This window comes from Castanea sativa, chromosome 5 (assembly GCF_040712315.1).
Source record: "Castanea sativa cultivar Marrone di Chiusa Pesio chromosome 5, ASM4071231v1".
Lineage (NCBI taxonomy): Eukaryota > Viridiplantae > Streptophyta > Magnoliopsida > Fagales > Fagaceae > Castanea > Castanea sativa.
In genome coordinates, this window is record NC_134017.1 from 81,178,078 (window position 1) to 81,249,025 (window position 70,948).

A 70,948-nucleotide genomic window follows, 5' to 3' on the forward strand; every position below is an offset into this window, starting at 1 on the left:
ATTGTTAAGCAAGGATGCACCTCAGATAGCCATGTCTTACATTCTGGGGCAAGATATATTTGATAAGCTCCATTGGTTGCAAGCTTCATATGTTGGAATAACAAAGCTCCCTTCCTCTCTGCCTTATATCATTTACCTTGTCTATAAATTTTTATACCAAGTTCATAGACGCAACTATGCTGAGCGATGAGGCTCCATTCAGCATGTGAATGTAGCTTGTCATGGATGTCAAGATGAAATGAGGTCAACGAGTGATACACATGAATGGGAAACTAGGCAGTTGGTGTTATGCATATCTGTAAGTATCATTTTCCATATCTTTTTTGTTTGAATGTGAATGACTGGTTTTCAGGTTTATCACTATAGGGGCAGCTGGTGGTTTCTTAAGTCACAGAAAAGTTTGTTTGTACAAGCGCATGATTTTCTTAAATTTCATTTTTCTGATAATTACTGACCTAAGATAATATTGCAGGTGAGAGAAGTGTGTGTGTTAATAATGTTCAATCAGCCAGTGGTGTTTGAATGCTTTGGTTCATCATTCCTGGGTGATTCTCCAAACAATTTGGGAGGCACTTAGTTATCTGATGACACTGGGCGTTCAATCAGTCATTATTCTTACCAGTACTTGAGCTGTTGGCACCTTATTAGAGTCGGGTCAGTGTAAGGCAAGCAGGGAATTATGTGCTGTGACAAAGGATCTTGGCAGTTTACACATCCCCTTCAGAGTTCCCACATTCTTTCCTGGCTCATCATCGAGCTTGGAACTGGTCAGCTTGCCGGTGGTGCAGCCGCATCTTTTATACTCATGGCCTGAAGTAGTAAAGCAGCACATCAAAATATATAAAGGAAAATCTAATTAGGGACTGTACATTGTATTTTTACCTTTTTTATGCCATTCTCATACTATTTTTAAAGTATCTTTCATGGTTATCATTTTCATAACTAAGATACATTATATTTATACAAAATATATACAACACGAAGAGTGATATTGATCTACAGCTTCATTTAAGGACACCCTGAACATGTGTTGATAATCTCTTTCAGATTCCTACAGCCCTATAGTTGTTTCATTTCGTCACTCCCTGAACATGAGTTAATTGTCTCATTTAGATTTCTATAGCCAATTGCTTCCCTGCTTTAAAAACCTTGAGATCCAGAAGATTTTCTAGCTGATTACTGAATAGGGAACAATACACATTTTATCACAGGCAGAATTAATTCAGTAATCTTCTATTCAAAAGTAAGAACTGATATCAGACCATTAGCAGAGAAAGTTAATTCCAAGTGAAACTAGCAGTAAACAAAAATTCGTGTATCTTTAGGAGGAACTTTGTGAAATGAAGTCCAACAAGATGCATGGCTAAAATTAACACTGAACTGTCTATTTTCACATGGGAACAAGAGCTTCAAAGTAGAAGCTGAAATTATTGAAGAGAATTGAGTAGTGAGTGGTGACATTTATAGTCAACCACAGTCAAGAATATAGCAACGCAGGATTTGTTTGCTAGACTAAATAAGAAGGCATCGTATTTGTACATAAACCGTATTTGTATCTCAAAGAAAAAAAAAACTAATTTTTCTGGCCTCTAGATCGTTAAATTTACTTCAAAAAGAGAAGCCCATGGTTGTCTTACATGTTCCTGTGCAGTGTTGGTGTACACGCCTGAAGATGAATCAAACATTAATAAGTAGTGTGGGGAGTAAAATGACCCAAGTGGGCATGTGGGCCTTTGGGCTCTAGCAAGGAGGACCGAACTGTTCATAAGCTGGGAATTTGTTAGTACTATGAATTGGCCCATGTGCCGAGGGTCCGAGGATACAGCCGAGGGTGAGTTCCTCCTCGGACCGTTCCAAGAGGACTAGGGAATTCACTACAAAGGTCAAGGCAGAATTCTGGAAAGACTGTTGGGTAAAAGGGGGGGCCCTGAACCTTCTAGATGCACCAGTGTTAAAGAAAATATCAAGAGCAAAGGCTGCCACCTCCGCATTAAAGACTCTGCACCTACCTCCCTGGCCGCATTAATGGGGAAGTGACCCCTGAACAGTAGGGCAGAAACTTCTAATCACCGTCCCAAAAGCATCAGGAAAATGAGTATTTAAGGGGGAGGAATGCCAAAGACAGGGGGATCTCTCTCTCTCTAAAAGAACAAAGAAAAGAAATTAAGGATTGTAACCTGTAAGAAAGAAAGAGAAATAATACAGAGTTGGTCCTCGGCTTACGTCCGAGGAAGCCTATTTGCAATTAACATTTGTTATTCACAAGCGTTTGTAACTCTTAGACTATTGTCAAGTTCTCAGTACCTCTAACCTAGATTTTAGGCCCACACTCTACAAATTTTATTGTTTAAGGCTCATTGGGCCTGAGCCCATAATCTTCTTTGGGTCCAAGTGCAATTGTGCACTTACAATTGGCGCTGTCTGTGGGGAGTCCAGTCTAGAAGGAGCTAGGACACTATGGCAGGCCTAGGCTCACACCAGGCAGAGTCTCAAGGATCACAACCGGAGGATCTTTTCGAGCGTCTTGAGCGTCAAAGGGATCGTGAGGGAAGTGTCCATACAGAACACCCCGGGGCTAGCCATACTCATGGCGGGGGTAGTGCTACCCACGAGGATGATGCTAAAGCCATGCAGGAGGAGATTAATCGTTTGAAGAGAAAGCTACGCCGCGCCAGACATAGATCTTCACCGTCCTCATCTAATCCTTCCTCAGAGGAAGTCCGGGGAGGTAGTTACGGCTCAAGGTCATGCTCACCCCCCAGTGCAATGTCCTCTTATGAGGAGGACGACCAGCCAGTACGCAGACGTAGGAAACTTCCTTCCAGGGGCTTGGGGAACGATGCAATGAGTCGGGCGTTGCACCAACTCTCCAAATCTCCATTCTCACGGAGGGTTGAGAAGGGGAGGTTCCCCAAGAGGTTCACCCAGCCCACCTTTACCATCTACAATGGCCGAACTGATCCGGTGGAGCACGTGAGTCACTTTAACCAGAGGATGGCGGTGCACTCTCATAACGAGACCCTGATGTGTAAAGTTTTCCCCTCTAGCTTGGGACCTGTTGTTATGAGGTGGTTCAACGGCCTTAAATCAGGATCTGTAGGTTCGTTTGGGGAGCTTACTAGAGCATTCGCTTCACGGTTTATCACGTGTACCAGAGTACCTCGGCCATTGGACTCGTTGCTATCCATGACCATGAGGGAAGGGGAGACGTTAAAAGCATACTCCGACCGGTACTGGGAGATGTTTAATGAGATAGATGGTGACTTTGATGAAGTGACGCTCAATACCTTTAAGGTAGGTCTCCTTACTGATCATGACTTGAGAAAGTCTTTGACCAAAAAGCCTGTCCGCAGCGTACGTCGCCTCATGGACCGTATTGACGAGTACAAGAGAGTGGAGGAAGACCAGCAGCAAGGAAAAGGTAAGGAGAAGGTTATCCCGCAGGAGAGAAGGGATTTCAGGTCGGACAGGTACCACAACCACAAGCCGAGGAGAGATTATGTTGGGCAGTCCGGTTCGGCAGCACCTCAGGCCGTGAACACTATGTTCCGAGAACCAGTACATCAGTTGCTGGAGAAAGTTGGTAAGGAGCCCTTCTTCAGATGGCCTGGTAAGATGGCAGGAGACCCTGCGAAGAGGAATCAGAACCTCTTTTGTCAGTACCATCAGGATGTGGGCCACACTACCGAGAACTGTCGGACCCTTTGGAACCACTTGGAGCAGCTGGTCAGTGAAGGAAAACTAAAGCAGCACTTGTGTCAACCTGGTGGACAGGGCAGTCAATCCGGCTCAAACAATCAGAGGAACAATTCATCTCGGCCGGCGTTAGGAACAATTAATGTTATTTTTGTTGCACCTGGCAGGACTGGCTCAGGTCCCACCAGGGTGATGGCAGTTTCACATCCTCAGGCCGAGGAGTCAGGCTGCAGGCCGAAGAGGTTGAAGCTGAATTTGCCCGTCTTGGGATTTTTCGAGGAAGATAAGGCGGGAACCATCCAACCCCATGGCGATGCTCTCGTAGTTACTCTTAGGATAGGGAATTATGATGTAAGGAGGGTGATGATTGATCAGGGCAGCAGCACAGATATCACGTACCCTGATTTATTTAAGGGGCTAAGGTTGAAGTTGGAGGATCTTACTCCTTATGATTCTCCACTTATAAGCTTTGAAGGAAGAGCCGTGGTGCCAAAGGGACAGATTCGTTTACCCGTTTAATCTGGTTCAGAAACGGTTGAAGTGGATTTCATTGTGGTTGACGCGTACTCTCCATATACAGCTATCCTCGCCAGGCCATGGCTGCACGCTCTGGGAGCTGTCTCCTCTACCTTGCATGTCAAGGTTAAGTTCCCCTCTAGGGAATATGTTGAAGAGGTCCTCGACAGCCAATCGGTGGCCAGGCAATGCATCTCGGCCTCAGTGCTTCATCAGACAGAAGCTGAGTCATCGGCTTTGCTCGTCAAGGACTCATAGCAATTAACAGCCCCTGATGCACCTGGAGTGGTGACAGGAGAGGAGGCTCATTGTGAGGAGTTAGAGAAATTTTTGATAGCCGATGACCCAGAGAGGTTCTTTCAAGTCGGCATACGTTTGCCACACCAGGAGAAGATGGAGTTGTTGGAATTTCTGAAACACAATATTGATGTTTTTGCGTGGGATCCCTATGAGGCTCCAGGCGTAGATCCGAGCTTCATTTGTCATCGTTTAAACGTCAACCCTGCTATTGTTCCGAGAAGGCAGCCACCTCGGCGTTCTTCCAAAGAACATTCCGAGGCTGTGAAGGAAGAGGTGCTCAAACTTAAGAGGGCTGGGGCTATTAAAGAAGTCTTCTACCCCGAATGGTTAGCACATACGGTTGTGGTTAAAAAGAAGAATGGAACGTGAAGAGTATGTGTGGACTTCACAGATTTGAACAAGGCCTGCCCCAAGGATTCTTTCCCAATGCCGCGTATTGATCAACTGGTGGATGCCACTGTCGGACATCCTCGGATGAGTTTTTTGGACGCCTTCCAGGGTTATCATCAGATTCCCTTGGCGTTGGAGGATCAAGAGAAGACTGCTTTCATTACTCCGACAGGGAACTACCACTATAAGGTCATGCCATTTGGGTTGAAGAATGCTGGGGCTGCCTACCAAAGAATGATGACCAGAATGTTTGAACAGCAACTAGGGAAGACCATTGAGGTATATGTGGATGATATGGTGGTGAAGAGTAAGTTGATACCTTCACACGTCAAAGATCTGGCCGACACCTTCCAGGTGCTGAGGAGGTACAAGCTACGCCTTAACGCCTCAAAGTGCTCTTTTGGCGTGGGATCTGGAAAGCTCTTGGGTTATATGATTACCCATAGAGGCATAGAGGTAAACCCAACGCAGGTTAAGGCTATTCAGGATTTGCAGCCGCCTCGGAACCCAAAAGAAATTCAGAAATTGACCGGAATGATTGCCGCACTGAACAGATTTATATCTCGGTCAGCTGACCGGTGTCGTCCTTTCTTCCAGTTGTTGAACAAGTGGAAAGGGTTTCGATGGACCGAGGACTGCGTTCTAGCTTTCCAACAGCTTAAGCAATATCTTTCTCGGCCACCCATTTTGTCTCGCCCCGAGTTGGGCGAGGTCTTGTTTGCCTATTTGGCAGTGGCCGTCCACGCGGTCAGCCTGGTCCTTATAAGGAATGAAAGCGGGGTGCAAAGACCAGTCTACTACGTTAGTAAGTCTTTGAATGAGGCTGAGGTGCGCTATCTACTCTTGGAGAAAGCGCTTCTGGCCATAGTTCACGCCACGCGCAAGCTTCCTCATTACTTCCAGTCTCACACTGTAGTGGTTCTAACTCAATTGCCTCTTAAGGCGGTGTTACGCAGCGCCAATTACTCCGGCAGGGTGGCAAAATGGGGAACCATTTTAGGAGCCTTTGACGTTAAATACAGGCCTCGCACCTCCGTGAAGGGCCAGGTCCTTGCTGACTTGGTGGCAGAGTTTACCGAACCATTGCTAGAAGAAACTCTGAAAGAAACACACATGGATGGAAAATCAGTTGGTGTGATCACGGCCGCCGTACCTCCAACTTGGAAAGTGTATGTGGATGGGGCAGCTAATCAGAGAGGGTCTGGTGTTGGACTTGTCCTGATGTCCCCTGAGGGAATTGTCTTCAAAAAATCTTTGAGATTGGCGTTCTCGGCTACTAATAATGAGGCCGAGTATGAAGCAGTCTTGGTGGGCATGAAGATGGTACGTAGCATGGGTGGAAAGGAAGTCCATGTGTTCTCGGACTCTCAGTTAGTGGTCAGCCAAGTCATGGGGACCATGGAGGCTAGAGACCCCAGAATACAGGAATATTTGGCCCAAGTCAAGCATCAGCAAGCTGAATTTGACTCCTTCGACTTAGCTCACATTTCTAGGAGTGGAAACACCCATGCAGATTCTTTGGCCACGTTAGCAACGTCCTCGGCTCAGGGTTTACCCAGGATTATCCTCGTGGAGGATTTACTAAAGCCAACTCTTACTGCTGTCAATGCGGTTCGCATCCATCTAGTAAGGCTTGGACCTAGTTGGATGGACCCGGTCGTATCTTTCCTTAAGAACGACGTCCTTCCTGAGGACAAGTCTGAAGCAGATAAGGTACGTCGAAAGGCGCCACGTTTCTGGTTGTCCGAGGATCAGAAACTGTATAAACGATCGTTCTCGGGACCGTACCTGTTATGTGTACACCCGGAATCAACGGAAGCGCTTTTGGAAGAATTGCACGAAGGGATTTGTGGAAGCCACACTGGGGGAAGATCCTTAGCCCATAGAGCTCTGACTCAGGGTTATTGGTGGCCCAATATGCAGAGGGAGGCTCAGGACTATGCTCGAAAATGTGATCAATGCTAGAGGTTCGCCCCTAATATTCATTAACCTGGAGGGGCTCTCAACCCTCTCTCCAGTCCTTGGCCTTTTGCACAATGGGGATTGGACATAGTGGGGCCATTTCCGAGGGCTGCAGGAAACAAAAGATGGCTTCTCGTGGGGATAGACTATTTCACTAAATGGGTTGAGGTCGAGCCCTTAGCAAATATCAGAGACGTTGATTCCAAGAAGTTTGTCTGGAAAAACATCGTCACTAGATTCGGTATACCGCACACACTTATCTCAGACAATGGCGTTCAATTCGACAACAAGGCTTTTAGGAAATATTGTGGTGACATGGGCATCATAAATAGATACTCCACCCCAGCTTATCCTCAGGGAAATGGGCAAGCCGAGGCCGTTAACAAGGTCATAGTCAGTGGACTCAAGAAAAGGTTGGATGATGCGAAAGACAGATGGGTAGAAGAGCTCCCACATGTTCTGTGGACATATCGGACTACACCGCGCAGGTCCACGGGTGAAACGCCATTCTCTATGACTTATGGGGCCGAGGCGGTCATACCTCTGGAATCTGGTTTTCCCACCTTGAAGACGAGTTCTTTTAGCCCAGATAATAACGATGAACTCCTGGAGAAAGGTCTTGATTTACTTGAGGAACGACGCGAAGCAGCTATGGTCCAAATGGCTTATTACCAATAAAAGCTTAAACGGGGATATGATGCCCACGTGAAGCTAAGGCCACTCGCGCCTGGGGACCTTGTACTAAGAAAAGTTATGGGCACTTCTAAGAACCCAGCTTGGAGTAAGCTAGGACCAAATTGGGAAGACCCCTATCGCATTGTTTCAGCAGCAGGCATAGGATCATATCGGCTAGCCGACCTAGATGAAAGAATTGTACCACGCCCATGGAATGTAAATAACCTTCGAAGGTATTATTATTAATAAAATATGTTATTGATTAGTTAGCAGTTCAAAGTTATAAGTACCTCAGGGGCTTGCAGTTACTATTCTTAAGAATCAAACAGAAACTTGGTTAAGTGTAGTCCTCGGACCACAAACCTTGTGGAAATTGATATCTTATCATTTGTTAAACAGAACCTTAGTTATGTCGGGTCCTCGGACCTCCTACTTTGGGAAAATTAACATTTGAAGTTACTATCTTAAGAATCAAACAGAAACTTGGTTAAGTGTAGTCATCGGACCACAAACCTTGTGGAAATTGATATCTTATCATTTGTTAAACAGAACCTTAGTTATGCCGGGTCCTCGGACCTCCTACCTTGGGAAAATTAACATTTGAAGTTACTATTCTTAAGAATCAAACAGAAACTTGGTTAAGTGTAGTCCTCGGACCACAAACCTTGTGGAAATTGATATCTTATCATTTGTTAAACAGAACCTTAGTTATGCCGGGTCCTCGGACCTCCTACTTTGGGAAAATTAACATTTGAAGTTACTATTCTTAAGAATCAAACAGAAACTTGGTTAAGTGTAGTCCTCGGACCACAAACCTTGTGGAAATTGATATCTTATCATTTGTTAAACAGAACCTTAGTTATGCTGGGTCCTCGGACCTCCTACTTTGGGAAAATTAACATTTTGAAGTTACTGTTCTTAATATCTTGTTATTGTTCTTATTCTTATCACCCGTTTTGTAGAAATCAGTATCTTACCATTCACTAATTTGGATCTCAAGTTCCACATCTTTAAGTGTTAAACAAATTTTTGTAAGGAATGGTCTTCGGACCTTACATCCTACTGAAAGCAATATGTTAGATTACAAAGGTTTAACTATCGTGTGAGTTGTCTAATTACGACATTGTTTAGTATCTAAATTAAGTTATGTGGCTGTTTTGAAGTCATAGCTGCTTGCTTGGTGGAGTTAGAATTATTTATGCTGTTCTCCCTTTAACTCTTTGTTAGTGAAAACTTTCGTGGCAAACACAAAAAGAATAAAGTAAAACAAAGATAACATGAACGAAAGTTGAATAAAAACGTTCTTCATTAATTATATACAAAAAATGGGAGTACAAAAAGTTCCTATACTAGGCCTTAAACTAGGGAAGGGGGGTCTTGAAGGGAGCTGCTGCCAGCCTCAGTGCTCTTCAATTCCAGCTCAAAGGTGGACAAGACTTGTTTCCCTTTGTCTGTTGAAGGAATGAGGGGCTTCACGTTTGGAATCTGCTCCTTCTTGGCACCAACACACTCGTCCTTCTCTTTATGGGAACCTTCAGGTTCTGTAGGATCAGGAACAAGCTCTTGCACCACAGGAGGAAGGGCAGGAGAGGCAGCAACATGAGGGTCTTCAATTTCTTGTATGTCTAGGGGAAGCCAAATGTTCTCGAGCTTCCTCAGCTCGGAAGCTTGAGGAACCCCTGCTGTATTCATGGCCTCTCCCCAGACCTGCTGACAGTACTCTCGGCACAAGGCCGCAAAAGCCTCTGTCAGCTGTTCTTGCGTTCTAGTCACCCCCTCCTGATAACTGGCCTTCTTCGCGGCCTCCAGGGTGTGCTTGTGGGCGCGAGCTTCCTCCTTCGCCCGCGTAAGCTCATTTTCCAAGTCAGAGCGTGCCTGTTGGACTTGGGCAAGCTCGTCATCCTTTTGGCGGAGAAGCTTACGCTGCCCCTCCACTTGGCTCTCCATCGTCTTCAAGCTGGCCTTGTCACCATCTCTCTCTCTTTTCAAGTCGGCCAGCTGCGACGTGATTTTCCCGTTCTCTGCTAGGGCCTGGCTTAGGGACCTTTCTGCCTCTTGCCTTAGCTCTTGCTCCATCCCAGCGCGCTTCCGAGAATCCTCCACGAACTTCTCAGCCGCGAACACTTCTTGGATGGACTGCAAAGATATCAGGAGGTTAACTATGGTAAAGTGTTTACAAATAAATATAAAGTACGAGCGCGAGGTGTAACTTACCAGAGCTAGACCCCTTTTTAATGAGAGGAACAGCTGAGGCTGACCCATTTTCTCCAAGGTTTCCATGTCCTTGGGCAGCAAAAGAGGACGCTCCAACACCTCGGCCAGATGGTGGGCGTGGCCATGCTGGACTGCCCTGATGCTGGAGTGGCAGGGAATTGGGGCGCCGTCCAGCCTCAAGTCAGGGGACCAGGTGGCTGGTGCTCGGCGCACCTCGGCTACGTCCCTGATCTCCCCACTTTCAACTGAGCGGGCGCGCCCTTTGCCCTTGTCCAACTTCTGCTGCTGGGCCGGCGGTGGCTGCTGTTTCAGCTTCTTTGGCTTCTCACCACCAGCCCCCTCGGCATCCACTTTTCTTTTCTTCTTAGAATCGTCAGTGGGAGGTTTTGGCTCAGTTGGAGGAGGGGGTGGTGGCAAGGCAGGGGGAGCTTGGGACCCTCTCGTTCCCTTTGCCACTCGTGCGCCTCTCTCGATCATGAGGTCCTTTAGCTGGTCCATCTCTTCTTCAATGTAGCAGTCGGAAAGAACCACAAACGGGTTTCCACGAGGTCGCTCGGCGTCCTCAAGTCGGAAGTTATCTATCTCCTCGTCCAACGTGTTCGAAGAGGACACCTGCTCCTCTGGGACAACAGTTGCCTGGGAGTGTGTGGCAAGAGGGACCGCAACAATCGGTTGTAAGTACAGTATGGTGTTAGGGCTGTCAGGGAGGTCGTGGTCGGCCAGGAAGTTTGGTCTGGCTACGTGAATCCTCCTACGCCGCCGGTCACCGGCAATGATGGCGTTCTCTATCGCCTGGAAGTCCGAGGATATCGGATCGTAGCCTAGTATCAGATGAGCCGCTCTAAGTTGTAAATCTTCGCTGACGAACACCTCGGAGCGTAGCACGCGATTCAAATCTGCAACGTTGCAGTGGCTTAAGCGTGGGCGCACGAGTTGCTTATCTGCAAAGAAAGACATCAAAATAAACAAACATGGTCAGATTCGTATAACATGTAATGAATTAAAGTTCGACACTCAAGTAAATGCAAATGCACATTTTTAGATGTTAGAGGGAGTTATGTGCTGGGAAGTCAAGTCCTAAGGTGTCGCACCTGGATCTCCCCACTCAACTGGGCAGTGGGGGCCGTCGTGCCAGTTGCCAGAGACGATGAGGTGGTCATCCTTCATGCCTTTATTAGATTTGGGCAAACAGGAGATTAACCTAACTACGCTAGAACGGGATTTAATGTAATAACCTACATTGGTAAGTTTATGGCACTTGTACATGAAAACAACGTCGTGCCAGGTAAGGTTGAGGCCCATCTGCTCGTTTAGAGCGTCGACGCTCCCTAAAACTCTAAAAACGTTGGGGGCACACTGATCGGGACACAACCGGTGGTTGCGGAGGTATTCCCTGGTTACGGGTTTCATTGGGAGGGTCATCCCACCTTCTACGAAGGCTACCATTGGGATGATGACCTCTCCGGTTTTCCTAGAACCAGCCACGGCTTCTGCCGGGCAGTATTTTAAACCTACGTCGCTGGGAATGCGATACTTGGCTCTAAAACCTTCCATCCCAGCGGCGGTGTCAACTAGACACTTAAATCTACCCATCAAAAAGGAACGAAAGACTAAGTTTGAAGAGAAAGAATGGTTAAGATGAGAGCCGAGGACGGGATCCGAGGAGAATGGGTTAAAGAAAAAGAGTAGGAACTTACAAGTTTGAAGTGTTATGAATTTCCACGGTTTTCTGCAGAGAAAGAATGATTACTGATGGTTTGATGGGATTAGCCTCTGAAGAAATAAATGAAAGCGCAGGTTCCCGAAGCGTCACGACGTGCGGGAAGCGGCCTCAAAATTGTATTTGTCCCGCCCAAATTTTCATGGAGTAACAAGGATCATTGGATGCTCATCTCACCGTTGAACGTGGGGGACAAGGTGTAACTTACGGTAATAAATGCGCGCGTTTTTGAAAATAAAACCGCCAAGTGGCATCCTCTGGAATGCGAAACGGTCTTCACACGCGCAGTCATTTACAAAACGTGTGGGGAAAGTTCTCGTTGGATCAAAATCCCATTTTTCTCCTCGGATGGTGAAAAATAGAGTTTTGAGGGGCTATTGTGGGGAGTAAAATGACCCAAGTGGGCATGTGGGCCTTTGGGCTCTAGCAAGGAGGGCCGAACTGTTCATAAGCTGGGAATTTGTTAGTACTATGAATCGGCCCATGTGCCGAGGGTCCGAGGATACAGCCGAGGGTGAGTTCCTCCTCGGACCGTTCCAAGAGGACTAAGGAATTCACTACAAAGGTCAAGGCAGAATTCTGGAAAGACTGTTGGGTAAAAGGGGGGGGCCCTAAACCTTCTAGATGCACCAGTGTTAAAGAAAATATCAAGAGCAAAGGCTGCCACCTCCGCATTAAAGACTCTGCACCTACCTCCCTGGCCGCATTAATGGGGAAGTGACCCCTGAACAGTAGGGCAGAAACTTCTAATCACCGTCCAAAAAGTATCAGGAAAAGGAGTATTTAAGGGGGAGGAATGCCAAAGAGAGGGGGATCTCTCTCTCTCTAAAAGAACAAAGAAAAGAAATTAAGGATTGTAACCTGTAAGAAAGAAAGAAAAATAATACAGAGTTGGTCCTCGGCTTACGTCCGAGGAAGCCTATTTGCAATTAACATTTGTTATTCACAAGCGTTTGTAACTCTTAGACTGTTGTCAAGTTCTCAGTACCTCTAACCTAGATTTCAGGCCCACACTCTACAAATTTTATTGTTTAAGGCTCATTGGGCCTGAGCCCATAATCTTCTTTGGGTCCAGGTGCAATTGTGCACTTACAAGTAGTCTTCAATTTCTTGAAGCAATGATAATTAAAAGGATAGAATTACATTTTGTGACTTGTGAGACATAACACAAGCTTTTTCCTAGAGATTTGAACCTCAGTCCTTGCCTCTCACACCTCACAAGCACTTAGAGTTGTAGAGTGACCGTCGCACCAAGTGGATGGATAATTAATTGGATATGTTAGCTCATAGGATTGATAATGATGATATAATACAATAATTTCAAAATAAGAAATCTCGTAGAAAGCAATTGTAAAACTTTATGTATTGGAGTTTTTTCTTTATTTTTTATTTTGTGATGTAGATATATTCAAGTTATATTTTGTTTTAGATTTTATATAATATATGTTTTTTTGACCCCTATAAAATAATCATAGAGCTGCCACTGCGACCCAAACCATAAGATACATATTTTGAGCATTCTAAAATTGATCTTTTCCTACATTAAATAGTCATACATGAGTTTCTTATATAAAAAAAAAACATAAAATAAAATAATTATACATACCAAGAACTTTGTAGTTTAATTGATTGACACTTCTTAATATTTCCAAAACATCAAAGTTCAAATCTCCTCTCTTCCATTGTAACCAAATTAACCACACAAAAAAAATGACAAGTCTATGTTCAAATCCCCCACCCAAATATTTAATTTTAAACAGAGTCATTACATAAGTTAATGAATAATTTAAAACTATAAATAATATATTTTCCCGGCATTGATTAAAATCCTTTTGATTCTATCCCAAGACTTTATCTTGACAATTACTTGTTATCAATTTAAAACAGAGAAACATAGACCTAATTTTTTTTGGGCTGGGCTCACTTTAGAATTACATCTTTTACTCAACTCTAACGCAAAAATTGTCACATGAACGGACAACCTACGGAAATTTCATTTCTTGGAGAGAACCAAAAAAAAAAATTAATCCAATTGCGTGGTTACCCTCTACGTTTGGCTGTACTCATGAAATGGTTCAAAGTGTAAGTATAGTTTCTTATCTTTTTTAAGATAAAAAGAGAGACCTCATGCAAGGTGCATGGGGTTTTATAATGTAATGCTCTAACTTTGCATTTAGGGTCCATTTGGATACAGCTGAAAACTGAAACTGAAAACTGAAAAATATTATAGCAAAATAATTTTTTAATGTGTAAAAAACACTGTTCACGCCTAAAATCACTGTTCATTGGCTTAAATATACTGCTCATAGCCAATGAACAGTGCACGGTGTGCGTCCCAGCCAACAAAAAAAAAAAATGGAAAGGGCTGAAACGCAGACGCTGGGCGTTTCAGCCCTATCCAAACCCATCCTTAGTCTTGATAATTAGAGGCTGTTTGAATTTTCAATTTCCATCACCCATAACACAAAATATGTGGGTCCTATGGCTGAATGGTTTGTTTGGGGATGTTTTCAGTTTTTGTTTCCATCACTCATTTCTCTGATTTTTGAGTGATGAGTTATGGAAACTGAAAACAAATTTTAGGTGTTTTCAAGTTATGGAAATAAAGTTATGGTGACATTTTTGTAAATACACACACATTGATGGACCCACGGTCAGAGGTCCGAAATTTCAACTCACAGTTAACGAGAAGAGAAAATTGAGAGAGGTTGTGAGAAAGAGAGGGAAGGTTCCCTAATACCCATATTTCCACCCCTAAGCTTCAAAATTGTGAGAATGTCTCCTAACTGAGTGGACTTTTGCTCTCAAATTTCAGCTCTAAGGGTATAATGTGGTTCATTGATTTTTGAGTTGAAGAGAGAGTTTTATATGGAGTTTGGGGTGTTGCTAATGACAGAGTTTTGGTAGTAGAAGAGGCTTGTATCCCCCGTGACACTAATTTGGTGTCTTGGTTTGGGTTGCTTTTGCTTAGGGAAGAGTTTAGCATGCTTTTAACATGATTTGGAAAATTCTTGACTAAACTCTCATTGGCTCCCCCTTTTCAGTTGTTTCAAACCATTGGGAGACTCACCTAGATGAGAGCTAGTAGTTGAAGTTGGCCAATGAGAGCCAACCATTTTTAAGGGAAAAAAGGGTTCGAACAGGAATTTTGGGTCATAGTTAGCCAGAGCATAAAAGCTATTTTGGGGTGGAAATTTCGGTTACAAAACCTCCTCCATGAGCCTGAGGTGCTACCAGTGTCCCTTACACACGTGATAACACGCATGTGTTGAGCTGCTCATGCAAAAGGTCCAAAAAGAACCGACCCATACTCTCCAAACCACATTTCCTCAATTTCTCCAATAACATTAGCCTCACCTTATAAAGTAATCTACAACTACAAGTGGTCCTTACACCAAAATGACGATGATTTATGGTGTTTTTAATGCTAAAAAAAAAACCTAGTCCTATATTTTATTTTGTTGCCATTCTCAACTACTTTCATGGAAGCCATGAAATGAGTTGAAACTACTCTCTCATGCACTATATGTGACGTGCAATGTCAAAACAAAACTGCTTAGCTTTTGCTTGGTTATTTGATCAAGTTGCATAGCCATTTCAAGTGTGAGATGATTATTCCAATCTCTAACTTTACCTTTCCTAAAATACGTGTCATTTTTAGCTGTCAACTCATTGGCTCTAAATTGCATGATCCCACTTTTATTGACCTTTAAGCTCTTCGTGTTCTCAAAACTACATAGATTTATAATAGTTTTTTACCACACATTTATCTTCCTTCTCAAAGGAAAAGGGATAACCCATGAATTGAGCCATTTTCTTCACCCAATATATACTCTCATTCTTCAAATCTTCGCACTTTAAAAATAGTATCTTCTCTAGTGATTCCAAACTGTGAATGACATATTTTATGTAGTTGGCTAATCTTTTGACAAAATGCACTTTACTTATATTTGGGTAGATCTATGATGTGTTTAATACTTCAAAGAACAAGAGTTCAAGTCTAGTATTGAAGCCATGCAAATCTGTCCAAGAAACAAGTGAAGAAGTGTTGATTCATTAAAGCTCGACAGCTATTCGACAAATAGCTATCTATCGAGGTTTAATGAGGCTCAACAGATACTATCTATTGAGGTATCTATCGAGGTTACAGAAATCAGAATTTTCAGATTTGATTTTTGGCTCATGCTTATGTATTTGTGTAAGGTTTCTTTTCTCATAACCTTAGGCATATATAAGGCTTATTTTAGAGGCCGTCACATAAGAGAATACAAGGAGAACATATGAAAAAGATGACCGAAACCTTATTCTCTCTGAAAGAAGTTACTGCGTCTTTGCGCTTTAGGGTTTTCTAACCAAGTGCTTCTTGATCTTCATTATTGATGAAGTGAAGAAGTTTGCAGCCAACATTCTTCTTCCTCAAGTTGGTGAGTGAGTCACGTACTGGGATTCATGCAAAGGGGTGAGTCACGTACTAGGATCCGTGCATTAAAGGGTGGTGTATATATATTGAAGAATTCAGAGGTTCTGAAGCAGTAGAAGGTTTCTGCTGTAAGTTCATCTACGGGGATTGTAGAGTCTAGGGACAAATGTTTTGTACTAGATCTGAAACTTCTCTTTACTATAGTGGATTGCTTCTCTGGAAGGTTTCCCCCCAAGTTTCTTTTACTGTAAAACTGGTTGGTTTCATTGGTTTTTCTGGGCCATCATATCTTGTCTTATTTACTTTTCCGCTGCATATGATTTTGACATCATATTGATGTTTATTTGTTTTAACAAGTTTTATACATAATAAATCTAATTAATAACTTGGGTTTAAAACTTGTTAATTCTATCAAAAGGGGGTCTAAATTTCCTAACAAGTGGTATCAGAGCGAGTTCATTCTGATTGGATTAATTTCCTGAGTCTGATCCTTGACCCTCGTTGTCATGGATTGTGGACAATCTCTTTTGATTCCTCCTTTATTTGATGGCACTAAATTATGCGTACTGGAAAGTTCGTATGAAAGTTTTTTGCAGGCTTTAGGCGAACAGGTATGGCAAGCTGTTGAAGTTGGCTGGATTAAGCCAAAGAAATTGCCGGTGGATTAGGATGATGCAACAATCATAGCGGCAAATTTCACAGTAGGATCTTGAATGCTTTGTTTTGCGGGTAACCAATGAGGAATTCAAGAAAATATCATTCACTGAAATTGTCAAGGTAGCACGGACCATTCTTAAGACCACCTATGAAGGTATCAAAGCAGTAAAGACTGTGAAGTTTCAAAGACTCACTAGTAGTTTTGAAGAAATAAAGAAGGAAGAGGATGAGACCTTTGATAAGTTCTATTTTAAACTTAAGGATATTTTGAATTCTGCCTTCAACCTATTTACCACTGATTTTAAAAATTTGAGCAAAAATACCTATTTACCCCTGATTTTAATAGAGGTGGATTACGGAAAATAAACGAAACATATCTCAGGTGGGTTTTGTAACGCTTTTCAAATCACGAGTAGGCAAAGTGATTTTTTTCCAAACCACATGTGGGTTATGTGTAAATACCCCTAAAATAAAATAAAGGGTAAATTCCACTAAACCCCCCATGAGGTTTGGGCTAATACCAATTAGGTCCAAGACTTTTAAAAAATGACAAATTTGGTCTTTAAAAGACAATTTTATCCCTAACTCCGTTTAGCACTATTCACTCTCCTCTTTCTCATCTTAGACCCTCTCTTCTATTCACTGTGATTACATTAACATGAGCATGGATTTAAGCACAACTCACACTACACAAATACACTATCTCATAGAACACAAACATACACACATAGCCATACAAATTCCAGAACCTGAAACCCCCAAAAACCATCCCAAATTACCAATCATACATAGATTCATATGCATACACTAACAAAATCACCATATTAGAGCCATTTTGAGACAAACTCTAAATCAAAAAATACCCACAAATCTGCAAATGACCATACCTAAACCCCCTTTCAAACCCAAATAAAAAATCACCAAATCTTTATATCACATAAGAAAACCTAATCTGTAAATTGAACAAGACCTGAACCAACAAAGAACCAAACCAAAAGAGAAAAAAAAAATTAGAACAGAGAAAGAGGATAGAGATCGATGGCCACTAGTGGTGGCGTCGACGATGGTGGTGGCGGAGCTCATGGGTCTTTGTCAAACGTTCCCTTGACGTTTGACACACAAACCAAACACAAACAAAGACCCAAACCCAAAAATAGAGATCCAAACCCAGAAACGAAAACCCAAACAAGTTTGGCTCCAGATTAGAGCTGTTGGCATGGAATAATAGCAATGGTGGTGATGTGAAGCTTGAAAATCCCTAGCCAAATGTCTCCATGACACTGATTTGAGAAGAAAGCGGAAGATGGTAGTGGAAAAAATGGGTTTCGACCATGAAAGAGGGAGTCTTCAGTTGCCATGGGTATGGGTGAGAGAGAGGGAGCTGCCGTGGGTGTGGGTGAGAGAGAGAGGGAGCCAGAGGTCTCAAAGAGAAGAGAAGGGTTTGGGTCTGAGATGAGAAGGGTTTGGGCTAGTCAAGGACAAATTTGTCTTTTAAGGATCAAGTTGGTCATTTTTTAAAAGTTATGGATCTAGCTGGTATTAGTTCAAATCTCAGGGGGGTTTGGTGGAATTTACCCTAAAATAAAAATTCATTAAAATTTTTTGGTGTTCTTCTTTGTTGAAATGGTGGTTATTGAAAATGGTGGTGTGGGCTTTAGTTAGGTGGAAAACAATTAAATAAGGAGAGAGAGAGAGAGAGAGAGAGAGAGAAAACATAGTATTACTTAAGCAATAAGATGGAAGGTAATAACATTTAATAATGTTTTTTTAATCGTTAGATCTTTTATAAATCTATGGTGTAAAAAATGTGTAACTTTTTAAGAGTTATATCAGGTGTAATATTTTGATAGCTTTTGATGACTCGATAGAGAACTTAGAGAGTTCAATCGAAATATCTTAACTAACCCCTTAAATTCTTATAAAATTCACTTAATCATTAATGTTTTGAAAATTTTATTTAAAAGTTCTTTCCGTAATATCTTATCTTTTAAAATATTTGTCATCTAGTGAAGGACACAACAACGAGTAACTTTTTGGAGGAACAACATGTGGTTCATAACTTAATATCACCACTTGTTAATGGGATATATATGCTATGTATATAAAATTCATAATTTGTCCATATTTGTTTCTAAAAGTATTCAAATATATATATATATATATACACACACATATGATTGAGATTGATCACAAAACTGACCCAGGTGACCAAAGGAGTCTGCCGCAAAGCAACACAAATCTATATACATTCGAGGGAAACCAACGAGGAGAGTCAAGTTAGATACAGAGTTTATCTAAAAAACAGAAGTTAGATTACAAATTGACCCATCATGCTTATTAGATCAACAATGGTTCCAAAGAAACCCTGCCCATAAAATTGCCTAATTTAAGCGGCACCATCCATGTCACGTTCAAAAAATTGCATCTCAGAGAAGAGTACTATACTACCCATTGTTTATTGGATTATTGCCAACACAACCTTCGAATATGTGCTGAATAAATAAAATATTTCCAACCTCAAAGCAATGTTATGTTAGAACTTCTCTATTATCAATAGTCAACGGAAGTATAGAGTAACATATATAGTATATAAATATAGCTGGATGATAAAAGTTAGTATTATACTAAAACATCGTTTTAGCCCTTACATATTAGAATTATATTTAATTTAGTTCTTATATTTTAGTATCAGCCAATTTAGTCTCTCTTCTTTTTAATTTATAATAAATTTGATCTCTATCGTTAACTCCATATAGAAAATGTTTACGTGGCTAACGGATTATACCGTTAGCACATTAGATGCTTACGTGGCTACTAAAATAAAAAAAAATATTTAATTTGACATTTAAAAATTGCCAAGTCAGACTTAAATTAAAAAAAAATTCTTATAACATTTTTAAGAAGAATTTTCTTTTCTAGGTATTTCAATTCTTAATCTCATTTATTTTTCTTCTAATTTAATTTCTCAAATTTTTCTCACTTCAAATTGAAATTGTTCTATAACATTTTGTGTGTACAGATCCGTACTAACAAAAAAAAAAACACGAAAGTCAAATAAACTTTTAAGATGATAAACTGTTGTTGGCTTGAAATATAATAGGACAATATCTCCAAAAAAAGAAAAATAGAAGAAGAGTGAGGTATCATTGATAACGGTAATTAAAATTAAAATTTTTTTTTCAGATTTGAAAAAAAAACCCCCACTTTTTTTTAGCTTATGTAAATAATATAATAGCATATCATGTCATCTCCATATCATTTGATATTATTATTAAGTTTAGATACCCGTTAGTTTTCTATATAAATTAGATTTGAACCAAAAAAACCGCAAAACACAAGAATTTTTAGGTACAAATATTTTTTTTAATAAAAAAGTACAGATATTAATATTAATAATAACAAGGTTTTTTGAAGGATAAATTACAAATTACACCCTTAAAGTTTGGGAGTGATTGAATTTTACATCCTGAAATTTCAGAATCTGGATTTTATCCTCTAACGTTTCAGAACTTGGATTTTACTCCTTAAAGTTTAAGGTTATTTGGATTTTACACCCCTAAATTCTGAAACTTTGGAGTGTAAAATCCAAACACTCCAAAATTTTAGGGCGTAAAATTCAAACACTCCTAAAATATAGGGTGTAAAATCCAAACATCACCAAACTTTAGGGGGTAAAATCTAAATTCTAAAACACCGGGGTGTAAAATTCAAATATCACCACACTTCAGGAGGCAAAATCTAAATTCTAAAACTTTAGGGTGTAAAATCCAACATCACCAAACTTTAAGGGTGTAATTTACAATTTACTATTTTTTGAAAATAAAAAATCATAAGAATTTTTTTTTTTATTCTTTTTTTTGGATAAGAAGATTGTAACTTTATTGAGAAGAAGATAAATTCAATACATTCTGAATTACAACCGACTCGATCATATAAGAATTTTTCTCTATTCAAATTACAAAATCATATGATAAAGATAAACAACAAAAGAGAGATGACATAATTAGTTTTGTAGAACTCTAGCAAAAACAGAAAAAGAAAAAAGAAAAAAAAAAAAAAAACAGTTTTGTGGAGTGGTATAGATTAGATGGCAAAATATAATTGGACAAGTGACATGGCATCTTTCCCAATACATGGAACACCATTTCTACCCACAACAACAACAACAATAGGTAAAGAAATAAAATGGAATATGCCTAACTTTTGAACCCACCAAAAAAAAAAAAAAAAAAACATTTCCCTATTTGCATAGGAATTTGTCAGATTGACTTATATCTGATAACATATAAACTGTTGTTCCATTGGTGGAGTCAAGTAAGTCGAGATGATAAGTATTATATAGACTCCAAAAAACAAACCTTTATCATATATAGAGGAATAGATAGAAATAGAGAGAGTCATTGAGTCCAAGTCTAGCTCTAAATCACTCCTATTTACTACTATTATTTATATCAACTCTACGCCACTGTGTTTTTATTTTTTATTTTTAGATCTAAGTTTCGCTCTCTCATCAAAATTTTGCTTTCGTGTTTTTTCCAATAACGCAAATCGTACTCGTCTCTCAGTACTGCTCCCATTGACCAAAGGTACTCTCTCTCTTTCTCTCTCTCTCTCTCTACTCAATACGTTGTCGTTTTTGTTTCTTAGATTCATCTATCTCTCTCTCTTTCTCCGATTCTAGATCTTGGAATTTCATGATGTTACCTAGGGTTTTTCGTTTTTCAATTTCGGATCTTTTTGGGTTTTGGTGATTCGTGTTTGGTTTCCGAGAAAAAAGAAATTGAGGTTTTAGGTAGGAAATGATCATTTGTCGTTTCAATGAAGAATGTATATTAGCTCTGTTTGGTTGTTTGGAAAATGAGTAAATATTAAAAAAAATGATTTTTTTTTTTAACAAATTGAGCATTCGAATTGTTGTTATGAAATTAGTGTGAATTTCAATGGTGTTAATTTCTGGATTCCATTGACATTTAATCTTGTTTGATTTTTTTTTAATCATTGTTTTTATTTTCTAATTTTCTGATTCTGCGTTTATTGAATGTAAGTTTGAATTTTTTGTAATTGAATTGACATTTAATCTAGTTTGAAATTTGGACTCTTTTTAGCTCATACATTGCATTATTTCAAAAATGTCAATGTTCGCGATTTTCTGGATTGTTTATTATGGATTGTTGGTCTTAGCAGGTCGTTCAAAATTCAGCGGCCAAGCTCGGGGGGCGACTTGCCCCAGTTTCGGAGGGTAAATTCAAACACTCTTACAATGTTCATGGATAACGATGTTGAAGAGGGTAATCTTGGGCCATATGCTGACAGGCCGAGGGTTTTCCCCAGCATGCGTAGTAAAGCTCACACCCCATTGGTAAATACAATTCGATACAAAAAAAAAAAAACTGTTATGGGATTGAACCTGTATCTTCATTTGTTCTTTTTTTTTTTTGTGTGTGCATTGGTCTCATTGTCAAATTAATATATGATCACTTGTAGCAAAGCGTATGTGTTTTTCTTGGGGTGTAAGATTCATTTATGCTTTTGATTCTTATTGGACTAAGTTTAGGAAATTTCGCCCTTCATTGTGCTTATAATTTGTGATTGGTATGATGGAGCTGTATTGTGTTAAACAGTATTGCATTCCTAACAGCCTCTCTCTCTCTCTCCATTTTTGAATTTATAGCTTTTCGCAGACAGAACAGCATGGTGCAACCTTTTATAGCTTTGAACAAACAGAGCAACTGTGCTTTGTCAGAGTTAGACAAATATTTATTTATTTATTTTGTTACTTAGATACTCCCTCCATCCCATATTGTTGGTCTTGTTTAGAAAATCCTGTTTTTCAAGGGAACATCATGTAATGCAGTCATTCAAATAAAAGGGATCAAGTTTGAAAAACTTTTTGAATGAAGTAAATGATAAGTTAGGAATATCAATATTATATATATTGACTTTTTAAAGAGGACAACATTTTGAGACATCCCAAAATGGAATGAAGAACTAATAATTTGAGGTGGAGGGAGTAGTTAAAACAATGGGGGAGGGGGGATTTTAACCCTGGTTCTTCTTGCAAAAGAGAGCAGACATTGCCACTGAGCTACATGGCTCTTGGCATTAGAGTTGGATAAAATATTGTAACTAGTTATAAAATAACTATTTTTCCTAAATGTAATGACAATTTTGACTGGGGAAAATGCATTGTTTTATTTTTCTTTTTATGACAATGAAGTACTGTCCTTATCGCTATATTGTAATTATTTTGTAATTACTTCTGATGTGTAGGATTTATAATTTTTTTTTCCATTTCATTTTATGGCATTTTTCTATTGTCTTGTTTTATCATATATTAGTTTTTGGTTTGGTTTTCCCTTGTGTTGATAGTATTAAGTTCTTTTTGCAGATATTTCGGATTCTCATGGGAATAAATGTCCGTGTTCTTTTAGTATTTCTACTTTTGGGACTTGGAGCAATCTTTTACGTTGGAGCAAAAACTTCTCCAATCATTGTTTTTGTCTTCTCCATATGTATTATGAGCTTCCTTTTCTCAATATATCTTACTAAGTGGGTGCTCGCAAAGGATGAGGGGCCTCCTGAGATGGTTCAGGTACATCATCTATTTTCAGTTTCTTTTGCTCATGATGTTATTTGTCTTTTTGTCTGTATGTTTTCACAGTAATTATTTTTGGTAGTAGATCATAAATTTGTTGTTTAATTTTTGTTACTATAATTTCAACAGGACTTTTCCAGGATCATTGATTTTCTATAGCTATGTATAGTCTATATGCATGGAGACTACGATGTATCATGCAGACTTGTAATTTGTTTCTGTTTTGATTTTTTTTTTAATAGATACTGTCGATATGTTTGTGCAGAACATTTAATTATTTAAAGGTTCCCTTTATGTATTTTTGGTTGGTAAAAAAGAGTATTATTCAAATTATATGAAAAAAGGAGAGAATATTATATAAGTAAGTGAACTCTAGTAATAACAACAAAGAATGATTTAATAATAATAATAAAATACTCTTTGGTTGGAATTGGGCTATCCCCACTGTTGTGTTCTTACTGTTCTGTCAAGCTCACTTGACTCACTGGACCAATCATTTAATTTGTTACCATTTAACATCTGACAACCCATGCTGCTGTTGTGGAGCTTCAGTATGCCTTTGGATTAAGTATCTAAGATGCAAGGTTTCATATTATTGGAAGTTGTTCTTATCCTGCCTCTGTGATTTGTCATGTTCTGGCATGCAATGGGGGTTTGGAACATGGCTATATGTGTACCTTTCTGAAATACTTTATATATATATATATATATTAACTCTAGTTTGTTTATCTGTATTTAATTTTCCTTTGAATGCTTTGAATGGAGAAGAATGTACATAGGAGAAAAAAGTGTATAAAGCTTTTCAACAAAAACACGTAATAAGCTTGTGGTTTCATACTTCAAGGTTGTTTAGTAATGTCCAAATAAGTGCATGGGACATTGGGAAGTGCAGGTGGTGTCCTCGGCTCTCCACATGCTAGAGTGTTTGCTGACAAAGACTCCTCATAGTGTTATTAAGTATGCCAAGAGTCGTGTAGCTTAATAGCATTGAATGGTCTCCTTTATGAGGAGAACCAAGGTTCGAATCCCCTCCACCCACTTCTTATAACAAATACGACAACTTAGTCTCCTGTAAGCATATGGTGTGTTCATTGATAAAGACTCCTCATCATTTCTCATGTATGCTTATCTTGCTAACAATGATCAAGAATGCTTAGGCTTAATAGGGAACTGGCGTGGCTCAAAATTTCAAAATTTTCATGTACTTGTCCTGAGCTTATCATTTCACTTTCTAGATATCAGATGCAATACGAGATGGAGCTGAAGGTTTCTTCAGGACCCAGTACGGGACTATCTCCAAGATGGCATTGTTGCTAGCACTGGTTATCCTTGGCATATATTTGTTTCGCAGTACAACTCCTCAACAAGAAGCTTCGGGCATAGGAAGGTGCATAATTTAATAAGTTATAGAGCATTTTGTCTGCTCATATAATTTATATCTCATTGCTGAATCATGGGTTTGAATCTGTTGATGTAGGTCAACATCTGCATATATCACTGTTGCTGCGTTTCTTTTGGGGGCTATTTGTTCAGGAATTGCAGGGTATGTTGGAATGTGGGTGTCGGTTCGAGCAAATGTTCGAGTCTCTAGTGCTGCTAGACGGTCTGCAAGGGAAGCATTGCAGGTTGTGTCCTTTTCTAGTTATTTATCTGAAAATGGTTTTGGATGGATATCATAACTGGGAATATCTTGTGCAGATAGCTGTTCGTGCTGGTGGTTTTTCTGCCATGGTGGTTGTTGGTATGGCTGTAATTGGAGTAGCCATCCTTTATGCCACATTTTATGTTTGGTTGGGGGTGGATTTGCCAGGTTCAATGAAGGTTACTGATTGTATGTGGTGACTTTCTTTCTTCCTTTTATTTACTATTATGAGTTGTAGTACATTAAAAATAAAATTTGAAAAAGAATTTCCTTCTGTATCCTAGTAATATTTTAGGAACATGGAGTTGGACCTTATTGTGATATTTCCTAAAGATGGAAATTTTGCAAAATTTGCTGCACTATCACCACAGTGGGTTGATGTTGTCATTTTGGTGTTGATTAATTGTAACGGTACACTTTGTATCAATATTATCCATTGTTTCAGTTGGAGGACATTAATTTTTGGGTTGTTCAAGACATTTTCTTATACTTATTCACAAATTTTATTGAACCCGGGGGAATAGTTAGGTGCTCAAAGAACTTTGGACACCCACGTTATCCCAAAAAAAAAAAAAAGAGTGCCCGTCATTGCCGGAACTTATGGCTTTATGATTCACTTGATGTATTGCTATATGAAAGTATAAATCCTAATCTGTTCCAAATTTAAATAGATTCAATTAAGGTCTCTATGATATGCTGCATCTTTGTATCTTCATATGATTTTACAGTACATCTACCTGACATGATATGTATTATTGTATGACATACCCTATTTTAAGATAATAATAACACTATCTTCTCGACATTCACAGCAACAGTGTAGTATATTTTTCTATAGATACTGTCATTTTATTAAGGTATGCTACATCTATGCTTGAACTGTAATCTGTTCTAGACCACATTGTAACTACAAGAATATATGTGATTTTTTATGTTGGCTGTTGTAACTGTATGCACCTTCTGTATTTTTGTCATTTTGGATTTTCATAGCATGTAATAATGTATTTCATTCTGCTGTTTTCTATGATCTTTTGCTTGACGTTAATGTATTGATCTTCCAGTGCCTCTTCTCCTTGTCGGTTATGGTTTTGGAGCTTCTTTTGTTGCTCTGTTTGCTCAGTTGGGTGGTGGAATTTACACAAAAGCAGCTGATGTTGGGGCTGACCTTGTTGGTAAAGTAGAGCAAGGAATACCTGAAGATGATCCGAGGAACCCTGCTGTGATTGCAGATCTGGTAGTTACCAGTTCTCCTTTGTTGACTTCTTTCTGTTAAGTTCTTTTGCATTTGCCATTGGAACTTGTTGCTGAGGACTCCAATAAAATGTCTACTTTCATTTATGCATTCTGTGATGACTTAATAGTACATTTGATCTCTCTCTCTCTCTCTCTCTCCCTCTTTTCTTGGTTATCTATGTTGCCAAATTTGTTGGCTGTAAAGAAATTTGTACTTATTAGTTTTGCAATTAAGGTTGGAGACAATGTGGGTGATTGTGCTGCTCGAGGTGCTGATCTTTTTGAAAGTATTGCAGCTGAAATAATTAGTGCTATGATACTTGGTGGAACAATGGCCCAGCGTTGTAAAATTGAAGGCAAGTACTGTGTGTGTATTTTCATACAGTCGTGTGTTTTTGTGGGTATGTATATGTCAATGTGGCTCACCCATAATTTATTTGTTTATGCAGATCCATCTGGCTTCATCTTGTTTCCTCTTGTTGTTCACTCTTTTGACCTTGTGGTTTCATCAGTTGGAATTCTTTCAATAAGGGGTACACGTGACTCCGGTTCAAAGTCTCCTATTGAGGATCCAATGGCAATTCTTCAAAAAGGATATTCTATTACAATAGTGTTAGCTGTTCTGACATTTGGTTTGGTAATATTTCTTTCACAATGAGAACATGCTCATTATACTTTTAAACTTTATATTGAAAGAAACTGATTACAACTGCTAATTAACAAATTCCTCTTTTGTTATTCTTCATCATTTGGAGTCTTAAAACTAAATTTGTTCAAGAATTGGAAACCTGCATTTTTCTCTTTTTCCTTGCTTGCATTCTGATACATGATTATATTGCTGGTTTGAAATACTATTACAGTCCACCCGGTGGTTGCTTTATACTGAACGAGCACCTTCTGCATGGTTCAACTTTGCCCTGTGTGGGTTGGTTGGTATCATTACGGCATACGCTTTTGTTTGGATCACCCAGTACTATACTGACTACAAGCATGAGCCTGTACGCACATTAGCTCTTGCTAGCTCCACAGGTCATGGGACTAATATAATTGCCGGAGTCAGTTTGGGCCTGGAATCTACAGCTCTTCCTGTTCTTGTCATTAGTGTTGCTATTATTTCAGCTTTCTGGCTGGGTCATACATCCGGACTAGTGGATGAAAATGGAAATCCAACTGGTGGGCTGTTTGGCACTGCTGTAGCAACAATGGGAATGCTCAGTACTGCTGCCTATGTTCTTACCATGGATATGTTTGGTCCAATAGCAGATAATGCTGGAGGAATTGTAGAGATGAGTCAGCAGGTAACCCTTTGGTGATAAATTCTTTAAGAGTTTGACTTGAATGATGATGAAAACTGTTGTTCTTATTTCCCCTTATCTAATATTATACCATTGTTCTCACAGCCAGAAAGTGTTCGAGAGATCACTGATCTTCTTGATGCGGTAGGGAACACCACAAAAGCTACCACCAAAGGATTTGCCATTGGTTCTGCTGCACTTGCATCTTTTCTTCTGTTTAGTGCATATATGGATGAGGTAGCTGCATTTGCGCAGGAACCTTTTAAACAGGTAGAAAAAATTCTAGCCCCACTTTTAATTTCCTTCTGTTTCAAGTGCTGTTGCATCCTGTCTTAATTTTGTGATTTCAAATTGGCTTTCAGGTTGATATAGCCATCCCCGAAGTTTTTGTAGGTGGATTGTTGGGCTCCATGCTTATTTTCCTATTTAGTGCCTGGGCCTGTGCTGCAGTTGGCCGAACTGCTCAAGAGGTTGTTAATGAAGTAAGAAGACAATTTATTGAGAGGCCTGGTATAATGGTGAGAATGAGTTTCTTTTGTAACTTGTGTATTGCACTTTAATTATTTGTTTTAAGTGAATCATTGTTTTAACTTGCTTGCTGCAGGACTACAAGGAGAAACCAGATTATAGTCGCTGTGTTGCTATTGTAGCAACTGCATCTTTGAGGGAAATGATAAAACCTGGTGCTTTGGCTATTTTGTCACCTATAATTGTTGGTGGGTTGACTGCTCTCATTCTCATTGTAGCCTATGTCCTGTTTTTCTGTCAACATTATTCTTTAGGTTAAATTAGTAATTTAATCTTTCAACTATTAGGTAAAATTCACTTTGGTCCCTCAACTACTAATTGTAGCATCTACTAATTGTACTTTTATCCTTGGATCTCATCTCCGTTTAAATTTAGTGGTATTAATTGATCTGGCAAATAAAATATACATTAAAGGTTACTGATGGAAGTGTAACAATTTGAAATGAAGTCAATGTGAATTATTAAATCTGTTAAAATTTATGAGAGGAGCCCTGAGGATGAAATTGACTTGATTTGAAATTTGAGGGATTAAATTGGCACAATTAATAGTCGAGGGACTAAATTTAATTTTTACCAATAATTGGAGGACCAAGTTATTAGTTTTTTTATTACTACTGCCACTATTATACTAACATTTATATCATGTATGATTTGGAAATGGTAGAAGTACTGTCAAATATTCTAAATGAGATGATTATGGCTTCAAAATGTATATTTTCTCTGTTTATTGAAGTGCTGCGTGATGGAAGTAGTATTAGACCTAGTGATGTGGCAGGTGCTGGTGGTGGTAGCAGCTGTATCATTTTAGATTCTAAAGTTGCAGTATAACCACACAAATAGTCCATGTATTGAAAAGTAATTTGTTGATTTATGTTTTCATTTATTTATATTGTGGTATACTATCTATGGACTTGTTTTATTTTTTATGATTTGTACTATCTATTCCAGTCTATATTCTATATAATGAAGGACTCAAGTTAAGTTCATATCACTTGCAGGTTTACTGTTCCGGATTTTGGGTTCCTATACAGGGCATCCTCTGCTTGGGGCTAAAGTTGTGGCTGCCATGCTGATGTTTGGAACAGTTTCGGGAATTCTTATGGCTCTTTTCCTGAACACATCTGGTGGTGCCTGGGATAATGCAAAGAAGTATATAGAGACAGGTGCTCTTGGAGGCAAAGGGAGTGATTGTCATAAAGCAGCTATTACAGGAGATACGTAAGTGTTGTTGATGTTCCCTTTTGGTGTTGGTGTTCTTGCCAATGTCTAGTATTATTACTTATGGCAAGTGGCAGTTATAAAATATTGTGTCTCCTTTCAGTCACATAAGTGGGTCCTGTGCTTTCAATTTATAGGATCTGCTCGTTCTGTCTCCTTTGTGTCTTTTATGTTTCATTAGTAAATTTAGCTAATTATCTATAGTTATGTAATAATTTCTGTACTCCGTCAATTGTTAACATGAATGAAACACCCCTAAACGAAATTTAAGGAAAAAAAAACAAAAATGCATTTAAGTATGATTAATTAAGAGGAAAAAAATAGAAGTACAACATGACCAAGACACAACATGTAGGGAATCTTGTAGTAACATGGAATTTGATCACCAATATTCATTTGTTGCAAATACCTAAGATTGAAAAAATGGGTCATGATATTGTTTCCAGTAAATACTTTAATTAGACCCCAAAGCATTGGTTGACACACAAGCTTTTTTAAAAAAAAATTTATTTATCAGAACTGTAATGTAGTTTGTTTCCTTGTTTTTTGATGTTCGTGTTTGTATGTTAGAAAATTTAGCTAATTATCTAAAGTTAGAACCAAACTGCAAATTCCAAAGAGTTCATTTTTTAATGCCAGAGGTTTTGTCCTTTTCAAGCTTAGTTCATTTCCCAAATTTTAAATTGTAAATGTGGTTTGTTTGAGTTATTCTATATGGTTTGTTGATTGGTAAAACTCTACAATGAGATGTTGGTGTGCACCAAAAACTGCTTTTTTCTACCATTTAATTGTTAAAGAATATTTCTCTAATTCCCATCATTGTTTGGATCTCAGGACTGGAAAAATGTCAAAAGATATATTGCTTAACAAATTAGGTTTCTTAAATTGGTTACTAGGCCCCCAAACTCTATATTCTATAATATGAGGCTGTGTACTACTTCCAACCCACCAGAATTTTGTGCAAGATTTTATATATATATATATATATATATATATATATGTATATATATATATATATTTGACGCTGTTGTTCATTTCATTATAATATCTGAATTCTTGAAATTTATTGTGCTCTTGTTTTACCCGTTCTGCAGTGTGGGAGACCCATTCAAAGACACAGCTGGACCTTCCCTTCATGTCCTCATAAAGATGCTTGCCACAATTACGCTTGTCATGGCTCCAATCTTTCTGTGAGAATTGTTTGTACCTATACACTCTTGCAGTATCACCCCTTTTGAGATATCAGCGGCATTCGGCACCCATTTCCCTTGAATACTTAGATATTTTGCACAGTTAGGTATTTCCATGTATATCATCATGGGTGCCTGATTTATAGGCATACTGATTCTTTCTTGATCTGAATAAGATATGTTGAATTACTACTCATTTCAGTATCAAATTAGTTTTTAGTTTTCTTGAAAGCGGTTTGAGACTTTTTTGTTTTCTTCCTCAAATTTTATTTTCCTCTTGGTTGCTTGACTTAAAGGAAGTGATTTGTCAAAAGTCCTGTATATACAGAGGGTTGTGGAAGCAAGTAGAACTCGTGTCATAATTTAATCTTCATATGTACTAGTATAGTAGGACCTCTCTTGCGGTTGACATTCAGTGCTTCTCAGAAATTCTATATTCCTCACACCTAAGAAAAATAGTTGATAAACTGGAACAACCTAAGCATTCAACTCTCCGCGAATTGATGCAGAATTTCAACTGTTGAAGGTGAATAACATGTTTTTCCTTGGTCATATATATTATATAACTTATATGCAATCATTCAAGAGTATCCTAGATATGGATGGACGAGTGCTTGGGAGAGAACTACTATGTTTATGCTCTCACCAGCAAACCTTCAAATTTAGCATCCAAGCTTTGGAAGGATTTTGGCCAAGTCTTGATCAACTATAGTGAAGCTGAAGTTGATTGAAGAAATCAGAGTAATCGTACGTCTGTAGGTATAAGATAATGGGTGTGATCATACCCAATTTGTCTCCATTCGCAATAGATAAGGAAAAGTAGTGTGATCATACCCAATCAAGTGGTGATAGATAAGAAAACCAAGTCATAAACTGATGTATTTATGCATTTGGAAGGGTTTATTTTCTTGAGAAATTGTGCCAAACTGCAGTCCTAATCATATTAACAACACCTATGTCCAGTTTCAAAATTTTAAACGCCATAAGTTGTGCCTAATTGCAGTCCCAATCGTATGAACATATATATTCTATGTACTGATGCTTTGCTAGCAAGGAAGATGCACTGTCATCATGAACAACATTTATTCTATTCGTTTTTTTCCAATTGGCCTCTACAAACATGTCATGCAAAAGTAAAAATTGTAAGAAGATAATGATACAAGAACCCATCTCAATTAACATAACACCTATGGTTAATACTTAGAACCTAAGATACTCACCACTTTAGTTATTGAGACTAGTGATAATATATCAAAGTTCAACATCTAATAGCATCCAACCAATCCTTAGGATAACCTGCTAGGATTTATTTTGGTAATTTCTTAATGTGTATGGGAATGCCTCAAAATTAAAAACCTTAGAATAATGAACAGCTTATTAAAAAAAAAAAATCGCAGTCATTGGTCTGAGCACTGAGCTGCCTCAAAATTTCTGTAGCCTTGTCTTTCAGATTGGGCCCAAAACCAGTCCATGGGTAGCTTCTTTATCTGTGAATCCAACTTCAAAACCCAAACCCAATTACAAATTGGCAAATTGCTAATTGTCCAGTGTCCACTCCACTGTTCAGTAGTGTTCAAAATTCTGATTCATCCCCAATTCACAACACAGCTCACAGTATCACACTTCACCTTATCTCCAAAAACCCCATTTCTAGGGTTTTGTCCATAACCACTCCCCTCTCCTCCAAACACCCAAAAAGGCAAAAACCCACATCAGGGTTTTCACCAAAACCGCTTATTTGAAGCCAAAAAGAAATGGAAAAACCAGCAACCCCAAATGCACTGCCACAAGACAAAAACGGCAGCAGCAGCCAGAAGAGAAAGCTGCTAAGCGCACAAGAGCTAATATCCCAGTATGAGTCCCAAGGGCTTGACTCACAACAAGCTTCTATCAAGGTCATAGAGGAGCTCCAGAGTGCCCTCTTCAGGGTCATCTCCTCTGGGAGAAACAGGAAGGACAAGCTCATGATTGAGACTTCCAAAAAGATTGATGTCACAAACACAAGGCTTGCTGTTCTTGACATGAAGGTTGATTCCAAGCCTGGGTTTGGTGAGACTTTTGCTATTGGGGTTGCTTCTGGTGTGACCTTGAAAGGGATTGGAAGTGTCATGCCTCATGTTCTTGGGGGTCTTGCTCAGATTTGGAATTCTCTTTGGAATGTCCCCAAGTCTTCACCTTGAAATTATTATTGGATATGTTTCTTTTTGTCTTTTTTTTTTTTTTTTGTTATAAATTTTCATTATGTTTCTTTCGACTTTTTTTGAGTTTAGCTGAATTTGTTTGTAGGGATAAAGTGAAGGAATGTTATTGGGGTACTCCATTGGGATCCTGTTTGTAATGCTGCAGAGGCCTTATATCCTTTGATTGAATATGATTTTGTGATCAAATTTTTTATATACTAACTCTTTTCCTTTTCAATTATTTTTGCGCTTTTGTTTGATTTTTGTTTTTTACACTATTCTGGATTTTTATTTTTTAATTTTAAAGCTAGAATGGAGAGAATCCAATAACTTAACTGTTTGGCATTGGCTAACTAGACTTTTACAAGTTAAAAAAAATGGAAGGAGTTAAAGCTCAATTGGACTATTGATAATCATTGTGCCTCCGTATAATATACCTCAATTCGGCTTATTTATTTTTATGATTTTCCTTTTTTGTTTAGTATATATAAGGAAAAGAAGGCTAAGAAGAAAAACAAATTAATAATTTATTAAAAAATTTTTTATCGAATTTTAATTTTAAACCAATTTTGTATCAAAAGACTATCACCTAACACCTACAATGCATATATAGTATTTTCGGCCCATTTATAGATTTTGACTCAAAATTCAATCGATATCCTTGCATTTTTATCTAATACTTATGGTGCAAAAAAAAAAAGAAAAAGAAAAAAAGAAAAGATAATACAAGGAAAGGAGCACAACTAATATACCTTAATGCAATATTTTTAATTAAAGGTATGCAAATAGAAGGAAGATTTTAATAAAAGGCACCCCTGGCCCTCTCCTTTCGTCACTGTACACTAGACTGGAGGAAAAGGAACAATTAAAGCATTGGTCTTTTACTATTATTATTCGTATTTCTTCTTGTTAGACCTTACACAACAAGTTTAGGATCATTGTATTGGACAGAATTGATAATTCATAATTGCTGACTTTCCTTGGCCTAGGTTCTCCAATTTCTAGGCAAGAGCATAGTCGCATTTTGGGACCCTCAAGCCAAAAAGTCTAGTCAACTACGCAACATAAAGAATGGCAAATTCTTAATCTTACCATCACCAAAATTTCCAGGAAACTACTTTGACAACTTAAGCCTTAAGGTATGAAACTACATTAGTAACTTCTATGAAATCTGATAGTCTATCTCAAGTATTGTATCAAACTATTTTCTTTCTCTTTCTTCTTTTTTAAATAACTTCTCTTGGTTCTACTTACAGAAACTCAAGTAAGAATAAGAATGCTTGTATTCCTGTTGTATCTGATTGATTAGTTTTTTCTTGTCAATATCTCATTTTTTGGACTATGACCCTTTGGTTTAAAATCAATTGTTTATTTATTTCCTTACTAGTTACTAATAGATTGATATGATTTTTTTTTTCTTTTTCCAATTTAGTATTTTTCTCCAAAGACTAAAAGCTCAAGTTCTGGCAAGAAACAAGCAAGGATGAAATATTGTGAGGACCCTGATGTCATGATTGAAATACTCAGGAGGCTACCCTTGAAGTCTTTTCTGAGATCCAGGTGCGTGTGTAAATGGTGGAACCATTTAATCTCTGAACCCCTCTTCATCTCTAATTACACACTTTGTAATTCTCAGCACCAAGTCTCAGGATTCTACATGCAGAAATTTTTGTTTCTTAGTATGAATCCAGAGTTAAGGTTCATTCCATGCACTGGTCAAATAGATGCTGCTCCAAGCCCATCTCTCTCTTTCATTGAGGATGAGAATGGTGTTTGTATAAACCATTCATGCAATGGCCTTTTACTTTGCAGCAGCTTTTGATGCTGCCTTGAAGAAGAGCGCAAATACAACATATGTAAACCCACCACAAGGCAATATAAGCCACTACCTAGACCTGCATGCAATACTGTCAATGGTATTAGCATTGCATTTGATCCTAAGCATTCGCCCCATTACAAAGTTATATGCATTTGTGGTCATGATTTGTTAGCAAAACATTGCCAAATAAAGATATACAATTCTTATGAGGGCTGCTCTTGGAGAGATTCAGGAAATCCTTTTGTTGTTTTAGATGAGTTTTTGTTTAATAGAGGGGTCTTTTGGAAAGGTGCATTACATTGGGTTGGCAAGGGAAAGTTCTCACTTGGTTTTGATGTTGAGAGGGAGCTTTTGTTTACAACACCAATGCCCCCAATTCCAGAGGGTTGGGCAGAGAGAAGGTTGGGATATTTTGGTGAATCAGGAGGCCATCTATATCTCATTGAGATTTATGGCCCTCAAACAACTGTCTTTGATGTGATGGTGACGTAGGACAACCACAAAATAATAATAGGGCAGAAAAATGGTAGGACAAACCCTAGGAGTCAGCACCTAAGGGACTGGAGTCGGCACCAGTGTAAAAAGAAAGCAAACATTTTTTTATATTTCTCAAAAGCTGTGTTACCATAATCAAAAAAGTGTTTAAATAGCTACAACATAAAACCCTAACAACACAAAACCCTAATTTTCAAATGTTCGGGCTTGCTTAATCTCAAGCCCAATAACTAATAGGCTCCATCCATAAGACCACAGGTTGGGCCGTCTTCTTTTTGTTCTTCCTCCCATATGTGTGTATAATTGGGGGCCTATATCTCGTGTCCGCACCAACTCCCCCCGGGTGAGAGGAACTCGACCCCGTTGAGTGGAAAGCTGAAGAGCTCTGATAGTACTCCAGTAAGTCAGGATCCAGTCGCTGTAGTTCATCTCTAGTAATCCATGTGCAATCGGAATCTGGTCGCCCGCGCCACCGAACTAGGAAACGGTGAACTCCTCCATCCCTGGTAGAAACAATTTGCTCATCTAAAATAGCATCAATAGATTCTTTATGTGCATAGGGTAAATTTAAGGGTAAAGGGGTAGGCATAGGGGCATCAATAGGATTAAGTAAAGGCTCATCAAAAGGAGTATCAGGAATAGCTGTAGGGCTTTTATAAGCAACTAGATCCTCAATATTAAAGGAGGAGCTAATACCATAATCATGAGGGAGGTCAATGACATATGCATTTGGGCCCATTCGTTTCAATACCTTGAACGGACCGGCACTACGAGCTTGCAATTTCTTAACGGTCCCAGAGGGAAACCGTTCAGGTCGGATCCGAATCATGACATAATCTCCTACCTGAAACTCTGCATGACGCCGATGAGTATCAGCATGAATTTTATATTGAGAATTACTTACCTGAATTTTTTTGTGAATCTCAGTATGCAAATCATGAACATGTCGTGCGAATGCCTCAGCAGATTCAGAAATCCTAACATGTGGGGACATGGGCAAAAGATCTAAGGGCTTCCTAGGTGTATATCCATGCACAACCTCAAAAGGACTAACGCCTATAGACCTATTGACAGAGCTATTATATGCAAGTTGGGCTATAGGAAGAATTAAATCCCAATTCCGATTGGCTTCACCCACTAGACACCGAAGGAGGTTTCCGAGGCTACGATTAACCACCTCAGTTTGACCATCAGTTTGAGGATGAAATGCCGTGGAAAATTTCAATTTGGTGCCTACTAAATGCCACAAGGTCTTCCAAAAATAACTCATGAATCGAACATCCCTATCTGACACTATGGTTTTGGGAAGACCATAAAGCTTGACAATCTCATCAAAGTAAAGCTTTGCAATTTTAGAAGCGTCAGAAGTCTTAGAACATGGTAGGAAATGAGTCATCTTAGAGAAGCGATCAACAACTACTAGGATAGAATCATGCTTCCTAAAGGTGCGGGGCAAACCTAGCACAAAGTCCATACTCACGTCCTGCCACGGGCGATCCGGCACAGGTAAAGGCGTGTACAGACCAGTGTTTTGCTTGCGATGTTTGGCTAGTTGACATGTACGACACTGACCAACTATCCTAGCAACGCCCCTCTTAAGACCAGGCCAATAGAATTGACGTTCCACTTCCTCAATTGTCTTATCTCAGCCAAAATGACCTGCAAGGCCTCCTGCATGTATCTCCCAAACTAGAAAATCTCTCACTGACGACCGAGGGATACACAACTTGTTGGCCTTGAACAAGTAACCATCTTGAAGGGTATAATCATCCAAGACGGGGTGTGAAGCATTACTTAGGCTAGTGTAGAGCTCCCCAAAATCTTGGCATGATTGATAGTCATCCTTAAGTCGTTCAAACCCAGTGACCTTAACACTCATGACTGATAGCAAAGATACTCTTCGACTCAGTGCATCAGCAGCCTTATTCTCAACTCCCGCTCTATGTTTCACCACAAAGTAGTAGCGTTGCAGAAATTCAACCCAACTACCGTGCCTAAAATTTAGCTTCTTTTGGGAATTGAGATAACGCAAAGCTTCATGATCAGAGTAGATAATAAACTCTCGAGACAACAAGTAATGACGCCAATGCCAAAGAGCTCGTACAATGGCATAAAATTCTTTGTCATACGTGGAGTACTTCTGCTTAGCATCATTCAACTTTTCACTGAAATAGGCAATTGGGTGACGCTCTTGACTAAGGACTCCCCCTATGCCAATACCTGAGGCATCACATTCCACTTCAAAAGGTTTGGTGAAATAAGGGAGACGCATGACAGGTGCCTCAGTCATCTTCTGTTTCACCTCCTTGAAGGCCTTAGTAGCAGCCTTTGTCCAAGTAAACTCCCCATGTTTCAAGCAGTCAGTGATGGGAGACATAATGGTACTAAATCCTTTGATGAATCGGCGATAAAAGGAAGCGAGTCCATGAAAGCTTCGAACCTCATGTATAGTTTTGGGCTCAGGCCAATCCATAATTGCTTGAACTTTTTGGGGGTCGGCAGAAACTCCTTCAGATGACACTATGAAACCTAGGAAGACAACTTTATCTGTAAAGAAAGAGCACTTCTTGAGGTTACCATATAAACTCTCCTTCCTAAGGGTTTTGCAAACTTGAGTTAGGTGGTCTAAGTGTTGCTCCCTAGACTTACTATAAATGAGGATGTCATCAAAGTACACAACCAGGAATTTTCCCATAAAAGGCTTGAGCACTTGAGTCATCACTCTCATAAAGGTACTAGGAGCACTGGACAATCCAAAAGGCATAACCATCCACTCATATAAACCATCTTTTGTCTTGAAGGCAGTTTTCCACTCATCACCAGGACGAACCCTAATTTGATGATAGCCACTTTTCAAGTCTATCTTGGAGAAGATCGTTGCCCCAGCCATCATATCCAACATGTCATCCAATCGAAGGATAGGAAAACGATACTTCACAGTGATCTTGTTGATGGCACGACTATCAACACACATCCTCCAAGTCCCATCTTTCTTTGGAGTTAAGAGTGCAGGGACTGCACAAGGGCTCATGCTCTCACGAACAAAACCCTTCCTAAGTAGTTCTTCTACTTGTCTTTGTAACTCGGCATGTTCTGCAGGGCTCATCCTATAGTGGGGCAAGTTAGGCAGGGTCGCTCCGGGCACAAAATCTATGGCGTGTTGGATATCACGCATGGGCGGTAATTGATCGGGGAGTTCCTCAGGGAATACATCCTTAAATTCTTGGAGCACGGACCTTACTTCTCCAGGTTGCTCCTCACAAGTCTCTCCATGAAGTTCCCTAGCAACCAGGACAAACACAATGGATTCCTGAACTGCTACCCTCTCAAATGCCTTTGGGCTTATGATGTTCAGACCTTTCGCCTTCGGTACTTCTGGCTTCTTGCTCATGTCGATTGGCTTGGGTTTCAAAGGATTAAGCACAATCTTATTGCCTCCAAACATAAATGAGCAAGAATTGGATCGCCCATGAAGGGTGACATCCAAATCATAAAGCCAAGGTCTACCTAAGATAATGTGCCCTACATCCATGGGAATTACGTCACACCATATTTCCGCCTTGTAGGTGAGGAATTGAAGTGGGACAACACATCTTTCTTTTATGGCTATGGAGGAAGTATCCACCCAAGAAACTTTATATGGGTTAGGGTGTGGAATCAATTTCAAGCCTAGGCGGGAAACAACGTTAGAGGACACCGCATTAATGCAACTCCCACTATCTATAATAACCTTGCACGTTTTATCTCCGCACTTAGTGTAAGTCTGGAAGATGGCACTTCTTCGCCAATCATCAGTTTCCCTTTGTTCTGTCAAAGCACACCTCACCACATTCACTCTAGGGACACCAAAAACAGCCTTGGAATCATCAACCTGAGGAGAGATGGCTCTAATGCATGTGAGATAACTGGGATCATCTTCCCATTCGGCCTCAACATCTTGGCCTTCTTCAGCATTTGGGTCATACACTAGCTCTTCAACATCTTCTACCTTTTCATCATCCTCTTGAATGACAAGGGTTCTAGAGGGACATCTAGCTGCAACATGCCCAATCCCATTGCATCTGAAGCATTGGAGGCGAGAGCCTAATCTTGAGGGCTCATTGATCACACCTTTTCCCTTGTCCTCTTTTTGTATCGGGGTGCTATTGGGGTTGACCTTAGGGGGTAAGGCAAGTTTAGGTTTGCTACCAAAAGGGTGAGGGTTGGGAGGAATGCTTCGAAGCTCAGAACGTCGCCAAAAGGTAGATTTGGACGCTAACTCACAATTCCTAGCAAGGTCATAGGCTTCTCTTAAGGTGGTGACTCCTCGGGTGATAATCTCGCCTAGTAGGTTAGCATTTAAACCTTTCTTGAACCTATTGAGTGTGACAACTTCTTCCTCAACTATTCGAATTCGCCTCTGGAATTCCTTGAATTTCTCTATGTATTCGGTCACAGGAGCAGTGCCTTGTCTTAGGCGATCCCATTCCTCAAGGAGGGAGCTCCTATAAGTTGGAGGAAGATAATTCCTCGAGAGGGCATCCTTCATCTCCATCCAATCAATAATGGGGGGCTCACGTCGTCGCCTAAGGGTTTCCTCTAGGTCCTCCCAGAAAAGATCAGCTCTCCCAATTAACTTCATTCTAGCATATCTCACTTTCCTATTCTCAGCCCAATGGTAATAGTCAAAGAATTTCTCCATTTAACGTAACCAATCAGTGAAAACCCATGGATCTAGGCAGCCATCAAAGGTGGGTGCTTCTATCCTTTCCTTAGACATCCTATCATCATAATCCCTAGGACCATAGTGATTATAGTGATCATGTTCAAAGTGTGGAGCCCTATTAAAGTGACCATTATTATTTTGCCCATGCATGTTATCTCCTTCATGGTTAGTGGTCTCTCTTTGAGATGTTTCAATTCGCTCTACCCTATCCAGCAAATCACGGACACTCTTAGCTAGGTCTCCTATGGTTTGTTCTAAAGAGGGCCTAGATTCGGACGTGGATTGATGTTCAGGGTTTGACATGACACGACCACTACGTAGATGCATGCAACGCAATATTTATGAATGCAGTTGAGATTCCCAAAATTTCAAGTAATCAATTCTCAATATAAATTTAAAGGTCAAGCAAAGTGCATGTAGAGACTAGATCGATGAATCAAAGGAAGAAAATGCAGACAAATAGTGACAGTGTTCACAGTATTACGAGATAGCCCAAATAAACATCAAATTCCAAGAAGCTCCACAAAAAGAATAAGATTTATCAAAGAAATTGGTGTTTTTTTTTTTTTTAGAGTGGGTACTAAAAGAGGACACAAACAGTAAAACGATTAACCTGAGCACAAATTGGATAGGATAATGGAGTATGGTGGGATATGCACATAAAAAACATAAAGATAATATTTTTTTTTAATGAGATAAAATTGAATCCACCAAAAAAAATAGAGTCAGAATTGTACCCTAGTCAGTGGCTCCACGTAATGCATTAGGTAGCCACGGTCTGCTCTTCAAGCAATGAATTGACTTGGACTGAGGAACCTGTGAGAACAATTACAGCCCAATGGGCTGTCACAGCAATAGTTTTTTTTTTTTGGTCATAGCAACAGTACTTTTTTTTTTTTTTTTTTTTTCAAAATAAATTACACTGTGCTACAATCTTTAAAATAACTCAAAACGACAGACTGAACTCAACCCACATACTGAAAAAAGAAAAACAAGAAACCACAGAAACTAAAAGAGGAAGAAGAAACGGTGGAGTCTTCGGCTGGAGCGTCGACGGAGGCAGCAGCTGCAGTCGCCGGAATCAACGGCGGAGCAGGGAGCTGTTCGTCGCGGCCTTGGCATCGGCGGTGGTCGAAGTCCCCGGCAGCGGCGACGGTTGGGCTTCGCGGTGGTTGGTGAAGCGTTGGGTTTCGCGGCGGCTGACGGCGGTGACGGTTGGGCTTCGCGGCGGCTGGCGGCTGGTGGCTGGTGACGGTTGGGCTCCGCGGCAGTTGGTGGCTGCGGTGACTGGGTCCGTGGGTCTCTGCTTCTTCTTTTCTCCTTTTTTTTTTTTTGTTTTTTTTTTTTGATTTTGTGGGTGCTGGTGGCTGGGTCTTTCGTGAGCTCCCTTTTTTTTTTTTTTTTTTTTTTTGTGGGCTGTGGGTTCTGAGATTAGAGGCGGGCACGGATGGTGGTCACCGGCTTGGGAGGCGCCGCTGGCTGCTCTGTTGGTTTGGGGGTGAGAAACTCATGTGGGGCTTGGGGGAATACACGGATGGCAGGGACTGGTTTGGGCTTGTTTAGAATCTCATGGGGCAAAAACTTGAAAGGTACTGTCTTTCTCTTTTGTTTTTTGATGGCTTTGCTTTGATGTGGTTGGCTACGGTGGTGTTGAATGGATCGGAAGTCTGCTCTGATACCAAAACTGACGTAGGACAACCACAAAATAATAATAGGGCAGAAAAATGGTAGGACAAACCCTAGGAGTCAGCACCTAAGGGACTGGAGTCGGCACCAGTGTAAAAAGAAAGCAAACATTTTTTTATATTTCTCAAAAGCTGTGTTACCATAATCAAAAAAGTGTTTAAATAGCTACAACATAAAACCCTAACAACACAAAACCCTAATTATTAAATGTTCGGGCTTGCTTAATCTCAAGCCCAATAACTAATAGGCTCCATCCATAAGACCACAGGTTGGGCCGTCTTCTTTTTGTTCTTCCTCCCATATGTGTGTATAATTGGGGGCCTATATCTCGTGTCCGCACCAGATGGAGATGAGTGGTGATTATTCAAGTTGGTTTGTAAAGTACCATGTTGATCTTTGTGGACTTGCAGCCCAGTATCCATCTATGATAAGGTACAATGTCCAGGATATTCATCGTTTTGTTTTCTCTGTCTTACATCTTGTTCATCGAAACGTTGGACAAAATGAAGAAGAGGCAATCTTGGTGCTTCATATTCCTGGCAAGCTGATTCCATACAACCTTAGAGATAACACATTGATAGATGATTTTGACTCATCACCACATCCAATGAGCATGGAAGAGAATCTTGGATTGAGTTATAGGTGGGAATCTGTTCATCCATTTAGCAACACTCTATGTTATATTTGATGATTGTATTAGAATTATTTGCTCTTTGTTGTCTTCTCAAATGTAGTTTATGACTGCTTCACAAAAGACGCAATAAAGGTCGATCATTTCCTAGCACAAAGAGAGCTACTTTAAAAGAAAATATCTCATGAATCGGATATGGGCATCCTTCCTCTCACAACATATGAGTCTCACAAGGCTGTGGAATTCATGTACTATGAGAGGGAGGATGCTTATATATAATCATTGCACTTGAAGAAAGCTGGTGTTATATAAAGTTAAAAGCAAGTTTTATGTGTTAGGGACAAGAATTACATTTCATTACCATGAAAATTTAAAGTTTTAATGGATTAAGGACTTCTACAACATCATTAATGCAAAAACCAGTTTTGGGAAAAACTTCCTGTGCTGTACTTAGACATATTGGTTCTTGTTGGTAATCCAATATTGTGCATCTAAAACTTCAGAGAAGACTTCCTTCTGTGATGAAAGGAGGTCCATCTTAAATATTGTGAATTTTGAGGGGACCAAAATTAAGTATTGGTTTGAAGTTCCAATTCAAGTTTTTGCTAATATATGCAATGCTCCATGTGACTTGGGAAACTTTTTGCGGCTTAAAATTTAGATCACATGCTGGCACACCCTAGCAATATGGTAACTTTCCCAAAGATTAGATACATTATCATCCAATAATCAGTGAATAACTTGATCAAGCAATGTCATTTTTTAATCAATTTAATGAACCAAATACTTAAAAAATTCAGAAAGACATTAAACATGAATACCCAAGAAATAGTGCTAACCCGGTGGATTTTGTTGCCTTTTTGTAATGTCTAGAATTAACCTATCCAGTTTAGGCCCCATACTAACTGATCACAAACACTGTATCTTTGATTTGAAAAGCTAATTTTACACTCCTAAAATTAATTTAAACTAGAAAAGGCCTCAATATAATTGTATAGACAAGGCTGCTAAAGCTTCAAGAGTTAAAGAAGTTCTTTGTGTATTTGGATGAAGCTTTTTGTTGAAAGTTTATTTGCTTATTTGTTGAAAGTTGGTTAATGTATAGTTGTTGTACCTTAAAAATGAGGCTTTAAAAGTTGTAAATATGCAAGCGCTCTTGCGTCTGGGGGTGAATCATAGCAGGGGATGGCATGACATCCTAATGTGCCAGCAACCTTTTCTCAAACAAACAAATGATAGAATTGAAAATTTAAATCCAAACAAATTCTTATGAGGCTCGCCTGTATACAAAAGCATTGCAGTCACTAGTCAGCAATTCAGCATTATGTCAAGTTTTTGTATGTAAAGTGACAATGTTATAATCTTGGGACCTAGGTCAAAATACTAGAGTTGTCAGTTTACTTTCCTTTAATGTTATGTTTATGACATTAAATTTGGATGAGCAATTGGTTCAAAAAAAAAAAAAAAGTTTTGAAAATGTGATTTGTAAAGAGGTAGTTGGTACTTTGATAAAATATGTGAAAGGTACTTATTTTTGCCAATTGAGTATTTGACTAATATTCAAAAATCTCCACTGAAATGCTGTAGTTGGACTTGAATCCTGATCTTTTTCTTTTTAGAAAGACAAAGAAGTGTCATTCAACTCAACCCATTCACCATTTGTTTTGAACTTTTATATATTGCTGATTAGAATAGGTTCAATGTTGATTTCAAGAGGTGATCTTGCCACTACCTTTCTTTTGGAGAAAAAAAGAAAAGTGCTAGACTGCTGGGCGACATTTTGAACATGGATATGCTGACTCGTCTAGCACAACTACCTAAAAATAATCATAATAATAATAAATTGTATTTTATTTTATTTTCTTGTTTCTTATGATTTAAAATTTAAAAAACTTGTTAAATATACTATAATTCGTGAAAAGTTCAAGAAAAATTCAAACTGTATGAGATGACAAGTTTTCAAAATTTCTGATACCTAAAAAACTCATGCCTGGAAAGTTATTGGAAATTAGTTGTTATTTTTATTTTATTGATAATTTGATTGTTATAATGAAAGGAAGGGATTTGAAGTTTTGAACTTGCTACTCTTGAAAACATCAAGAGATTTGAGTTACAAAACTTTGTGAAAAATTAGATGTTAAACCTTTTTTTTTTTTGTTGAGAGGATAGATGTTAAACCTTTAAGTCTAATGAATCAGATACATTTATGTTGAGATTTTAGTAATACAATGATGGGGTATGTCCTTATTGGAGGGTGCAAACCAAAAATTTTACACAAAGTCCTTATAAAATTTGTTTCTCACTTAAAATATTTGTGTGTGTATATATATATATATATGTATATGACACATTTATAATTGTTTCTCAAAAAAAAAAAAAGTCACATTTATAATTAAATTATAGGGCTCTTATAAATTAATTATAAAATGTGACCCTCAAAATTCCTTGTGGTTGTCTTTTGCGTTGTTAGTTTAAATCCCCAGGATTTATGGTCATTAATTAAGAGTTATAGTCTTTTATTATTATTATTATTATTCTTATTCCAAAATAGGTAAAGTTATTAAAGTCGGTTTATTGCCCATATATATACTATATTTGAACGTGTGTGACTTTGAGGGCAAGTCGGTGCAATTTTGAGGGAGTGTGCAGCCTTCCTCGGCAGCAACAGCAGCTCTGATGAAACAATAGCTAAAAACACACAGGTCACTCTCTAAAAGCTTCCGTTACTTTTTATTTTTAGCACTGCGCCACTCTCTGTGATTTTTCTTTTGTTTATCGATAGTTAAGAGTAGATGGATTTGAATCCTAAATATTTCTATTGGAAATACTTAGAAGTATGAACTAGTTGAACTATTGGCTCTTTGGGGTGTAATTGTTTTTCTTAGTACTTTTGTCTGTCTTGTTTTTGTTTGTTTTTTTTTTTTTTGTGTTATTTGAAGGTTATTTTGTAGGTATGGTAATTTAAAAGGATGTGTCGTTAACGCCATATTCCTAAGATAATACCTTAGGAAAGAAATTAACCGATACTTTAATATTAGGTATAGGATACCACTTAACACAAAATACTTAATAGATTTGGGTTCAATTATGTTATATTAATAGATTGTCATTTATGCATTATTGGAGTCTAGTGAACCACCTGTCGGTATTGCCAATATCATTGAGGGTATTCACCAAAAACCACAAGATTTCACACAAGTACAATTCTCTCATGTAAAGCGATAGGGCAATCGCCCAGCTCATATACTAGCTCAGTATGCCAAAAGTATTGTTTCATATGTAACTTGGATAGAGGAAAATTCAAGTATAGTTGAGTCTGCTTTGGCTCATGATATATTGGTTTTATCTTCGTTTCAATAAAATTACAATATTCTCATAAAAAAAATTATGTTATACTAATTCCACAAATTCTTTAATATTTCTTTATATAAGACTTTTACTCACACTTTTAATTTTTAATGTACTAGTATAATTTTTATACCTACAAAAAAATAGTATTATTTTATATATAACATAATCTAATTATAATCAAACCTATATAACAATCCAAAATGGAAAAATGAAAGCTTTTAACCTTTTTTTTTTTGATCTTCAAAAAAAAAAAAAATCTTCTCTCTCTCTCTCTCTCTCTCTCTCTCTCTCTCTCTCTCTCTCTCTCTCTCTCTCTCTCTCTATTGTTTTGTTTTGTTTTTATTTTAGGACTTGTTACATAAGAATTTGAAAACCCATTTTTCCATGCTATCATTCTAATATGAATTTTTTAAATTTAATTTTTAGAGTTTTAAATAGTGTAACTTTTAATAATTAAAATTTACCATCTTTAGTCTAGACAAATATTGATTAGATTAGGTTTAGATATTTTTGAATTAAATTAGGTAAGTTAGTTTCTACTCTCTACAAATTCTCTAATTTAACTTTTTATGTTTATTAATTGTTTTTATTTTAGGACTTGTTACATAAGAATTTGAAAATCCATTTTTCCATGCTATCATTCTAATATGAATTTTTTAAATAGTGTAAATTTTAATAATTAAAATTTACCATCTTTAGTCTAGACAAATATTGATTAGATTAGGTTTAGATATTTTTGAATTAAATTAGGTAAGTTAGTTTCTACTTTCTACAAATTCTCTAATTTAACTTTTTCTGTTTATTAATAAAATATTTATCATAGATAAATATTTTTTTGTCAAACTTTCTTTTGCATTAAACTAGTTAGCATAAGTGATCTAATATATATATATATATATATATATATATATATATATATATAATTTATCATAAATATAAAACTCTATAAAACTTTTGCTTGACATTATAATATTATAATTGTGGGGGGTAAAAACTCTTGAATAAACATTTGGGTTTTGGGCCTGATTGGCTAATATCAGTTTGTTTTGATCAGGGCCTCTAGGCCCACAAGTCAGTCCACACTGTAAAGGTTCGAGGAGTTGTCCGAGGAAGAATGTCTCCTCGGACAGGCCCAGCAATGACCCTTGGGCTTGCTAAATGGGTTAGAGGCAGAATTCTAAAAAAACTGACGGGTAATTCTAGAAATATTTAAGGAAAAGGCTGCTACCTCCACATTAAAAACCCTGCATCTACCTTCCTGACTATATTAATGGGGAAGTGACTTATGAACAGTAGAATTCAGCCTCCCTGCTATGGTTTGAAGACTTCAAGAAGGCGGTGGATGGGACAAGTATCCAAGGGAAAGATTTGTACGACACGTGGATAAACCAGTGAAGAAGAAGAAGTATATAAGGAGAAGAGAGAGGAAAGAGAGGGGGGATCTGCACCTTCTGCTTAGAAAAATAGGAACTAAGGATTGTAAACTTTGGCATAGAAAGAGAATATTTATACAACTCGTCCTCGGCTTACGTCCGAGGAGGTCTCTTTATCATATCCGTTTATCATTTGCACAGATAGTGGCACTCTAGCCTGTTAATCAAACTTCCAACATCCCGAACCTAGATTTCAAATCCATTATCTACAAATTTTATTGCATAAGGCTCATTGGACCTGAGCCCAACACTTGTTTTTGGGTCCGGGTACAATTGTGCGCTTACAATAATATTATGTCATGTAAACTTTTGACGCCTTAAAATTATACATGTTATGATTTTAATATATTTATTCTAATTGAATTTAAATTCTATACTATATATAATATATAAACCATTTATTAGAATCTTGATACATTATAAAAAGATTAAATTCTATAAAAAAGTGGTGTAAAACCCAAATTTTACCTCTCCAATTCCAACATACCACATTATCATATTATATATTAAAAAATAGGCACAACCACATTTAATCAATTTTAATACTCATTTGAAAATACAACTTAATTGTGAGTTTATTGATTTTCAATCAAAAAAAAAAAAAACAGTGAGTTTATTGAGATATTATTATGTGTGGTAAGATATATTAAGTTTTAAGTAAAAAATTGATGTAACAATATTTTATTAGATAATGTAAAACATGAGTTTTACACTTTTATACTCTATCATTACCAAATTTGAACTCTTTTTTTTTTTTTTTGTGGATCAGTGAACTCTTTCTTTAAATAATAGAATATATTAATATATTTTTCATATAAGAACACAATAATAATAAATGTGTATTAATATATAATAACTACCATAATTATCTTATCAAAAAATATAATAACTGCCATAGTTATCAAATTTCAAATTTAAACAAAATTAAAAAAGATAAAATAATATTCTGTTACTTTCTAGTTTCTATTGTATTACAAATTCGTATTAATCTTAATAAAAAATCGTATTAATTACTCTTTTTTTTTAAGAATAAAGCATTTTAAATAGTTTGATAAAATCTGATTAAAAAACAAAGATTGATAAAAGACTTCTGATCTCTCAACAGAAAAAAAAAAAAAAAAAACCAAAAACCCAATAGAGGAATTATGGAGAAAAAGAATATTTTTCACAACGGAATTTTTTATTATTATTTATAAATATTTTGTAAAAAAAGAAACAAATTTTAAAAATCCGTAAGTTTTGCCGATGATGTTTTATTATTCCCTGAAATTCTCACTTCTCCAACTTCATATTTTAAGTTTACATCCCTAAACACTGTTCCTTCCTTGGTTAAACAAAACAGAAGTGTTGGTACTAGTGTGAAGTGTCACTCGTGTACTTTTCATAGTTCATAGCAAGAGGACCAACCCCACCATTGTTGTGTCGTTTTGCAACTGCTCTACACTCTTCAAAATTCTTTTTTGAACTTTGTGGATGGTACATTTCTCTCTCTTTCTCTCTCTCTTCCTTTGTTTTTCTATTTTTTTTTTCTTCAAGAAAATTCAAGTTCATTTTTTTGAAAAAAATATTATTTATGAAGAGCTGTAACGGAACGAGTAATGGATTGACTTTCAAGTAATGGGTCACTTTTGGTTAAGAGATATAAGAACAGTAAGATATGCTTTGAAGAGATGATCATGACTAATGAACATTCAATTAGATAAAAAGGTAAATTTCAACTTCTCAGAATATATCAACAAAAACAAATCACAACTCATCTTAATCCAAACTAATATATACCCGCTAACTGGTTTTGGTGGATGAGGTTAGTTGCTAGTAGATGATGAGTCCAAAGGGCTCTTCTTTAGAAAAGTTCATACTTCATTAGATTTAAAAAAAAAAAAAATTTATTTGATCACAGAATGGATTTTTATCATTATTTACCCAATAATAATCAAATAAACTATACCCATAAACTAGACTCATCTTTTTCATGCGTTTTGCTAGAAAATGTTAAATAATTGGGACTTTCATACATATTTTTTTTAATAGATAGTATAAAATTTGAAACCTGTGGGGTCCCTTTCCTCCATGATTATTGTTCTTTATAGGGCAAGACACCAATGGATTCTATTTGGTGGAGGAATTGCTCTTTAGTCTTTACCATTATGCCAATACACTCGTACGTTCTTCTTTGTCTATGTGGGATTCGAACCTAGGTCTTTTATTCAAGGATTAAGGATTTTATTAGTTGAGCTTGTTGGTAACCATGTTAGACACCCATACAAAGTATAACAAGTAGGATTAAAAACTTTACTAGTCGGGCTAATTGGATACCACATTAGACACCCATACGAGTAAAACAAGTATTGCACTGTTGTGTGGTAGTTCTATAGACAGAATCGAATATTGTGGTGCAAGGAAGGAGGCAGGATACAAAGGGTAGCTTGCATTCCCACCTTAGTCACTTTCATTTGACTTGAAGTCAATGTCTTCTTTTACACCTTTTTTCTTGAGAATATATTCTTTCCTTGGTTTCTTTTTTAAAGTTTTCTTTAATCTTGTTTTGTATTTCCATTGGCTTTTGCTGAATTTTTTGAGGAAGCAATGGAAATTCTTACAAGCCAAAAGCATGTTAGGAATTTCAATTTTTCTTACTTTCATAGTATCCTGTATATTGGTCTTTCTTTTGAATAACTTCTTCCTAGCTGTTCCTTGGATGCTAAGTGAACCTTCACTATCTCTATTTTGAAGGGTGTGTGAGATTTTAGCCATTGACTGACCATACAGAAGAGAAGAAGAAACTGAAAGAATGGAGAAGACTGTGCTGAAGAAAAACTTTGTTCGGGGTAGAAGCTTAATAGATTTGGTATTCTCTTGGTCTATCAATGATATTCTCAATGAAGATCTTTACAAAAAACAGGTTTGTACACCATGAAGCTCTCACCCTCCTCCTCATTGTAAGAAATTAAATTGTAACACTTGTAGATTGTAGGGTACTATTGATTTCATTAAAGTTGTTGTTGGCTAATGTCAAAAAATGTGGATAGCGAAATGAATATTACATCTGAGCAAAAGGGGTATTATTAATTTCACAATTCCTTTTTTTTTTTTTTGGAGGTGGTGGGGGGGGGGGGGAGGGGGAGGTTTATATACCATTAGAAAGCATGTTGTCACGTTGGGTTAACAGTGATTTCACATTTTGGGTTAGTGTGTTTGTTCATTTTAGGAAGTAGAATGTGTTATGATTAAATATTATGGTATCAAATTGTTAGGAATGACACTAAGTACATTTATTTTGATTTAATATTTCTGCATACTTAAGACTTGACACAAAATTGATGGTAATTTGTATTGGTACATATTATTTCTTTTTTGAAGTTCCCGTATCAGGCAGTGATATAGCCTTGCAATCATGTCCAGAACTTTTTGATCAGACTTGTCCATGTACTTACTTTTCTCTCATGAAAATTGCAGTCTTAACTCTGAATTTATTCAATAACAGGTGAGACAGATTCCACAGACATTTTCCTCCATATCAGAATACATGAATTCATTTATTTATCCACTTATTGAGGAAACACATGCTGACTTGTTATCAAGCATGTTAACATTGCCTCTAGCACCTAGCTGTGTTATATTGTCAGTCAAACAAGTTAAGGAATATGAACCACCCAAAGACTATTTTTACCATGTTACATTTGAAAGTGTGAGTGAATTGGAGAATAATAATGGGGCATATGAGCCTATGGTTGGAGACCTCATTGTCTTGACAGATGTTAGACCAAAATACATTGAGGATTTAGACAGACCTGACAGACCCTTTCTTGTAGCTTTAGTTCAAAGGGTGAAAGAAGACAATACTCTTATAATATTAGCCTCAAAGCCTATCTTGGTAGAAGAACAAGAAAACAAGAAGATGAAAACTCTTTATGCTGTTTTCTTGGTGAACATGACCACAAATATCCGTATTTGGAGAGCATTGAACTTTGAGCTGGAAGGTGAAAACATAGACATCATTGGAAAAGTGCTGCAACCAAACTCTGCTGTAAGAATTTCAATCATTGCTTAATTTAATGTGCCATATTAATGTTTTTGAAAACAATTCTCAGAACCTTTTTGTTTACTTCTTGTAGGAAGCTAAAATATGTACTAGTTGCATTTCTGAAAGAAATTGCAGTACTGCCTATGCAGATACGAGGTCCATAATTTGCTTTTCTGATTTAAATGATTCCCAGAAAGATGCGGTTCTTAGCTCTTTGGAAACTAGGGAATGCAAGCATCAAAATACTGTTAAATTAATATGGGGCCCTCCGGGAACTGGGAAAACCACAACAGTTAGTGTGCTATTATTCTCTCTGCTTAGAATGAAATGCAGAACTCTTACATGTGCCCCGACAAATACTGCAGTTTTGGAAGTGACACAGCGGCTTCTAAAGAATGTAACAGAGTCAGTTGGATATGATACCTATGGGCTTGGAGATATAGTTTTATTTGGAAATAGGAAGCGAATGAAGATTGATGATCGTTATGACCTCCTGGATGTATTTCTTGATAACCGAGTTAGTATACTGTATGAATGCCTTGTTCATCCATCAACTTGTTGGAAAGATAGTCTATTATCAATGACTAGTTTGCTCATGGACCCTAGAAGGGAATATCATTTTTATTTGAAAAATAGAAGAGTGGTAGAATATGAGGAGGATGAAAGTGATGGTATATCTGAAAATAAAGGGATAAACGGTAATCAAGGGAAGGAGATTGATGATCAATCCTCTAAAGACAAGAAGAGCAAGAAAAATTTGAAGAAAGTTATCATTCAAACCTTAAATGAAAACAAAAACAAGAAAACACAGAAGGAGATGAGGCCTTTGTGGAAAGAAAAGAAATTAGAGCACGAGGAAAATGAAAGTGCAGATAATTCTTCCCAAGATAAGAAAAATGAAGGACAGAGAGCTGATGAATGTGATAATCCTTTGACATTTGAGGAGTTTTTACAGAAGAGATTCAACTGCATTTCAAAGCGTCTGACATATTGTATTGAAAATTTGTATACACACTTACCTACTTCTTTTATTTCGTTAGTGGTGGTAAAGAAGATGATTAAAGCTCTTGATTTCATCAAATCTATTGAAACTTTGTTGTGTGCTGTTAGTGTTTCTGACAAAGGGTTATTAGAGAAAGTCTTCAGCAAAAATTTAGAAACCGAGCTTGGTCACTTAAGAGAGTTGAGTATTGTGAGAAATGAATGCCTTCGTGTACTTAGATCTCTTCCTCAAAAATTCCCAGTTCCGGATTTTGAAGACAAGTATGATATAAAAGAATTCTGCCTGCAATATTCTTGTCTGATTTTCTGCACTGTATCATGCTCTGCTAAATTGCATGAAGTAATGACTGATCTGGAACTACTGGTTATAGATGAAGCTGCTCAGCTTAAGGAATGTGAATCAACCATTCCCTTACAACTTCCTGGAATCCGCCATGCTATTCTTGTTGGGGATGAACGGCAATTGCCTGCGATGGTTAAAAGCAAGGTTCAAAGTTTTATTTTTATGGTTTTATTGTTGTCCTTGCTTGTCTTTAAAAATATCAATGTAACATCTGAAAAATTTGCTACTACTAGATTTCTGAGGAAGCTGAATTTGGAAGAAGTTTGTTTGAGAGGCTAGTATTGCTAGGACACAAGAAACACCTTCTTAATGTCCAGCATAGGATGCATCCATCCATAAGCTTATTTCCAAATAAGATGTTCTATGAAAATCAGATTTTAGATGGCCACAATGTCAAAGGAAGAAGCTATGAGAGGCATTTTCTTCAAGGGAAGATGTACGGCTCCTATTCTTTCATAAATGTAACACATGGAAAAGAGGAATTCAATAACAACCATAGTCTGAAAAATATGGTTGAGGCTGCTGTGGTGTCTGAGATAGTTTCAAGCCTTTTCAAAGGTATGTCTAAAGTAGCAAATAATCCTAGTCTTAATTTTGGCAAAATGTTGTGCTAGGAATGTTAGTTATGGTTAGCTTGATCATCAATAAGTTAATGTGTATGATAACTATCATTTTCTTTTGTTTCTCCTTTCACTCCTAAAGAATCAGTTCGCACAAAGAAGAAGGTTAGAGTTGGTATCATCTCACCATACAAGGCTCAAGTCCTTGCAATTGGAGAGAAGGTGAAAAACTACAGTGCAGATCCTAATGATGACTTCTCCATTTGTGTTTGCTCTGTTGATGGATTCCAGGGTGGTGAGGAGGATGTGATAATTATCTCTACTGTTAGATGTAATAAGAATGGAATAGTTGGTTTTCTTAAAAATCATCAAAGAACAAATGTGGCACTAACGCGTGCAAGGTAAACAGATAATGTGTAAAGTATAGACTTCACTATGGTGCAGCTAAAACATGTTATGAGAATTTGTTGGTTTTGCAATTAATAGGCACAATTTTACTTTGCAGGCATTGCCTTTGGATATTGGGAAATGAAGCTACTTTAACTAAAAGGTGCACTATTTGGAAGGAATTAGTCATTAATGCCAAGAAACGGAGGTGTTTCTACAATGCCAATGAAGACAAGGGCTTGGCTCAGGTTATTACAGCTGCCTTGGTTGAATGTGACCAAATGCACATTTTATTCAACATGGATTCTTCCCTGTTCAGGAATGCAAGATGGAAGGTATGCTGATTTTTATTTATTTTTTAATTTTAATAGTTCTAGTCATACATCGACAACATACTTTCTTTACTATTCTATGTCTCTTTAATATTATCTATACTACTATTTAAGGGGCTTTTCCTGTTTGGATTCCTCATTTTTTTAGTTCAAAAATGCCCTTACAGCGTTATGTTTAAATAGAGACAAAATTAAAGGACAATCTAGTAAAAATGCAACTCTAACTCCCACTAAAACATGGCTTAAAACTTAAGACCACTCTCCTATTAATTTTTAAATTGATTTATTCACTTATAAATTAGATTTTTAAAATAAAAATTATATATATATGTAAAATAATTAAATACAATTTTTTTTTACAAAATAGAATCACTAAAAAAAAAAACCCTCATCGCATGCGTGAAGCGCGTGTGATGAGGCTAGTATATATAAAAGAGAAAAGAAAAAAAGCGTATGAGGAGGTGGATCCTCTTTTCATGGTAGTGTTGTTCATTAGTTTTAAACATTTCGTTGGACCCTCACTTCATTTCTCAATATAGGTCTCCTTCAGCAATGATTTTTTGAAATCAATTTCAAGTGTTAAAGATGCTGAGACTTGTAAAGAAGTGCTTACTTTATTGGAAAATCTTGCAAATGGTTGGCGTCAATCTCTCAGGAAGAAAAACCTCTATGTCCATCGTGGAACTTCTTCCCAATTATTAGAGCAGTACAAGGTCAAAGGGTTGCTGCATCTTGTTTGGACTGTAGACATTCTCGCGGAAAATTCATACTACATTCAGATTTTGAAGTTCTGGGACATTTTGCCATTAGCTGAAATTCCAAAACTAGCAAATCATCTTGATGTCTTATTTGAGAACTATACGGTCAAAAAGATGAATCGCTGCAAATACAAATGCCTCGATGGGTATGCGTTTATTTGAATTCATTCTTGTTACTATTCAATTTTCTCCTTGTAAAAATTGCAAGCAAAAAGGTCAAATGTTAAATTATATGGTCTTCTGGTTAGATTTTCTGCTTGGGGGAAACATGATATAATATGCCTTATGATTGAAAAGCATTTAAGCCAATTGGTCTCCCCCACCCCACCCCTATAACAAGAATAGGAGGGGGATGGGGGAGTTTTGGTAGAATTTCCTCCGTGGGAGAACCATTGCAATTCCATTGAGCTACAAGGCTCTTGGCTTAACCAATAGAATCTATAGATTAGACTTTTAATGGTGGTTTAACATTTCTTTTATATATATATCTATACTACTATTTAAGGGGCTTCCCCTGTTTGGATTCCTATTTTTTTAGTTCAAAAATACCCCTACAGTCTTATGTTTAAATAGAGACAAAACTAAAGGACAATCCGGTAAAACTCATTTTTTTAGTTCAAAGATGCCCCTACAGTCTTATGTTTAAGTAGAGACAAAATTAAAGGACAATCCGGTAAAAATGCAACTCCAACTCCCACTAAAATATTGCCTTAAAAATAGGACCACTCTCCTATTAATTTTTAAATTGATTTATTCACTTATAAATTAGAGTTTTAAAATAAAAATCATATATATATATAAAATAATTAAATACAATTAGAGTTTTAATTACTATTTAGGTAGGGCATTGTTGCACAAGATGTGCCTTATGCCTGCAGGAAGTGGAAGAGGAAATAAAAAAAGAAAATATTTATGGCAACATCTCAACTACAAGGATTTCCTTTATGACAACCTAACATCATTTTATTTGCTACAGGTGTTTAGTTGTTCCAATGCGATGGCCAGTCAACTTAAGTAGTTGTCCTGAAGCTGATCCTTTATTGTCACTTTCAGAACCATTAGCTTCACTCAGTCTCAGGGATGAGTCAGAATCATCATCTACAACTTATAGGTGAGTAACATCAGAAACTATCCAACTAGTCAATTTTTCTTACTTTAAAATAGCTTTGAACAGATTTAAAAAAGTGCAAGCCAGTTTTTATTCAATCTAAATAGTCACTTAGATTGTCAAATGGGAGTTATCCATGCTGTTGTTGTAAGGAATATATTTTAACATCAACAGCATTTTCTGTTTTGCTTTAGGTGACTAGCACTGCTTGCAAAAATTATAATACTGCATATAAGGCGACTGACACATTCTCATGCTGGTGATTGAAGAAATCCCTATAGAGGACTAAAAATTATGCCTAGATACAGATACACACTGTTTTCTGTCCTTCATAGTATTAGATGACATACTTCTTTTCATACTAACTTTGTCATTATCAATATGGTTCCTGATTTGTGACAGTCTGAACTCCCACCAGAATCATGATTCTTGCTGGACTTATTTCTCCTCTAGATTAACACACACGCACAAACTTTTTTTTTGTTCTTTCTATTTTGCAAATGATATTGAAAGTTTCAAGCTGCATAATCTGATCTTGATGTGTCATGCTTCTCTTTATTTTTTCCTTACTTTTCCCCCTTAGTACAAGACATGCATGTTAAGTTGAAGGTTTGATTGCCAGACTGATTGTTTTTCCCATCAATGATTTCCAGAAATAAATCAAAGTACACAATGGGGAGAAGTGTTGTTACAAATAGATGGCTAAGAAAGTTTCCTAATTACTAATCAGGTATGTTTACCTTCTTCCTGGGAATAGAATTTGAGTATGCACTTTTGAATCTTTATTTTTACCTAATTAGAACTAAAACATAGGTTGTATCCATCAGTATCCTGAAATGTTTCTTACATATTATACATGTTTTATCTCTTAATGACACTGTATTACATATAGAGTTGAAATGGTTAGGTGTAATATATTAATATTATACATGTCCTATTCATTTAGTGTAAGATGCCAAATCAAATTTCTATCCACAAAAGTGTTTTTGTAGAACAAAATCCTTAAGACTAAAATCCATAACATCTTATTAAATTTCATAACAAATAATTTATATTGGTACCTGCAAATCCAATGATTTTAAATCCTTGAATACAAATGCAACCCCAGAGTATGCTGAAAGTATATGAGCTAGTTCATCAGTTAATATTTCACAAATCTGTTTTCTACTTAAAATGCATACAATACAAAAGACTCCCCTCATTGTTGACATGTCCACTGACATTCTAAGACTTTCAGATGGTGAAGACCTATAAAGAATCCGAAAGATAGGTTTCGTAGGAGGAGTTGCTTTACAGTAGAAAGACACACATAGCTTCTGGGGTGTCTTACTCTTAACGAGGCACGTTCACTCTTATTGCTGGTCTAGTGTTTTAATTGCATAATTGCAGAGTTCCTCAGTTTGCAAAGATACTGGCATAATTATATTTCTTCTTCTTGTTATAAGAAGATGCCTTTGAGAAATACAAACTAGGCAGGGCAAGGTGTACATTGGAAAAAGCTCATGCATCTGATGTGTACCTCTTACTATGCGTGGGTACTATGGAGGATAAGTATTATTAGATATTGCCACTTGTTGGGCATTAGGCCTAAGTATACCATGGTCAGCCAAGGCACAAAAATGTTGACTTGGAGGCTGGAGCACAGCGATGTGGAAATATTTTTTTGGCTTACTTGGGCAATGTTTCCAACATATATCCAAAAAGAAAAATACCCTCTGTTTCCTTTTTTTTTTTTTGGCTAGGTGGTATTATGTGTAATCCTTATATTTAGAAAGTGGCAATGTTTGACATGACCAGCAAGTACAAAATGAACACGGCATGGCTTTTTGTGGGTTAACATTCAATGTAAATGGAATCATGTCAAAGCAAATCGACGCGCTTCAAGCCTTCAACACGATTAATAAACGTGTCAAATTTGTGTTAACCTTTCTAACCTGTAATCAACATGAAATGACCCGATTCATATAAATAAATGTTATTTTTATCTAACATAAACCTCTTTTTATTTTAACTTTCTTAACTGGGAATTCAATGGGTTAAATTTGATTGTGTGTCGTATCAACTTGAGTAATAAATGGGCTATGTTAGTGTTGAGGGGTTTTGACATAATTATTGAAATAGGTTAGGTTAGGGTTAAGTTATGTATTTACTCAAAAAACATGATATGCTAGCTCAAATTGCTGCCCTTATTTGCATGCAACATCTTTCTCATATGGAGGTGGGCCCACCCCATGTGAGAAAGATGTTGCATACCACCATTACACAAAATAATGGTAAATCCATTTATCATAAAACATTACTAAGTTTATAATATCAGTTCCCCAAAAGCATTTAATTAAGCAACCCTAACATGTAATACGGTGCTACATGAGAAACATCATTTTAGGGAGACATGAATAGGAAAAAGTTGGTCCTTACATATTGTTCATGTAGCACGACATTACATGAATGTAATTGCAAATCATGTTCTCTCCCCAACACCTTATCCTTAACAAGAGGCTGAATTGAATTAAATTAAATTTCCAATCAACCTTAATAAGTTCTAGTCAAAAGACGTGATTCGTGTGCCTTTACATTTTAGATACATTTATTGTATCAAACTCCTTTAAAAAAAATTTAGTTGCAAGTTTGGACAATCTAATAGTACTTTAAGAATTGCTTTAAACTCTAAGCCCTCCCATGCAAAAGTTAGTTCAAAAGTACAGAAAGTTCAAAACACAATCAATTTTAACTGGAATAGGAAATATTTGCGGAGTCATGCTCCTTTTACCATTAGATACTTGGAAAATAGTGAGCATATGCATCCAACAACAATTATAAGGAAAAGAAAAGAATGTATCCACGAAAGCTTAGGAAGCTAGTTGTACTGTAGTGGCCTATTGAGGCTTGCTGGTATTACTCGAGTTATTGAGGTAGAAGAACATATGAGCATATACACATAATTTTATACATAATGACATGTATATAAGTATATTGATGATGCATAAGTATACAGATATTAATACAAACACATATTTGTAAAGACACTGTTATACATACATATACAAGTGTTCTGTGTAAGTTCTTGTTTGTGCATGTTTTTAATTAGTATACATTCATGCATTTCCATATGCATACATATGCTAATAAATATTCGTATACTATCACCTGTATAAGTATAAATATCCTCTCTGCATCTCCAACTTTACCATATTCTTTCAAAATGATTCACTACAGAAGCAAAATAGTGATAAAATATATACAATTAGTCCAGTAGTACTTCATTTCAAAATATCTAAAGACTAATTAAGCATAACCATCAATCAGCAGGAATGAGAAGGAATTATAACCAATAAAGAATCAATAATGGGGCATGGTGAAGAACAATGTAATATCCTTTCTGTGGACAGTGGATCCTACTTGATGAACTGCATAACCAATCTTGATAGCTTACTTTCTTTGCTTTTTTTTTTTTCAATGATGAGAAACCTCTTCCAAGGAGGGCCACTCTACCACTATTTTTGAGTAAACCCTAGATGAGATACACGACCCCGCTCTCAAGAATTATGTATCAAATTATCTTGAGACTCAAACTAGCCAGAGACCCGAGCAGTAACCATGAATAGCTTACTTCTCATACAATTGCATACAATAATAAGAATAAGAATATATATATATATATATATATATATATATATATATATATATCTTTTTTGGGTTGATGATTTTGGTATCTATCACCCAAGCATATAAAGAATATAAAAGAGACTTATTGGAATTAGAGTAATGCATTAAACATGATATATATATATATATATATATATATATATATATATATATATATATATATATAATATCTAGATGCTAAAGAATAATATTTATCGTTGTTACGCTTATGTTGAACCACATTAGTGTATCATTTTAGTACACTTCAATCAATTTCAATTATAAAATCTATTAGCAAATAACTAAATGAATTTATTTAATTATTTGGTTCAAATCTATTAGTACATGAAGTCATTTAAGCCTTTTTTAAATTAATATTAATTAAACTATATGATCTTATAAATAATGTATCCTATGAATGTTGTCATTTAAATTTTTACTTGTGATTTTGTTTACTAACTAAAAAAATTTACAAAGTGACATGATTAGTTAGTTTCACATCAACAATATAATAAATAAATTCCTAATTATTTTTTAGTAATACTATACTTAGTATAAATTTTACTATTTATAATTCTTACAAATCTATATAACCCTATATTTATATAATATTTAAAAGTTGAAGCACTTATTGTTGCTACGCTTCTATTAAGTCACAATATTAGGGTAGCATTTTGGTCCAGTTCGGTCTTATTCAATCCATTCACTCCACTTTGGCCCTATTTAGTCCATTCACTTGAGTTTGGTCCTATTCAGGCTACATCGGTCCATTCAGTGAACTTCAATCCATTTCGGTCTAGTTCGGTCCTTGTCAGTTCATTTTGGTCCATTTCTATCCATTTTGGACTAATTGGACCATAGATTGATTCTTTGGCCTTTGCCTCCGCCTGCAAGCAAGTTCCTCCGTAAAGGTTATATTGTCTCATATCTGCATTACTAGTACTACCAATACCCCATTTTTTCAGCATGCAACATGCAATCAACAAATCTTAAATCTAAATCCCTTTAGTCCACCTTGATTGATTATACGAAAACCTAATCTATGATTCAAAAAGTCTTAAAATCTATTTTTTAAAGTAAATAAGTATTTTATTAAATAAGACTAATAAATAAAAACATAAATGAATCTAAAGAGTTACAAAAGGATATGTAAAGAAGGACAATGATTCTGAAAACCAATTAAATAATGATCCAGTAGTAAACAATATTATCAACTACATTCTTAAAATTTCCATTTTTTTATTAGTACGACACATACATGCTTGCTTTAATGTCTACATCAAACATAACAGAACTAAATTCTAAATATTTAAAGAATACTTATCTATCTAATTCCGCTAACCAAATAAAAGGTTGGTGACCTTTTTTGGTAACACCCTTTGAATGGATGAAAAACAGAGTTCCACAACTCAAACACAACACTGTAGTGTAACAAAAGATGCTCTACTATCTCCCCACTATTGGACACATACATGTACAACACCATCCAACAAACTTATTTTCTATTTTAATTAGAAGAGCATTGTTTGTTACATGTGTAATAAGTTTTAGCCTAATTAGAATATCGCAACTGAGGACCCTCTCCCCCCATACTATCATCCATACAAAGAAAGAGACCATCTCAGTCTTAGTCTCACTCTCTTATTTTCAACAATGTAAGTTTCTCACTTTTGTGCTTTTTTTTTTTTTTTTGGTTTTTGTTTTAGAAAAGGTTAACTAATAATCCATTGTGTTTACTCCATAATAATTTTCCTTTATAGGTAATGACACCAAGGAAGTCAATACTGTACTGGAGGTCGTTCTGGTTTAATCATGAGAATGATATATTTCAGTACTGATTAATACCGGTGTACCATTTCGAAGTTACTACAAAATTATATATATATATATATATATATATATATATATATATATACACACACACACATATATATATATATATATATATATATATATATATATATATATATATATATATATATATTACAAATGATGATATGGTAACGTGTTGGGGTAGGGAAGTTGTTATTAAGTAAGGAAATATTTTCCTTTTTGACAATGGTGAAAAAAATTTAATAACAAATAAACTAATGGCTTCAAATGAAAGAATCAAGAAACAATAAATACATCACTTGTTTTCTTATCTTTTCACATGTTGGTACTGCTGCCTTTTTTTACTGTTTCCTCTCCACAATCACTGGATTTCACATCTTTCAATTAAAAAATTATTGACATGCTCTCTTAGAGCATTCTTATCAAATATTTCAAATGCTAAAAATCTTATTTTTTTAGCATTTTTAACCCAAAAGTTTGCTCCATCACACCTTTCAAATCTCAAAAATTTTGAGATACTGCTATAGTGAGATTGTATTGATACAATCTCACTGCAGCATAATTTTAAACCAAAAATTATTTTTTTATTCCAACGGTAACTGTGCGTGTATTGGTTTTTTATTTTATTTATTTATTTTTTCCATAGCTTCTCTGTTTCTCTCGAGTTCACGGTTTGAGCTCCTCCCTTCCAAGGTTCGTCAGTCAGGAACTTCAAAGCCCAAACGCCTTCGGAAGGTTGCTGCTGATATGGAGGTAGAGTTTGACGGCGGGGTGATTTGATTTTGTTTGCTGTAAATTTGTGATTTCGAATTGTGATTGGTGTGGGTCTGGTTGTGGGTTTGTGATTTCGGATTGTGATTGGCATGGGTGTGGGTCTCTGAGTTGTGGGTCTGGGTTGTAGTGGGCCGTGGTGCAGTGGATCATCGTGATGGGTTTGCTTTTGTGGAGGTTTGCCGTGGTGGGTTTGTGTGTGTGTGTTTTACTCGCCGGTGTGATGGGTTTGCCTCTCTGTCTTTCTTCTTTCTTCTCACCGATCTGGGTTTTGTGATTGTGATGGTGGTTGATTTGTGATTTGAAAGAGGAAGGTAGTGGCTGGGTATTTTTTTTTTTCCTAGTTCGTGTGGTGGATTTTGGTTGCCACAATGGAGGTTGATGCTGGTAGTGCTGTGGCGGAGGTGGCTGTGACTGTTGTTGTTGGATTTTGTGGAGGTTATTTTTTATATTATTTTAAAGTATTGTATATATTATTTTAAATGAAGTGGTAAAAAAATAGAAGTTTTAAGATGTTAAATGCTAAATTTTTTAGAACTTTTGATAAGAATACTCTTAGAGCATTCTTATTAAATGTGCTAAAAATGCTAAATAATATTTTTTAGCACCTCAAATGATAAAAACACACCTACATCAAATATGCTAAATCCTAAAAATTTTAGCATTAAGCTGAGCTGATAACAGCTCACTGTAGCTGCACTGTAAAAAAAAAAATTGTTTTTTCTATTCAGCCCCAACGTCTCTTATTCTCATTTCTGTCTTTCTCTTTCCTTTCTCACTTCTCTCTTCTCTCTCCCATGTTCTTGATTTTGGATTGTGGGTCGTGGTCTAATGGTCCGATGGTCGTGGGTGGCGGCAGCGATGGTCCGATGGTCATGGGTGGTGGTGGCGATGTTTGATGGTTCGATGGTCGGTGATTGTGGTCCGATGGGCATGGGTCGTGGGTCTGGCGGTCCAATGGTCGTGGTTTTGGTTCCTAAGTGTCGTGGGTCACGGTGCGGTATTTTTAATGGAACTGTGGGTTTCGGTACGGGTCTTCACCGATTTACTAGTCGAGGGGTGTGTGTCGAATTTGGTGGCGGCGGGATGGTGGGTTGTGGGTCGGGGGTGTGGTGGGTTGTGGTGTAGTAGATCGGCATGATGAGTTTGCTTTTGTGGAGGTTTGCTGTGGTGGGTTTGATGTTGTGGGTTGAATCCGGGTTGGAGGGTTGCCGTGTTGGGTTTTTGTGTGTGTGTGTGTGTGTGTTTTGCTTGGTGGTTTGATTGGCAATGGTGGATTGGGATGTGGGTTTGTTGTGTGTGTGTGTGTGTGTTTTACTTGGTGGGTTTGCTGGTGGTGGCGATGGTGGAGGTTTTTTTTTTTTTTTTGGTTAGTTGTGGCATGGGTGGTTGGTTTGCGGTGGTTGTGGTATGGGTGGTGAGTTTTTGGTGGGTAGCTGGGTGGTGGGTTTTGTGGTGACTGTTAGTAGTGTGGTGGCCGAGAGTGCTAAGAATAGTTGGGTTGAGAAAGAACCAAGGAGAGAAGGAGGAAGAATAAAAAATAATAAAGAAAAAATATTTAATTGAAGTGTAATAAAAAAAAGAGGCCATTGGTTTCAAAGAAAAAAGAGACGGTGAGTGAGTAAGGGATGAATCTATTTTTGGGCTACTGGTCAGTATTGGACTGGTATCTATTAACTAGCCAAAATTCGGTATCTTGACTGGTACGGCCGAAACAATGTTGGTATTTATACCTGAACGACACAATCCTTGAATGACACAAATGACCTTTTTTTGGTATCGGTCCAGTTTGAAAATTTTATTTTATTTGATAAGAATACTAAGTATTTTAACAAACACAGGAGATGAAAAAAAGTCGTAAAGAAACTGATAGTGATATACATTCAAAAGAGCCTAACTCTTGGTGGGTTTCAAACTTAGATTTTTTAGTTGTGGATAAAAAAACTTAAGGACGGACCTAAATGTAATTAGTATATATCAGTTATTAAATATTATTTCAAGAAAATTAGTATTAAAAATTTTCTAAAAAACATTAGAATACGTCTTATATATTCATTTATACAACTCCTAACAAACACAATATAATGGATATATTTGTTTTTATTTTTTGTTTTCCAACATTAAAATTCCACTTATTTTCGTGAGTAACATTTTATTAGCCAAATTAATTACACACACGTGTGTGTATGCTTTATATTGGATTTGTGTGTACCTAGGCTATGATGTGTGTGGATATGTGAAAATGTGTATAGTGTATGTTAGTTACAAAATTTGGAATGTCCGTACAAGAGTATTGCACTGTTGCATGGAAGTTGCATGTACGGACAGAGAATCCAATACCGTTGTCAATATAGGAAGGTAGTTTTGCATTGCATTCCCACTTGGGCTGCTTTCATTTGACTTCAAGTCAATGTCTTCTTTTACACCTTTTTCTATTTTTTCTTCTTTTCTAACGTGTTTTTCTTTTAATAATGTTGTGTACGTCTATATGCTTTTCTGACCTTTACAAGGGAAGTAATGGAAACTCTTACAAGCCAAAAGCATCTTAGGAATCTCACTTTTTCTTTCTTTCATAATTGCCTCTATGTTGGTCTTTCCATAGGGTAACTTCTTCTGAGTTGGTTCCTTTGATGCTAAGCTAATCTTCATGATCTCTATTTTTAAAGGGTGTGTGTGACATTTTGGCCATTGACTGACTTTACAGAAGAGAAGAAGGAACTGACAGAGTGGAGAAGACTGCGGTGAAGAAGAGAGAAGTTCCTGCAGGTCGACGCTTAATAGATTTGGTATTCTCTTGGTCTATCGAAGATGTTCTCAATGAGGATCTTTACAAAAACTAGGTTTGTCCTCATTGAAGAAATGATCATGACTAATGAACATTCAATTAGATAAAAAGATAAATTTCAACTTCTTAGAATATATTTACAACAAAAATCATAACTCATCTTAATCCAAACTTATATATACCCACTAATTGGTTTTGGGGGATGAGGTTAGTTGCTAGTTGATGATGAGTCTAAAGCTATGAAGCACGGGTGCGGGTGCGGGTGCGGGTACGGGTACGGGTACGGGTGCGGGTACGGGTATGGGTGCGGGACTCGGCAATTTTTGAAAAAGGTGGGTGCGGGTGCGGCGGGACTCGGCAATTAAAAAATTATTAAAAATATTTTTATTTATATTTTCTATATATTTTTACTATTAAAATATTCTTAAAAAACATATTACTAATTTACTATGCCTTGATTCACAAAACAAAGAAAGAAAAAAGCAAGAAACACAAAACACAACACAAAACCAAAAAGAAAACACAAAAAAAGCAACAAATATTCAAAATAAAATTAAGGAATGATAGATTTAGGGTTTTTGGGTCTCATTTAGAGCTGTTTTCGGCTGTTGCAGCATGATTAGAGGCCTGTTTCGGCCGTTTCGGGCCTGTTTCGGCCGTTTCGATAGCCGGTCGATACGTCCCGATACGGCCGAAACAGACCGATTCTGGCCGATTCTGGCCGAATCGGCTCGAATCTGCTCGAATCGGCGCCGCGTCGGCGCGATTCAAGCCGCGTCGGCGCGAGTCGGCTGGAAAAAAAAGGACAACACGTGGCCGACGCGGCCTGACGCGGCACCGACGCGCGAGCAGCGGCGTCCCTCGCGCGTCGCCGAGTCGCGCCGCGTCGGACGCGGGTGCGGCACCTCCGGCGCCGCGTCCGTGCTTCCTAGGTCTAAAGGGCTCTTCTTTAGAAAAGTTCATACTTTATTAAATTAAAAATAATAATAATTTGATCACACAATGGATCTTTATCATTATTTCCCCAATAATAATCAAATAAATTTTACACATAATATAGACTCATCTTTTTCATGCGTTTTGTTGGAAAATGTTAAATAATTGGGACTTTAGTACATATTTTTTTAATAGATTGTATAAAATTTGAAACCTGTGGAGTCCCCTTCCTCCATGATTATTGTTCTTTACAGGGCAAGATACCAATGGATTCTATTTGGTGGAGGAATTTCTCTTTACCATTATGCCAATACACTAGTAGGTTCCTTTTTGTCTAGATGGGATTCGAACCCAGGTCTTTTATTCAAGGATTAAGGACTTTATTAGTTGAGCTTATTGGAAACCATGTTAGACATCCATACAAAGTGTAACAAGTAGCTAGAATTAAAGACTTTACTAGTTGCGCTAATTGGATACCACATTAGACAACTGTACAAGTAAAACAAGTATTGCACTGTTGCTTGGTGTTGCGTGGTAGTTCCATAGACAGAATCGAATATTGTGGTGCAAGGAAGGTGGCAGGATACAAAGGGTAGCTTGCATTCCCACCTTAGTCACTTTCATTTGACTTGAAGTCAATGTCTTCTTTTACACCTTTTTTCTTGAGAATATATTCTTTCCTTGGTTTCTTTTTTAAAGTTTTCTTTAATCTTGTTTTGTATTTCCATTGGCTTTTGCTGAATTTTTTGAGGAAGCAATGGAAATTCTTGAAAGCCAAAAGCATGTTAGGAATTTCAATTTTCTTACTTTCATAGTATCCTGTATATTGGTCTTTCTATTGAATAACTTCTTCCTAGCTGTTTCTTAGATGCTAAGCAAACCTTCATTATCTCTATTTTGAAGGGTGTGTGAGATTTTAGCCATTGACTGACCATACAGAAGAGAAGAAGAAACCGAAAGAATGGAGAAGACTGTGCTGAAGAAAAACTTTGTTCGGGGTAGAAGCTTAATAGATTTGGTATTCTCTTGGTCTATCAATGATATTCGCAATGAAGGTCTTTACAAAAAACAGGTTTGTACACCATGAAGCTCTCACCCTCCTCATTGTAAGAAATTAAATTGTAACACTAGCAGATTGTAGGGTACTACTAATTTCATTAAAATTGTTGTTGGCTAAATGTCAAGAAATGTGGATAACGAAATGAATATTACATCTGAGCAAAAGGGGTATTATTAATTTTACAATTCCTCTTTTTGGGGGGCTTTTATATACCAATAGAAAGTATGTTGTCACGTTGGGCTAACAGAGAGTTCACATTTTGGGTTAGTGTGTTAGTTCAATTTAGGAAGTAGAATGTGTTATGATTAAATATTATGGTATCAAATAGTTAGAAATGACACAAAGTTTATTTATTTTGATCTAATTTATCTGCATACTTAAGACATGACATTGATGGTAATTTGTATGCGGTACATATTATTTCTTTATGAAGTTCCCATTTCAGGCAGAGAAATCATGTCCAGAACTTGTCGATCAGATTTGTCCATGTACTTACTTTTCTCTCATGAAAATTGCAGTCTTAACCCTGACTTTATTTACTAACAGGTGAGACAGATTCCACAGAAATTTTCCTCCATATCAGAATACATGAATTCATTTATTTATCCACTTATTGAGGAAACACATGCTGACTTGTTATCAAGCATGTCAACATTGCCTCTAGCACCTAGCCGTGTTATATTGTCATTCATGCAAGCTAAGGAATATGAACCATCCAAAGACTATTTTTACCATGTTATATTTGAAAGAGTGGGTAAATTGGAGAAAAATAATGGGGCATATGAGCCTATGGTTGGAGACCTCATTGTCTTGACAGATGTAAGACCAAAATACATTGAGGATTTAGACAGACCCAACAGACCCTTTCTTGTTGCTTTAGTTCAGAGGGTGAAAGAAGACAATACTCTTACAATATTAGCCTCAAAGCCTATCTTGGCAGAAGAACAAGAAAACAAGAAGATGAAAAATCTTTATGCTGTTTTCATGATAAACATGACCACAAATATCCGTATATGGAGAGCATTGAACTTTGAGCTGGAAGGTGAAAACATAGACATCATTGGAAAAGTGCTGCAACCAAACTCTGCTGTAAGAATTTCAATCATTGCTTAATTTAGTGTGCTATATTGATGTTTTTGGAAACAATTCTCAGAAATTTTTTATTTACTTCTTGTAGGAAGCTAAAATATGTACTACTTGCATTTCTGAAAGAAGTTGCAGTACTGCCTATGCAGATACGAGGTCCATAATTTGCTTTTCTGATTTAAATGACTCCCAGAAAGATGCAGTTCTTAGCTGTTTGGAAACTAGGGAATGCAAGCATCAGAATACTGTTAAACTAATATGGGGCCCTCCGGGAACTGGGAAAACCACAACAGTTGGTGTGCTATTATTCTCTCTGCTTAGAATGAAATGCAGAACTCTTACATGTGCCCCAACGAATACTGCAGTTTTGGAAGTGACACAGCACCTTCTAAAGAATGTAACAGAGTCACTTGAATATGATACCTATGGGCTTGGAGACATAGTTTTATTTGGAAATAGGGAGCGAATGAAGATTGATGATCGTTATGACCTTCTGGATGTATTTCTTGATAATCGAGTAAGTATACTTCGTAAATGCCTTGTTTGTCCATCAACTTGTTGGAAAGATAGTCTATTATCAATGACTAGTTTGCTCAAGGACCCTAAAAGGGAATATCATTTGTATTTGAAAACTAGAAGAGTAGTAGAAAATGAGGAGGAAGAAAATGATGGTATATCTGAAAATAAAGGGATAAATGTTAATCAAGGGGAGGAGATTGATGATCAATCCTCAAAAGACAAGAAGATCAAGAAAAATTTGAAGAAAGTTATCATTCAAACCTCAAATCAAAACAAAAACAAGAAAACACAGAAGGATATGAGGCCTTTGTGCAAAGAAAAGAAATTAGAGCACGAGGAAATAGAAAGTGGGGATAATTCTTCCCAAGATAAGAAAAACGAAGGACAGGGAACTGATGAATGTGACAATACTTTGACATTTGATGAGTTTTTACAGAAGAGATTCAATTGCATTTCAAAGCGTCTGACATATTGTATTGAAAATTTGTATACACACTTACCTACTTCTTTTACTTCATTAGTGGTGGTAAAGAAGATGATTAAAGCTCTTGATTTCCTCAAATCTCTTGAAACTTTGTTGTGTGCTGTCAGTGTTACTGACAAAGGGTTATTAGAGACAGTCTTCAGCGAGAATGTAGGAACTGGACTTGGTCACTTAAGAGAGTTGAGTATTGTGAGAAATGAGTGCCTTCGTGTACTTTTATCTCTTCCTCAAAAATTCCCAGTTCCAGATTTTAAAGACGAGTATGATATAAAAGAATTCTGCCTGCAATATTCTTGTCTGATTTTCTGCACTGTATCAAGCTCTGCTAAATTGCATGAAGTAATGGCTGATCTGCAACTGCTGGTTATAGATGAAGCTACTCAGCTTAAGGAATGTGAATCAACCATTCCTTTACAACTACCTGGAATCCGCCATGCTATTCTTGTTGGGGATGAACGGCAGTTGCCTGCGATGGTTAAAAGCAAGGTTCAAAGTTTTATTTTTAAGGTTCTCTTGTTTTCCTTGTTTGTCTTTAAAAATTATCAATGTAACATCTTTAAAATTTGCTATTACTAGATTTCTGAGGAAGCTGAATTTGGAAGAAGTTTGTTTGAGAGGCTAGTATTGCTAGGACACAAGAAACACCTTCTTAATGTCCAGCATAGGATGCATCCATCCATAAGCTTATTTCCAAATAAGATGTTCTATGAAAATCAGATTTTAGATGGCCACAATGTCAAAGGAAGAAGCTACGAGAGGCATTTTCTTCAAGGGAAGATGTACGGCTCCTATTCTTTCATAAATGTACCACATGGAAAAGAGGAATTCAATAACAGCCATAGTCTGAAAAATATGGTTGAGGCTGCTGTGGTGTCTGAGATAGTTTCAAGCCTTTTCAAAGGTATGTCTAAAGTAGCAACTAATCCTAGTCTTAATTTTGGCAAAATGTTGTGCTAGGTATGTTAGTTATGGTTAGCTTGATCATCAATAAGTTAATGTGTATGATAACTATCATTTTCTTTTGTTTCTCCTTTCACTCCTAAAGAATCAGTTCATACAAAGAAGAAGGTTAGAGTTGGTATCATCTCACCATACAAGGCTCAAGTCCTTGCAATTGGAGAGAAGGTGAAAATCTACAGTGCAGATCCTAATGATGACTTCTCCATTTGTGTTCGCTCTGTCGATGGATTCCAAGGTGGTGAGGAGGATGTGATAATTATCTCTATTGTCAGATGTAATCAGAATGGAACTGTTGGTTTTCTTAAAAATCATCAAAGAACAAACGTGGCACTAACGCGTGCAAGGTAACAGAGACTTCGCTATGGTGTAGCTAGAACATTTTCTGAGAATCTGGTGGTTTTGCAATTAATAGGCACTATTTTAATTTGTAGGCATTGCCTTTGGATATTGGGAAATGAAGCTACTTTAACTAAAAGTTGCACTATTTGGAAGGAGTTAGTCATTGATGCCAAGAAACGGAGGTGTTTCTACAATGCCAATGAAGACCAGGGCTTGTCTCAGGCTATCACAGTTGCCTTGGTTGAATGTGACCAAATGCACATTTTATTCAACATGGATTCTTCCCTGTTCTGGAAAGCAAGATGGAGGGTATGCTGATTCTTACTTGTTTTTTCCTTTTAATAGTTCTAGTGATACATCAACAACTTATTTTCTTTACTATTCTATGTCTCTTTAATATTATTATATAAAAAAAAAAAGTGTATGGGGAGGTGGATCCTCTTTTCATGGTCGTGTTGCTCATTAGTTTTAAACATTTTGTTGGACCCTCTCTTCATTTCTCAATATAGGTCTTCTTCAGCAATGATTTTTTGAAATCTATGTCAAGAGTTAAAGATACTGAGATCTGTAAAGAAGTGCTTACTTTATTGGAAAATCTTGCAAATGGTTGGCGTCAATCTCTCCTGAAGAAAAACCTCTATGTCCATCATGGAACTTCTTCCCAATTATTAGAGCAGTACGAGGTCAAAGGTTTGCTGCATCTTGTTTGGACTATAGACATTCTCAAGGAAAATTCATACTACATTCAGATTCTGAAGTTCTGGGACATTTTGCCATTAGATGAAATTCCAAAACTAGCAAATCATCTTGATGTCTTATTTGAGAACTATACTATGGAAAAGATGAATCACTGCAAATACAAATGTTTCGATGGGTATGTGTTTTATCTGAATTCATTCTTGTTACTATTATGTTTTCTCCTTGTAAAAATTACAAGCAAAAAGGTCAAGTGTTCAATTATACGGTCTTCTGGTTAGATTTTTTGCTTGGAGGCAACATGATATAACATGCCTTATGATTGAAAAGTGTTTAATCCAATTGGTCTCCACCTTAGCCCCCCCCCCAAAACCAATAACAAGAACAGGAGGGGGATGGGGGATTTTTGGTAGAATTTCCTCCGTGGGAGAACTAGGCAATTCCATTGAACTACAAGGCTCTTGGCTTAACCAATGGAATCTATAGATTAGACTTTTAATGGTGGTTTAACTTTTCTTATTTGTATATTGAGAGAGAGAGAGAGAATGATTGAAAAGTGTTTAATCCAATTGGTGTCAACTACAAGGATTTCCTTTTATGGAGACCTAACATCATTTTTTATTTGCTACAGGTGTTTAGTTGTTCCAATGCAATGGCCAATCAACTTAAGTAGTTGTCCTGAAGCTGATCCTTTATTGTCACTTTCAGAACCATTAGCTTCACTTAGTCTCAAGGATGAGTCAGAATCATCATCTACTACTTATAGGTG

The 70,948-nt window shown here is 37.1% G+C and overlaps 6 protein-coding genes across 24 annotated transcripts in view; 5 read left to right on the forward strand and 1 right to left on the reverse strand.

Annotated features, from left to right (window-relative positions):
* The window catches only part of LOC142634413 (uncharacterized), a 4,474-nt gene extending 3,457 nt beyond the window's left edge, over window positions 1–1,017 (forward strand). For all 17 annotated transcript variants that reach the window (XR_012844156.1, XR_012844159.1, XR_012844149.1 and 14 more), the window contains 2 exons: window positions 1–298; window positions 473–1,017. The exon at window positions 1–298 is cut by the window's left edge and continues 40 nt beyond it. Coding sequence is in view for 6 of the 17 variants with exons in the window: in XM_075808699.1 (XP_075664814.1) it covers window positions 1–8 (8 nt within the window). In the remaining 11 variants the exon portion in view is untranslated. The remainder of the gene's footprint in view (window positions 299–472) is intronic.
* Window positions 1,018–20,721: 19,704 nt separating this feature from the next.
* Window positions 20,722–30,482, forward strand: LOC142635948 (pyrophosphate-energized membrane proton pump 2). Of its 3 annotated transcripts, none has more exons than XM_075809987.1 (15): window positions 20,722–21,136; window positions 21,735–21,909; window positions 22,939–23,142; window positions 24,381–24,532; window positions 24,623–24,770; window positions 24,844–24,976; window positions 25,849–26,021; window positions 26,256–26,376; window positions 26,470–26,657; window positions 26,881–27,318; window positions 27,421–27,585; window positions 27,678–27,833; window positions 27,920–28,031; window positions 28,842–29,061; window positions 30,156–30,482. In XM_075809987.1, the coding sequence occupies exons 2-15, from the start codon at window positions 21,811–21,813 to the stop codon at window positions 30,253–30,255; spliced, it is 2,409 nt and encodes an 802-aa protein (XP_075666102.1). In that variant the 5' UTR covers window positions 20,722–21,136; window positions 21,735–21,810; the 3' UTR covers window positions 30,256–30,482. The 3 variants fall into 3 exon arrangements, with proteins under 3 accessions (XP_075666102.1, XP_075666103.1, XP_075666104.1); XM_075809988.1 differs by having other exon boundaries at window positions 20,916–21,136; window positions 21,732–21,909; XM_075809989.1 differs by lacking the exons at window positions 20,722–21,136; window positions 21,735–21,909 and having other exon boundaries at window positions 23,012–23,142; window positions 24,388–24,532.
* A 1,188-nt stretch (window positions 30,483–31,670) lies between these two features.
* Window positions 31,671–32,669, forward strand: LOC142633888 (uncharacterized). Its single transcript, XM_075808144.1, has one exon. The coding sequence runs from the start codon at window positions 32,006–32,008 to the stop codon at window positions 32,429–32,431; it is 426 nt and encodes a 141-aa protein (XP_075664259.1). The 5' UTR covers window positions 31,671–32,005; the 3' UTR covers window positions 32,432–32,669.
* A 2,507-nt stretch (window positions 32,670–35,176) lies between these two features.
* Window positions 35,177–39,426, reverse strand: LOC142635928 (uncharacterized). The gene is made up of 4 exons (XM_075809972.1): window positions 37,566–39,426; window positions 36,405–37,292; window positions 35,650–35,978; window positions 35,177–35,248 (listed from the first exon to the last, which is right to left on the reverse strand). Exons 1-4 carry the CDS (start codon window positions 39,424–39,426, stop codon window positions 35,177–35,179), a joined length of 3,150 nt encoding a protein of 1,049 aa, XP_075666087.1.
* A 9,897-nt stretch (window positions 39,427–49,323) lies between these two features.
* LOC142637000 (uncharacterized) lies at window positions 49,324–56,888 on the forward strand. Its single transcript, XM_075811292.1, has 10 exons — window positions 49,324–49,453; window positions 50,036–50,578; window positions 50,667–52,064; window positions 52,154–52,478; window positions 52,623–52,881; window positions 52,986–53,202; window positions 53,739–54,103; window positions 54,934–55,068; window positions 55,719–55,795; window positions 56,303–56,888. Exons 1-9 carry the CDS (start codon window positions 49,343–49,345, stop codon window positions 55,789–55,791), a joined length of 3,426 nt encoding a protein of 1,141 aa, XP_075667407.1. The 5' UTR covers window positions 49,324–49,342; the 3' UTR covers window positions 55,792–55,795; window positions 56,303–56,888.
* A 6,640-nt stretch (window positions 56,889–63,528) lies between these two features.
* LOC142633359 (uncharacterized) overlaps window positions 63,529–70,948 on the forward strand; it is an 8,151-nt gene continuing 731 nt past the window's right edge. Inside the window, exons 1-10 of the mRNA XM_075807584.1 lie at window positions 63,529–63,672; window positions 63,981–64,154; window positions 65,939–66,107; window positions 66,642–67,184; window positions 67,273–68,670; window positions 68,761–69,085; window positions 69,230–69,488; window positions 69,576–69,792; window positions 69,993–70,357; window positions 70,811–70,945. Of these exons, the coding sequence (XP_075663699.1) occupies window positions 65,997–66,107; window positions 66,642–67,184; window positions 67,273–68,670; window positions 68,761–69,085; window positions 69,230–69,488; window positions 69,576–69,792; window positions 69,993–70,357; window positions 70,811–70,945 (3,353 nt within the window). The 5' untranslated portion in view covers window positions 63,529–63,672; window positions 63,981–64,154; window positions 65,939–65,996. The remainder of the gene's footprint in view (window positions 63,673–63,980; window positions 64,155–65,938; window positions 66,108–66,641; window positions 67,185–67,272; window positions 68,671–68,760; window positions 69,086–69,229; window positions 69,489–69,575; window positions 69,793–69,992; window positions 70,358–70,810; window positions 70,946–70,948) is intronic.

Excerpts from the sequence above, each read along its gene's own strand:
- LOC142635948 (XM_075809987.1), top strand. The coding sequence starts at position 21,811 with ATGTTCATGGATAACGATGTTGAAGAGGGTAATCTTGGGCCATATGCT. Across the intron at positions 24,771-24,843 it reads CTGCAAGGGAAGCATTGCAG|ATAGCTGTTCGTGCTGGTGG; the intron begins GTTGTGTCCTTT and ends TATCTTGTGCAG. Across the intron at positions 26,658-26,880 it reads CTGTTCTGACATTTGGTTTG|TCCACCCGGTGGTTGCTTTA; the intron begins GTAATATTTCTT and ends ATACTATTACAG.
- LOC142633888 (XM_075808144.1), top strand. The coding sequence starts at position 32,006 with ATGGAAAAACCAGCAACCCCAAATGCACTGCCACAAGACAAAAACGGC.
- LOC142635928 (XM_075809972.1), bottom strand. The coding sequence starts at position 39,426 with ATGGAGAAATTCTTTGACTATTACCATTGGGCTGAGAATAGGAAAGTG. Across the intron at positions 37,293-37,565 it reads TCAAATTAGGGTTCGTCCTG|ATAAAGTTGTCTTCCTAGGT; the intron begins GTGATGAGTGGA and ends CTTTCTTTACAG. Across the intron at positions 35,249-35,649 it reads AGATTCACAAAAAAATTCAG|GGATGGAGGAGTTCACCGTT; the intron begins GTAAGTAATTCT and ends TGTTTCTACCAG.
- LOC142637000 (XM_075811292.1), top strand. The coding sequence starts at position 49,343 with ATGGAGAAGACTGTGCTGAAGAAAAACTTTGTTCGGGGTAGAAGCTTA. Across the intron at positions 49,454-50,035 it reads AAGATCTTTACAAAAAACAG|GTGAGACAGATTCCACAGAC; the intron begins GTTTGTACACCA and ends ATTCAATAACAG. Across the intron at positions 54,104-54,933 it reads AAATACAAATGCCTCGATGG|GTGTTTAGTTGTTCCAATGC; the intron begins GTATGCGTTTAT and ends TATTTGCTACAG.